The sequence below is a fragment of the Tachyglossus aculeatus genome, chromosome 3 (assembly GCF_015852505.1).
Source record: "Tachyglossus aculeatus isolate mTacAcu1 chromosome 3, mTacAcu1.pri, whole genome shotgun sequence".
NCBI classification, from domain to species: domain Eukaryota; kingdom Metazoa; phylum Chordata; class Mammalia; order Monotremata; family Tachyglossidae; genus Tachyglossus; species Tachyglossus aculeatus.
Window position 1 is genome coordinate 3,764,365 of NC_052068.1, and position 72,089 is coordinate 3,836,453.

Consider the following 72,089-nt stretch of genomic DNA (forward strand, 5'->3'; position numbering starts at 1 on the left):
TAAATATCTAGAATACCCTCCTTGGAAAATGTCCGTGAATGAAAGCTAGCTTGACTCAAGGGAAAAAGTGTGGCCTGGTGGATAGAGCATGGGCCTGGGAGTTGGAAGGACTTGGGTTCTACTCTGGGCTCAGTCACTTGTGTGCTGTGTGACCTTGGGCAAGTCATCTGACTTTTACTCTATTTATTTATTTATTTATTTTATTTAGACATATCTATTCTATTTATTTTATTTTGTTAGTATGTTTGGTTTTGTTCTCTGTCTCCGCCTTTTAGACTGTGAGCCCACTGTCGGGTAGGGACTGTCTCTATTTGTTGCCAATTTGTACTTCCCAAGCGCTTAGTACAGTGCTCTGCACATAGTAAGCGCTCAATAAATACGATTGATGATGATGATGATCTGACTTTTCCGGCCCTCAGTTCTCTTGTCTGCAAAATAGGGAATAAGACTGTGAGCCCCACAGGGACTGTGGCCAATCTTACTAGCTTATTACTCTATTTATTTATTTATTTATTTATTTATTTATTTATTTATTTATTTATTTATTTATTTATTCATTCATTCATTCATTCATTCATTTATTTATTTATTTATTTATTTATTTATGTATTTATGTATTTATTTTACTTGTACATATCTATTCTACTTATTATATTTTGTTAGTACGTTTGGTTTTGTTCTCTGTCTCCCCCCTTTTAGACTGTGAGCCCACTGTTGGGTAGGGACTGTCTCTATCTGTCTTGTACTTCCCAAGCGCTTAGTACAGTGCTCGGCACACAGTAAGCGCTCAATAAATACAATTGATTGATTGATTGATTGATTGATTAGCTTGTATCTCCCCCAGTGCTTAGTACAGTACCTGGCACATAGTGAGCACTTAACAAATACCACAAAAAAGAAAAGGAGAGAGTGCTTCCTTCTGGGAGTCTGCCCCATTGCCCGGAAATCCAACTGCTTTGGCACTTTGTGTCTCTTCCCCCACTGATTAATTTCTCCCAAATGCCAAGTTGGCATTTCTACATTTACTAAAAAATCGGACTATCAGAGCCACTTGGATACTTTCTTACCCGACTATTTAAGCCCTAACTCTCATACTCTTACATGATCACTCACTCCACAAATACCCCAATGTGTATTCATTGTAATAATAATAATAATAATAATAATAATAATAATAATAATAATAATAATAATAATAATAATTGTGGTATTTGTTAAGCATTTCTGGACTGTGAGCCCGTTATTGGGTAGGGACTGTCTCTATATGTTGCCAATTTGTACTTCCCAAGCGCTTAGTACAGTGCTCTGCATACAGTTAGCGCTCAATAAATATGATTGAATGAATGAAGGAATGAACATGCCAGGTATTGTTCTAAGCACTGGGGTGATTACAAAATAATCAGTTGGATACAGTTTCTGTCATTCATTGTATTTACTGAGCACTTACTGTGGGCAGAGCACTGAACTAAGTGCTTGATAATGGCATTTGTTAAGCTCTTACTATGTGCCAAGCACTCTTCTAAGCACTGGGTGGTGGTGGGGGGCATACAAAATAAGCAGGCTGTCCCACATGGGGCTCATAGTCTTAATCCCCATTTTACAGATGAGGTAACTGAGGCACACAGAAGTGAGGTGACATGCCCAAAGTCACACAGCTGACAAGTGGTGTAGCCAGGATTAGAACCGACGACCTCTGACTCCTAAACCCGGGTTCTTTCCACTGAGCCACGCTGTCCCACAGAGAGTTCACAGTCTTCATCCCAATTTAACAAATGAGGAAACCGAGACACAGAGAAGTGAAGTGACTTGGTCAAGGTCACACAGCTGACAAGTGACAGAGCCAGGAGTAGAACTCAAGTCTTTCTGAATCCCGGGCCTATGCTCTATCCAACGAAGCATAGAATATAGTGAGCATTCAATCAATACCAAAGATTGGTAAGTATCATGGAGCTGCGGTGAGTATCAAAGTGCTTAAGGGATCTACAGCCAGGTTCATGGTTGACATTATTATTATTATTATTATTATTATTATTATTATTATTGTTGTTGTTGTTGTTGTTGTTGTTGTTATTGGGGAGGGCAAATAGAGAAACAGCAAGACAGTGGAAAAAGCATGGGTTTGAGAGTCAGGAGTTGTGGGTTCTAATCCTGGCTCCGCCTCCTGTCAGCTGTGTGACTTTGGGCAAGTCGCTTCGCTTCTCTGTGCCTCAGTTGCCTCATCTGTAAAATGGGGATGAAGACTGTGAGCCCCACGTGGGACAACCTGATTACCTTGTAGCCCCCCCCCCAGCATTTAGAACAGCGCTTGGCACATAGAGAAGCAGCGTGGCTCAGTGGAAAGAGCCCAGGCTTTGGAGCCAGAGGTCATGGGTTCAAATCCCAGCTCTGCCAATTGTCAGCTGTGTGACTTTGGGCAAGTCACTTCACTTCTCTGGGCCTCAGTTATCTTATCTGTAAAATTGGGATTAAGACTGTGAGCCCTGCGTGGGACAACCTGATCACCTTGTAACCTCCCCAGGATTTAGAACAGTGCTCTGCACACAGTAAGTGCTTAGTAAATGCTATTATTATTATTATTATTATTAGTAGTAGTAGTAGTAGTAGTAGTAGTATTGTTATTGTTATTATTATGTGACCCAGGGGCTTTGAAAAGATCTAATGATACCCACACGGCTACCTGGCCTATACACCAGCCAATCAATGGTATTTACTGAGGAATTACTGTGTGCAGAGCACTGTACTAAGTGCTGGGAAGAGTACAGTACAACAATAAACAAAAACGTTCCCTGCCCACAATGAGTTTACAGTCTAGAGGGATGAGCTCATGCCTTTGGTCAGAGAGCATAGTAGATAGAAGCAGCATGGCCTAGTGGATAGAGCCCGGCCCTGGGAGTAAGAAAGTCATGGGTTCTAATTCCGCCTCCACCACTTGTCTGCTGTGTGACCTTGGACAAGTCAGTTCACTTCTCTGTGCCTAGTTCCCTCATCTGTAAAATGGGGATTGAGACTGTGAGCTCCACGTGCGACAGCGAAAGTGTCTAGCCCGATTGGCCTGTGTCCACCCCAGCGCTTAGTACAGTGCCTGGCACAGGGTAAATGCTTAACAAATACCATAATTATTATATTTATTATTTCAGACTGTGAGTCCCATGTGGGAAAGGAACTGGGTCAAACCTGTTCAGTCTGTTTCAACCCCAGTGCTTAGAACAGGGCCATCAGACTGTAAGTTTATTGTGGGCAAGGGATGTATTTGTAAATTATTGTATTGTCCTCTCACAAGCGCTTAGTACCATGCTCTGCACACAATAAACGTTCAGCAAATACGATTGAAAAAATCGAATGAATGAATAAGTGAATGGCACCTAACACTTCACTAGCATCATAATTACTATTATTACGTTTATTCATAGGTGAATTTCCCAGTGACTGACACCTTCTTCAAATCCCAAGGACAGCCATCTATCCCGAATATCCCTGATGACTTTTCCGTAGCGAGGAAACAAAGTTTTCACCACTGCAAGAGCTGCTCGTTATTTAATGTTTTTACATTTTTCATCTATTTTTCAGGAACCTGTCAAGATATCCAGAAATCATACAAAGTTAAGTTCATAAAGGCACAAAAGTAGCCCAGTTTAGAGGAAATTCAAATCTCATTTGATTCCCCAAAATTAACTATCCGAAAGTCTTCCAAAGGAAGACTCGAATCTCACTCAGAACTTCTGAACCGAGGTGGGGGGGGAATGGGGGTTTCAGAGGGACAAAAGATGGATGTAAAAGATCTCCTACTGAAAGAATCATGAAATGAAGAATTGAAATGTGTTTTAATTAACCTGAATTGTTCATTTTTATTAGAACTCTAAATGTGCTCTGAGGGAAAACCATTGGCTTGGATACACAAGTTTTGAAAACTCTAATTTTTTTCTCTATTGATTGGACTCTAAAGGAGAGAATTTACCTATTCATTCCTGTGTGTATTCTTTACGAAATCCAAAAATGAGCAAAAGAGAACTTCGTTATCAGTCGGTAGGAGTTGGGTGCTCTACTATGTCCGCAGCACTGAACTGAGAGCTTGGAAGAGCATAATTTGATGCTATTGATGCCGATGATGATGGCATTTATTAAATGCTTACTATGTGCAAGGCACTGTTCTAAACACTGGGGAGTTTACAAGGTGATCTGGTTGTCCCACGTGGGGCTCACAGTCTTAATCCCCATTTTACAGATGAGGTAACTGAGGCACAGAGAAGTGAAGTGACTTTCCCAAAGTCACACACCTGACAAGTGGCGGAGTCGGGATTTGAACTGATGACCTCTGACTCCAAAGCCCGGGCTCTTTCCACTGAGTCACGCTGCTTGCCATGCTGCTTTTGATTCATTCATTCATTCATTCAGTAGTATTTATTGAGCGCTTAATGTGTGCAGAGCACTGTCCTAAGCGCTGGGGAAGTACAAGTTGGCAACATATAAAGATGGTCCCTACCCAACAGCAGGCTCACAGTCTAGAAGGGGGAGACAGACAACAAAACAAAACAAACATATTTACAAAATAAAATAAATAGAATAAATATGTACAAGTAAAATAAATAAATAGAGTAATAAATGCGTACTACTGATGCTACTGATGTCTGTCTACTTGTTTTCTTTTGTTGCCTGTCTCCCTGTTCTAGACTGTGAGCCCACTGTTGAGTAGGGATTGTCCCTATCTGTTGCCAAGTGCTTAGTGCAGTGCTCTGTACACAGTAAGTGCTCAATAAATATAATTGAATTAATGAATTAATATAATAGAGGAGGTGGACATGATTACTGCCCTCAAGGAACTTACAGCGTCTTGTGTGCAGAGCACTGTATTCAGTGCTTGGGGGAGTCCAATACAGTTAGTAAACAAGAACCCTGTCCCTAAGGAGAATACAGTCTACTGTGTGACGAGCACAGTAGACTGTGAGCCCACTGTTGGGTAGGGACTGTCTCTATATGTTGCCAACTTGTACTTCCCAAGCGCTTAGTACAGTGCTTTGCACACAGTAAGCGCTCAATAAATACAATTGATTGATTGATTGAGCACCATACTTATCTCATGGGAGAGGGGGACGGCCCAATCCCCGTCCTCAAGTAGTTTGGAGGAGAGAGACACACACTATTCAAAGGTAGAAGGAGAAAGCGGATGGTTTTATCTTACGTCGTCGAGTCATCTCCGAACGATAGCGACGCCATGGACGCATCTCTCCCAGAAGGCCCCGCTCTCCATCTGCCATCGTTCTGGGAGTGGATCCACCAACTTTTCTTGGGAAAAATTCGGAATTGGTTCACCATCGCTGCCTTCCATGTAGTAAACCTGAGTCTCCGTTCTCGACTGTCTCCCGTGCCACTGCTGCCCAGCACAGGGGAGTTTTGGCTTGTAGCGGATGGCCTGCCACTTGCTAGCCACTGCCCAAGCTAGGAATGGAATGGACAGGCCTCTGCTTCGCTCTCCTTCCCGTAGTAGAGCCTGGTAGAGGACTGGAAACTCTCCAGCTGCGACCCTGAGAGGGAAAAGTGAATGGAGGGATGGATAAATGAAGAAATGCTTGAAAAATAGATTATTTCTCATAGTATTCATTCATTCATTCATTCAATCGTATTCATTGAGTGTTTACTGTGTGCAAAGCACTGTACTAAGCACTTGGGAAGTACAAGCGCTTGGCAACATATAGAGATGGTCCCTACCCAACAGTGGGCTCACAGTCTTGAAGGGGGAGACAGACAACAAAGCATATTAACAAAATAAAATAAATAGAATAGTAAATATGTACTAGTAAAATAGAGCAATAAATCTGTACAAACATATGTACAGGTGCTGTGGGGAGGGGAAGGAGGTAGGGCTGGGGGGGGGTGGGGAGGAGGGGGAGAGGAAGGAAGGGGCTCAGTGTGGGAAGGCCTCCTGGAGGAGGTGAGTTTTCAGTAGGGCTTTGAAGGGAGGAAAAGAGCTAGCTTGGCAGATGTGTGGAGGGAGGACATTCCGGGCCAGGAGGAGGATGTGGGCCGGGGGTCGTTGGCGGGACAGGCGAGAACGAGGCCTAACGGTGAGGAGATTAGCGGCAGAGGAGCGGAGGGTGCGGGCTGGGCTGGAGAAGGACAGAAGGGAGGTGAGGTAGAAGGGGGCGAGGGGATGGACAGCCTTGAAGCCCAGGGTGAGGAGTTTCTGCCTGATGCGCAGATTGATTGGTAGCCACTGGAGATTTTTGAGGAGGGGAGTAACATGCCCAGAGCGTTTCTGCACAAAGATGATCCGGGCAGCAGAGTAGTAGTAGTAGTAACAGTAGTAGAAAGAGCAGTAGTAGTAGTAGAAGCAGCGTGGCTCAGTGGAAAGAACCCGGGCTTTGGAGTCAGAGGTCACGGGTTCAAATACTGGCTCCACCAATTGTCAGCTGTGTGACTATGGGCGAGTCACTTCACTTCTCTGGTCCTCAGTTCCCTCATCTGTAAAATGGGGATGAAGCCCATGAGCCCCCCATGGGACAACCTGATTACCTTGTACTCCCCCAGTGCATAGAACAGTGCTTTGCACATAGTAAGTGCTTAATAAATGCCATCATTAGTAGTAGTAGTAGTAGTAGTAATATCGGTAGTACAAATGGTCAAGGAATGTGTCTACCAACTCAGTTGCATTGTAATCTCCCAAGGGCTTTGTGCATGCTCTGCACAGATTAAGCTCTCAATAAATATGAATTATTGATTGATTACTAATATCAGTAGTAGTAGTCAGAGTATTCATGGTAATAATAATAATAATAATAATAATAATAATAATAATAATAGTAATAATAATAATAATGGCATTTGTTAAGCATTTACTATGTGCAAAGCACTGTTCTAGGCGCTGGGGAGAATACAAGGTGATCAGGTTGTCCCACATGGGGTTCAGAGTCTTAATCCCCATTTTACAAATGAGGTAACTGAGGCACAGAGAAGCTAAGTGACTTGCCTAAGGTCATAGCAGCATAGTGGTAAGTACAAGTAGTATTATTAGTAGCATTAGTAATAGCAGTAATAGTAAGAGTAGCAGGAGAAGCAGCGTGGCTCAGTGGAAAGAGCCCGGCATTGGGAGTCAGAGGTCATGGGTTCTAATCCTGACCCCACTCCTTGTCAGCTGTATGGCTTTGGGCAAGTCACTTCACTGCTCTGTGCCTCAGTTCCCTCATCTGTAAAATGGGGATGAAGACTGTGAACCCCATGTGGGACAACCTGATTACTCTGTAGCTGCCCCAGCACTTAGAACAGTGTGTGGCTCATATTCATTCATTCATTCAATTGCATTTATTAAGCGCTTACTCTGTGCAGAGTGCTGTACTAAACATTTGGGAAGTACAGTTCAGCAACAAACAGAAACAATCCCTGCCCACAACATGCTCACAGTCTAGAAGGGTTATAGTGAGCCCTTAACAAATACCATCATTACTTATTATTAGGAGGAGGAGGGGTAACAGTAATAATAGGAGGAGGAGTATCATTGGAAGTAGCAGTAATAATAACAATAATAATGATGATGATTATGGTATTTGTTAAGCGTATACTACATGCCAGGCACAGTTTTAAGCACTGGGGTAGACAGAAGACAATGGGGTTGGACACATTCCCTTTCCCACATAGGGTTCACAATCTTAATTCCCATTTTACAGGCGAGAGAACTGAGGCAGAGAGGAATGAAGTGACTTGTCCCAGGTAATAATGATAATAATAATAATAATAATAATAATAATAATAATAATAATAATAATAATAATAATGTCATTTGCTAAGCGCTCACCATGTGCCAAGCACTATTCTAAACCCTGGAGTAGATGCAAGGCAATCAGTTTGTCTCACATGGGGCTCACAGTCTTAATCCCCACTTTACAGATGAGGTAACTGAGGCACAAAGAAGCGATGTGACTTACTCAAAGTCACACAGCTGATAAATGACGAAGCCGAAATTAGAACCCACGACCTCTGTCTCCCAAACCCAGGCTCTTTCCACTAAGCCACTCTGCTTCTCTCCAGGTCACACAGCAGAGAAGTGGCAGAGCTGAGAATAATAATAATGATGGCATTTGTTAAGTGCTTACTATGCGCAGAGCACTGTTCTAAGCTCTGGGGAGGATACGAGTGATCAGGTTGTCCCACGGGGGGCTCACAGTCTTAATCCCCATTTTACAGATGTGGTAACTGAGGCACAGAGAAGCGAAGTGACTTGCTCAAGGTCACACAGCGTGGCTCAGTGGAAAGAGCCCAGGCTCGGGAGTCAGAGGTCATGGGTTCTAATCCTGCCCCCCCCCAGTTGTCAGCTGTGTGGGGCTCCGAGACCCATGTGGGACCACCTGATTGCCTTGCATCCTCCCCAGCACTTAGAACAGTGCTTTGCACATAGTAAGTGCTTAACTATGTTATCATTATTATTAGTAGTAGTAGTAGTAGTAGTAGTAGTAGTAGTAGTAGTAGTAGTAGTAGCAGTATTCTAGCAGCCCTAGCAGAATAGTACCAATAGTAGTGATAGCAGCAGAAATAATAATAATAATAATGATAATAATAATAATAATAATAATAATAATAATAATAATAATAATAATGGCATTTATTAAGCACTTTCTATGTGCAAAGCACTGTTCAAAGCACTGGGGAGTTTACAAGGTGATCAGGTTGTCCCACGTGGGGCTCAAGTCTTCATCCCCATTTTACAGATGAGGTAACTGAGGCCCAGAGAAGTGAAGTGACTTGCCCAAAGTCACACAGCTGACAAGTGGCGGAGCGGGGATTCGAACCCATGAACTCTGAATCCAAAGCCCGGGCTCTTTCCGCTGAGCCACGCTGCTTCTCTGCAAGGCCCGCGTAGTAGTAACAGTAGTAGAAACAGTAACTACTTACTATTAGTAACTAGTTGCTAGTGACTAGAAGCGAAACTAGTTACCCCCGCACCCCTGAATTTCAAAGCCATTTATTGAACTCCCATCTCCTCCAAAAGGCCTTCCAAGACTAAGCCCCCCTTTCCTCATCTCCCACTCCCTTCTACGCTCCCCTGACTGGCTCCTTTTATTCTTTCCCCCGTCCCAGCCCCACAGCACTTGTAATAATAATAATAATAATAATAATAATAATAATAATAATAATAATAATAATGACATTTGTTAAGCACTTACTATGTGTGAAGCGCTTATGTCCTCATCTGTCATTTTACTTATTTGCACTGTCTGTCTCCCCCATTCTAGACTATAAACTCGTTGTGGGCGGGGAATGTGACTGTTTATTGCTGTATTGTCCTCTTCCAAGTGCTTAGTACAGTGCTCTGCACACAGTAAGCGCTCAATAAATGCAATTGAATGAAGCAGCAGCAGTAGCAGTAATAATAATAATAATGATGGTATTTGTTAAGCGCTTACTATGTGCAAAGCACTGTTCTAAGCGCTGCGGAGGCTACAAGGTGATCAGGTTGTCCCACAGAGGGCTCACAGTCTTAGTCCCCATTTTACAGATGAGGGAACTGAGGCACAGAGAAGTGAAACGACTTGCCCAAAGTCACACAGCTTACAGTTGGCGGAGCCGGGATTTGAACTCATGACCTCTGACTCCAAACCCCGGGCTCTTTCCACTGAGCCACGCCGCTTCTCTAGTAGTAGTGGCAGCAGTAGCAGAAAGAAGAATAATAATGATGATGATGATAATGGTACTTGTTAAAAGTGCTTACTATTAATTCATTCATTCAATCGTATTTATTGAGCGCTTACTCTGTGCAGAGCACTGTACTAAGCACTTGGGAAGTACAAGTTGGCAACATCTAGAGACGGTCCCTACACAACAGTGGGCTCACAGTCTAGAATATGTGCCAAACACTGTTCTATGTGCTAGGGTAGATGCAAAGTAATCAGGTTGTCCCCCGTGGGGCTCACACTCTCAATCCCTATTTTATCGATGAGGTAACTGAAGCACAGAGAAGTTATGTGGCTTACCCAAGGTCACCCAGCAAACTTAGCACATAGTAAGTGCCTAACTAATAATAATAATAATAATGATAATAATGGCATTTATTAAGTGCTTACTATGTGCAAAGCACTGTTCTAAGCGCTGGGGAGGTTACAAGGTGATCAGGTTGTCCCACAGGGGGCTCACAGTCTTCATCCCCATTTTACAGATGAGGTAACCGAGGCCCAGAGAAGTGAAGTGACTGGCCCAAAGTCTCACAACTGACAGTTGGCAAAGCCAGGACTTGAACCCATGACCTCTGACTCCAAAGCCCAGGCTCTTTCCACTGAGGAAATGCCATTATTATTATTATTATTAAATACAATTCAATGAATAAATGAATGGGTATTATTATTCCAATTCCGGCTTGGCCACTTGACTGCTATGTGAACTTGGACATGTAACTTCACTTCTCTGTGCCTCAGTTACCTCATCTGGAAAATGGGGATAAAGACTGTGAGCCCCATGTGGGACAGGGACTGTGTCCACCTTGATTAGCTTGTATCTAACCAAGAACTTAGAACAGTGTCTGGCACAGAGTAAGTTCATTCGCTCACAACCACATTTAATAATAATAATAATAATAATAATAATAATAATAATGGTATTTGTTAAGTGCTTATTATTTGCAAAGCACTGTTCCAAGCACTGGGGAGGTTATCAAGTGATCAGGTTGTCCCACGGGGGATCACAGGTTTAATCCCCATTTTACAGATGAGGCAACTGAGGCACAGAGAAGTGAAGTGACTTGCCCAAAGTCACACAGCTTACATTTGGCAGACTCAGGATTTGAACCCATGACCTCTGACTCCAAATCCCATGTTCTTTCCACTGAGCCATGCAGAGCACTGTACTAGGTGCTTATAAGTGCTAAACAAATACCATAATTAGTATTTTTGTTAAACATGCACTTATAGGTGCTAAACAAAAAAACTCCCCCTCCTCCCCTTCTCCATCCCCCCCGCCTTACCTCCTTCCCTTCCCCACAGCACCTGTATATATGTACATATGTTTGTACGGATTTATTACTCTATTTTACTTGTACATATCTATTCTATTTATTTTTTTTTGTTAATATGTTTGGTTTTGTTCTCTGTCTCCCCCTTCTAGACTGTGAGCCCACTGTTGGGTAGAGACCGTCTCTATATGTTGCCAACTTGTACTTCCCAAGCGCTACGTACAGTGCTCTGCACACAGTAAGCACTCAATAAATATGATTGATTGATTTTGTCCATTTATTTATTGTTATAAATGGATGTCTGCCCCCTCTGAACTATCAATCAATCAATCAATCGTATTTATTGAGCGCTTACTGTGTGCAGAGCACTGTATTAAGCACTTGGGAAGTACAAGTTGGCAACATATAGAGACAGTCCCTGCCCAACAGTGGGCTCACAGTCTAAAATGGGGAGACAGAGAACAAAACCAAACATACTAACAAAATAAAATAAATAGAATAGATATGTACAAGTCAAATAAATAAATAAATAAATAAATAAATAAATAAATAAATAGAGTAATAAATATGTACAAACATATATCCATCTATACAGGTGCTGTGGGCAAGGGAAGGAGGTAAGATGGAGGGGATGGAGAGGGGGACGAGGGAAGACTATCAGCCCCGAGTGGGCACAGTAAGCGCTCAATAATCAATCAATCAATCAATCATATTTATTGAGCGCTTACTGTGTGTGGAGCACTGTACTAAGCGCTTGGGAAGTACAAGTTGGCAACATATAGAGACGGTCCCTACCCAACAGTGGGCTCACAGTCTAGAAGAAATACAATTGAATGAATGAATGAGTGAATAATTATGATTAATGTTACGTGGACAGGGTTTTTCAGGCCGGTTAGAAAAAATCACCCAGGGTGTCTTTGCCCATCTCTGGAAATGCAGTCCATCCATCCCCGATCACCTACGGCCTGGAAATCCCGACCTGCTCCTCCAGCTGTGGATGGTCACGGATGACCCCCCGACAGCTTCCACCCCCATCCCGGGACCCCCGGGGGTGCCCCCTCTCCGAGCAAGCCGAGGAGGCCGCGATGAAAGAGAACCACATCAAAGCATCTCCAGCACCAGGAGAAAGGGCGATCGGAGAGTGTCACCAAAGGGCAGCTCCTTCCCATCGCCTGTGTGACTGGGATACTGATTTCCAACCGGGAAGGAGGAGAGGGACCAGACCTCTCCACAGAAGGCCGAGCCGGAGGGCAGCCGGGCCCCTCTCCGACCGTGCCGGGTAGGGGGAATTTAAACCAAGAGGGTTTGGTTTAATAGGATTTATCAGGTGCTAGCCACTGTGCTAGCCACTGGCTCGTCAGATTGAATCCGGGCCCTCTCGAGCCATGGCCTCCAAGTGGAGGGTAGAGAGGGGAACATCTACCCATTCATCAATCACAGGCATTTATTAATAATAATAATTATTATTTTATTATTTTAGACTATGAGCCCACTGTTGAGTAGGGACTGTCTCTATATGTTGCCAACTTGTACTTCCCAAGCATTTAGTACAGTGCTCTGCACATAGTAAGCGCTCAATAAATACGACTGATTGATTGACTGATTAATAATGATGGTATTTGTTAAGCGTTTACTATGTGCAAAGCACTATTCTAAGCGCTGGGTGGGATACAAGGTAATCAGGTTGTCCCATGTGGGGCTCCCAGTCTTAATCCCCATTCTACAAATGAGGGAACTGAGGCACATAGAAGTTAAGTGACTTGCCCAAAGTCACACAGCTGACAATTGGCAGAGCCAGGATTTGAACCCACGACCTCTGACTCTTTCCACTGAGCCACACTGCTTCCCTAGAGAAGTGAAGTGCCTTAGCCAAGGTCAAACAGCAGAGAAGTAGCGGAGCTGGGATTGGAACCCATGACCTCCTGGTTCCCAGGCCCGTGCTCTAGTCGCAGTGCCATGCTGCTCCTCGAAGTTTTGAGTTATGTTTTGAGGGGTTTGAAATCGACAGGATTTAGTGACAGAGTGAATATGTTGGTTAAATGAGAGAGGTTTTAGAGATGAGAAGGTTGAGTCCAAGAAAGGTTGAGGGACTTATCCAAGGTCTCACACCCACAGCAGGCAGGGATTTAGACTCTAGCCAATCGGTCAATCACTGGTATTTACTGGGCACTTATTTTGCACAGAGCACTCGAGTAAGGGCTTAGGCCTTCCCAGACTGAGCCCCATTTTTCCTCTCCTCCTCCCCATCCCCCCCCACCCTACAGCACCTGTATATATATTTGTACAGATTTATTACTCTGTTACTTCATTCATTCATTCATTCATTCAATTGTATTTATTGAGCACTTACTGTGTACAGAGCACTGGACTAAGCGCTTGGGAAGTACAAGTTGGCAACATACAGAGACGGTCCCTACCCAACAGCGGGTTCAGTCTAGAAGGGGGAGACAGACAACAAAACAAAACATATTAATAAAATAAATAAATATGTACACGTAAAATAAATAGAGTAATAAATATGTACAAGCATGTATCAGTCAGTCAATCAATCGTATTTATTGAGTGCTTACTGTGTGCAGAGCACTGTACTTAGCGCTTGGGAAGTACAAGTTGGCAACATATAGAGATGGTCCCTACCCAACAGTGGGCTCACAGTCTAGAAGGGGGAGACAGAGAACAAAACAAAACATATTAACAAAACAAAATGAATATAATAGATATGTACAAGTAAAATAAATAAATAAATGGAATAATAAATATGTACAAGCATATATACATATATGTATATAAATATGTACATGTATATATACATATATGTATATATAACTTGCACATCATCATCATCATCAATCGTATTTATTGAGCACTTACTGTGTGCAGAGCACTGTAGTAAGCACTTGGGAAGTACAAGTCGGCAACATATAGAGACAATCCCTACCCAACAGTGGGCTCACAGTACATATTTATATACACTCTATATATACTCTCTCTATATATATACAGGTGCTGTGGGGAGGGGAAGGAGGTAAGGTGGGGGGACGGGGAGGGGGTGGAGGGGCAGAGGAAGGAGGGGATTACTTGTATTACTTGTACATATTTACTATTTATTTTGTTAATGATGTGCATATAGCTTTAATTCTATTTGTTCTGTCGATTTTGACACCTGTCTACATGTTTTGTTTTGTTTGTCTGTCTCCCCCTTCTAGGCTGTGAGCCCATTGTTGGGTAGGGACCGTCTTTATATGTTATCGACTTGTACTTCCCAAGCACTTTGTACAGTGCTCTGCACACAGTAAGTGCTCAATAATAATGATAATAATAATGATAATAATAATGATGGCATTTATTAAGCACTTACTATGTGCAAAGCACAGTTCTAAGCGCTGGGGAGGTTACAAGGTGATGAGGTTGTCCCACGGGGGGCTCACAGTCTTCATCCCCATTTTACAGATGAGGGAACTGAGGCCCAGAGAAGTGAAGTGACTTGCCCAAAGTCACAAAGCTGACAAGTGGCGGAGCCGGAATTTGAATCCATGACCCCTGACTCCAAAGCCCGGGCTCATTCCACTGAGCCATGCGGCTTTTACAATCACGCTGCAATCATTCATTCAGTCAGTCATATTTATTGAGCACCTACTGTGTGCAGAGCAGTGTACTAGGTGCTTGCGAAGTACAGGTTGGCAACAGTTAGAGACGGTCCCTACCCAGTGACGGGTTCACAGTCTGGAAGGGGGAGACAGACGACGAAACAAGTAGACACTGTTCTAAGCACTGGGGTACGTATGTAATAATGGTGGTATTGCAGACTTGTATTTCCCAAGCGCTTAGTACAGTGTTCTGCACATAGTAAGCACTCAGTAAATTCGATTGAATGAATGAATGGTATTTAAGTGCTTACTACCTGACAATATGTTTTGTTTTGTTGTCTGTCCCCCCCTTCTAGACTGTGAGCCCACTGTCGGGTGGGGACCGTCTCTATATGTTGCCAACTTGGACTTCCCAAGCGCTTAGGACAGTGCTCTGCACACAGTAAGCGCTCAATAAATGCGACTGAATGAATGAATGAATGAATGAATGAATGAATGAATGAATGAATCAGCGTGCAAGCCACACTGCAATCAATACAATTGAATCCTATCCCGTCTGGACTACTGCACTAGCCTTCTCTCCGATCTCCCATCCTCGTGTCTCTCTCCACTCCAATCCATACTTCATGCTGCTGCCCGGATTATCTTTGTCCAGAAACGCTCTGGGCATGTTACTCCCCTCCTCAAAAACCTCCAGTGGCTACCAATCAATCTGCGCATCAGGCAGAAACTCCTCACCCTGGGCTTCCAGGCTGTCCATCCATCCCCTGGCCCCCTCCTACCTCACCTCCCTTCTGTCCTTCTCCAGCCCAGCCCGCACCCTCCGCTCCTCTGCCGCTGATCTCCTCCCCGTACCTCGCTCTCGCCTGTCCCGCCATCGACCCCCGGCCCACGTCCTCCCCCGGGCCTGGAATGGGCTCCCTCTGCCCATCCGCCAAACTAGCTCTCTTCCTCCCTTCAAGGCCCTGCTGAGAGCTCACCTCCTCCAGGAGGCCTTCCCACACTGAGCGCCTTCCTTCTTCTCCCCCTCGTCCCCCTCTCCATCCCCCCGTCTTACCTCCTTCCCTTCCCCACAGCACCTGTATATATGTATATATGGTTGTACATATTTATTACTCTATTCATTTATTTATTTATTTTACTTGTACATTTCTATCCTATTTATTTTATTTTGTTGGTATGTTTGGTTCTGTTCTCTGTCTCCCCCTTTTAGACTGTAAGCCCACTGTTGGGTAGGGACTGTCTCTATGTGATGCCAATTTGTACTTCCCAAGCGCTTAGTACAGTGCTCTGCACATAGTAAGCGCTCAATAAATACGATTGATTGATTGATTGATTGATTGATTGAATGAACGAGTATAAAATGTAACAGAGTTGAGCGATGAGATCCCTGCCCTCCAGATTATTTTGTCCTAAACCATTCAGGCCATGTTTCCTCCTCCTCAAGAAGATTCAGTGGTTGCCCATCGACCTCCGCATCCAAACGACCCTCTTTTCCATTGACTTTAAAGCAGTCCATCACCTTGCCGTCTCCGACCTCACCTGGCTTCTTTCCTTCAACCCACACTTTGCTCCTCTGGTCATCATCATCATCAATCGTATTTATTGAGCGCTTACTATGTGCAGAGCACTGTACTAAGCGCTTGGGAAGTACAAATTGGCAACATATACAGACAGTCCCTACCCAACAGTGGGCTCACAGTCTAAAACGGGGAGACAGAGAACAAAACCAAACATACTAACAAAATAAAATAAATAGAATAGATACGTACAAATAAAATAAATAAATAAATAGAGTAATAAATATGTACAAACATATATACATATATACAGGTGCTGTGGGGAAGGGAAGGAGGTAAGATGGGGGGATGGAGAGGGGGACGAGGGGGAGAGGAAGGAAGGGGCTCAGTCTGGGAAGGCCTCCTGGAGGAGGTGAGCTCTCAGCAGGGCCTCTGGTGCCACGAACCTTCTCACTGAGCCTCCATAAATAAATATATAAATAATGATGGCATTTGTTAAGCGCTTACTATGTGCAGAGCAATATCTCACCTGTCTCACCGCCAACCTCTCGCCCACGTCCTGCCTCTGGCCTGGAATGCCCTCCCTCCTCAAATCCCACAGACAATGATTCTCCCCCTCTTCAAAGCCTTATTAAAAGCTCACCTCCTCCATGCTCCCTTCCTCATGGCCCTTGCACTTGGGCTCAGTGAAAAGAGCACGGGCTTTGGAGTCAGAGGTCATGGGTTCGAATCCCGGCTCCGCCACATGTCTGCTGTGTGACCTTGGGCAAGTCACTTAACTTCTCCGTGCCTCAGTTCCCTCATCTGTAAACTGGGGATTAAGACTGTGAGCCCCATGTGGGACAACTTGATCACCTTGTATCCACCCCCAGCGCTTAGAACAGTGCTCTGCACATAGTAAGCGCTTAACAAATGTCATTATTATTATTATTATTATCATGGGTTCAATTCCCAGCTCTGCCAATTGTCGGCTGTGTGACTTTGGGCAAGTCACTTAACTTCTCTGTGCCTCAGTTCCCTCATCTGGAAAATGGGGATTAAGACTGTGATCCCCCCTGTGGGACAACCTGATCACCTTGTAACCTCCCCAGCGCTTAGAACAGTGCTTTGCATGTAGTAAGCACTTAATAAATGCCATCATAATTATGATTTGTGCCCTTTATTCACTCTTCCCTCAGCCCCACACCACATTTGTCCATTTATTTATTGTTATAAATGTAGGTCTGCCCCCTCTAAACTATCAGCCCCTGGTGGGCAGGCAATGTGTCCACCAACTCTGTTATATTGTGCTCCCCCAAGCACTTAATACAGCGCTCTGCACACAGTAAGCCCTCAATAAGTCGGATTGAGTGATTGACAGACATTGAAATTGATTAGGGATAGGGGAAATTAGTAGGGTATAAGAGAATTTACATAGGTATTGTGGGGTTGGGGTGGGTATCAAAGTGCTTGAGCCAAATGCATCATCAATGCAGAGGGGAGGGAAGAAAGGATAAATAATAATAGTAATGATGGCATTTATTAAGCACTTACTATGTGCAAAGCACTGTTCTAAGCGCTGGGGAGGTTACAAGGTGATCAGGTTGTCCCATAGGGGGCTCACAGTCTTCATCCCCATTTTACAGATGAGGTAACTGAGGCCCAGAGAAGTGAAGTGACTTGACCAAAGTCACACAGCTGACAAGTGGCAGAGCCGGGATTTGAACCTGTGACCTCTGACTCCAAATCCCGGGCTCTTTCCACAGAGCAACGCTGCTTCTAAAGCACTCCCCCAAGCACTTAATTCAGCGCTCTGCACACAGTAAGCACTCTATAAGTAGGATTGATTGATTGACAGACAATAAAATTGATTAGGGATGGGGGAAATTAGTAGGGTTTAAGGGAATTTGCATAAGTATTGTGGGGCTGGGGTGGGTATCAAAACGCTTGAGCCAAATGCATCGTCAATGCAGAGGGGAGGGAAGAGAGGACAAATAAATGAGGGATTATTCTGGGAAGGCTTCTTGGAGAAGAACAGTGCCTTGCACATAGTAAGCGCTTAACAAATACCATTATTATCATTATGATCTATTAGGAGGGGTTTGAGGGTGAGGAGAGGATGGGTCCTCCTCTTTGGATATGTGAGCCCACTGTTGGGTAGGGACCATCTCTATATGTTGCCAACTTGTACTTCCCAAGCGCTTAGTACAGTGCTCTGCACACAGTAAGTGCTCAATAAATATGATTGATTGATTGATATGAAGGGTGAGGGAATTCCAGGCCAGAGGGAGCATGAGATCAAAGGGCCAGTGGCAAGATAGAAGAGATCAAGATACTGGGAGTAAGGTGGATTTGGAGGAGTGAAGTGTCCGGTTGGACTGTAGTAGGAAATCAGGGAGGTGAGATAGGAGGAGGCAAGGTGTTCTTCTAGACTGTGAGCCTGTTGTTGGGTAGGGGCCATCTCTATAAGTTGCCAACTTGTACTTCCCAAGTGCTTAGTACAGTGTTCTGCACACAGCGCTCAATAAATACGATTGAATGAATGAAAGGTGATTGACTGGAGGCCTTTCCAGACTGAGCCCCTTCCTTCCTCTCCCCCTCGTCCCCCTCTCCATCCCCCCATCTTACCTCTTTCCCTTCCCCGCAGCACCTGTATATATGTATATATGTTTGTACATATTTATTACTCTATTTATTTATTCATTTATTTTACTTGTACATATCTATTCTATTTATTTTATTTTGTTAGTATGCTTGGTTTTGTTCTCTGTCTCCCCCTTTTAGACTGTGAGCCCACTGTTGGGTAGGGACTGTCTCTATATGTTGCCAGTTTGTACTTCCCAAGCGCTTAGTACAGTGCTCTGCACATAGTAAGGGCTCAATAAATACGATTGATGATGATGACTGCTTTAAAGCTGAGGGTGAGGGGTTTCTGTTTGATGTAGAGAGGGATGGGCAACCAGTGGAGGATTTCAGGAGTGGGGAGATGTGGACTGAATACTTTTTCAGAAAAACAATCCGGGCAGCAGTCAATCCATCAATGGGAATTATTCATTCCTTACTGGGTACAGAGCAATCAATCACTCACTCCCTCTATCAATCCAATCCTATTTATTGAGTGCTCACTGAGTGCAGAGCACAGTATTAAGGGCTTGAGAGAGAGGCCCACAGCTCTTAATGTTCAAGTGCTTAGTACAGTGCTCTGCACACAGTAAGCGTTCAATAAATACGATTGAATGAATGAATGAATGTACATAGCTGCAACATTTAAGTCTGTAGAGAAGCAGCATGGCTCAGTGGAAAGAGTCCCGGCTTTGGAGTCAGAGGTCATGGGTTCAAATCCTGGCTCTGCCAATTGTTAGCTGTGTGACTTCGGATGAGTCACTTCTCTGTGCTTCAATTACCTCATCTGTAAAATGGGGATGAAGACTGTGAGCCCACCGTGGGACAACCTGATCACCTGGTACCTCCCCAGTGCTTAGAACAGTGCTTTGCACATAGTAAGCGCTTAATAAATGCCATCATTATTCAGCGCTTAGAACAGTGCTTTGCACATGGTAAGTGCTTAACAAATGCCATTATTATTATTAATGTCTGTCTCCCCTTCTAGACTGTAAGTTCGTTGTGGGCAGGGAATTGTCCATTATTTTGTTCAACTTTACTCTCCCAAGAGTTTAGTACAGTGCTCTGCACACAATAGGGAAGCAGCATGGTGTAATGGAACCATCCTGGGAATCAGAAGGTCATGAGTTCTAATCCCCGCTGTGTCATCTATCTGCTGTGTGACTTTGGGCAAGTCACTTCACTTCTCTGGGCCCCAGTTACCTCCTCTCGAAAATGGTGTTGGAGATTGTGAGCCCCACGTGGGACAGGGAGTGTGTCTAACCCAATTTGGTTGTATCCTTAAGTAAAATAAGCATTTCACAAATAATAATAATGATGGTATTTGTTAAGTGCCTCAGTTACCTCCTCTCTAAAGTGGTGTTGGAGATTGTGAGCCCCACGTGGGACAGGGACTGTGTCTAACCCAATTTGGTTGTATCCTTAAGTAAAATAAGCATTCTACAAATAATAATAATGATGGTATTTGTTAAGTGCTTACTATGTACCAAACACTGTTCTAAGTGCTGAAATACCATTATTATTATTATTATTATTATTATTATTATTATTGAAAAAAACACCTAATAAAGATGATTGGCTGACTGACTACAATAAAGCAGAGGTGATAGACATGTTCCCTGCCCACAAGGAGACTCCAGTCTAGAGACTGTCCTGTCTTCCTGCCCCCTGGGAAGAAAAGTAGAGGGAGAGGGAAATTCCCCATGGAGAGGGGATATGCAGAGCCCCTCCATCTTCCCAATTCCTATCCCTCAACCCTGGATCTCACGGCCCTTCCTCCCCACAAATTTCCCGATGACACGAGTTCGGAGGAAGGGGGGGATGAGGAAAATCCCACCCGAATTTCCACGCTGAAATTTACTAGATTAATAAGACAGTATTCCAAATGAGAATTTCACATTAAATATTTAAATATCGTATTAATGAAATAGTAGATTAATAAAATGCACAGAAAAACATACAATTTTAATTGGGCACACCGCGTCGCTCTGAGAGGTGGTGGACGGAGGGGACCTCAGCCCCCGAGGGTCTTTCTGGTGTGGGTGGCTGAGGGAGTGGGCTGTTAACCCAATGGAAACTGGTCCAATTAATCAACCCTCACCACGGGGCAAGAGCGTGGCTACTGCTTGAGCGTTGGTGTTTTCTTGGAGAAAGTGTGGAACGAGTGTGGCCTGCTGGAAATAGCCCAGGAGTGGGAATCAGAAGGACCTGGGTTCTAATCTCAGCTCTGTTACGCATCTGCTGTAATAATCATAATAATAATAATAATGGCATTTATTCAGCACTTACTATGTGCAAAGCACTGTTCTAAGCACTGGGGAGGTTACAAGGAGATCAGGTTGTCCCACCGGGGGCTCACAGTCTTAATCCCCATTTTGCAGATGGGGGAACTGAGGCACAGAGAAGTTAAGTGTCTTGCCCAAAGTCACACAGCTGACAATTGGCAGAGTCAGGATTCGAACCCATGACCCCTGACTCCAAAACCCGTGCTCTTTCCACTGCTGTGTGACCTTGAACGAGTCACTTCACTACTCTGGTCTTAGTTAATAATAAGAATAATAATTTTGGTATTTGTCAAGTGCTTACTATGTGCAAAGCACCGTTCTAAGTGCTGGGGAGGATACAAGGCGATCAGGTTGTCCCATGTGGGGCTCACAATCTTCATCCCCATTTTACAGAGGAGGTAACTGAGGTACAGAAGTGAAGTGACTTGCCCAAAGTCACACAGCTGAAAAGTGGTGGAGCCGGGATTCGAACCCATGACCTCTGACTCCCAAGCCCAGGCTCTAACCACTGAGCCACGCTGCCCTTCTCTGCAAAATGAGGGACTCACTATACTACTACTACTACTACTACTACCTACTATGGTGAGTGCGATCAGACAGTCCCCATCGTCTAGAAAAGGTGTGACTCTAGCACTATCTAAATGCTAGAAATTAGAAATTTCTTAGAGCCTAATGGAATTGAGAATTGACAGTTGGCTTTACCCATTACCACAAAAGTCACAGAAAAACAAGGCTCTGACCCTCTAGAATGGAAGCCCGTTTTAGGCAGGGACTGTGTCTACTATACTCTTCCAAGTGCTTAGTACAGTGCTTTGCTCACAGTAAACACTCAATAAATACAACTGAATGACTGAATGAATAATAATGATGGCATGTGTTAAGCGCTTACTATGGGCAAAGCACTATTCTAAGCGCTGGGGAGGATACAAGGTGATCAAGTTTTCCCATGTGGGGCTCACAGTCTTAATCCCCATTTTACAGATGAGGGAACTGAGGCCCAGAGAAGTTAAATGACTTGCGCAAAGTCACTCGGGTGACAACTGGCGGAGCCAGGATTTGAACCCATGACCTCTGACTCCAAAGCCCGGGCTCTTTCCAATGAGCCACGCTGCTTCTCTAGATGAATGAATGAAACCAGTCTGAAGCATGCTGTTGGAGTTGATGTTGACGTTGCTGGCATGTTGAGAAATAAGCTTTCTCTGATCCTCCACTTCAATCCATACTTCATGCTGCTACCCGGATTATCTTTGTCCAGAAAAGGTCTGGGCATATCACTCCCCTCCTCAAAAATCTCCAGTGGCTACCAATCAATCTGCGCATCAGGCAGAAACTCCTCACCCTGGGCTTCCAGGCTGTCCATCCCCTCGCCCTCTCCTACCTCACCTCCCTTCTGTCCTTCTCCAGCCCAGCCCGCACCCTCCGCTCCTCTGCCACAGCTAATCTCCTCACCAGGCCTCGTTCTCTCCTGTCCCGCCATCGACCCGCGGCCCACGTCATCCCCCGGGCCTGGAATGCCCTGCTCCCTCTGCCCATCCGCCAAGCTAGCTCTCTTCCTCCCTTCAAGGCCCTGCTGAGAGCTCACCTCCTCCAGGAGGCCTTCCCACACTGAGCGCCTTCCTTCTTCTCCCCCTCGTCCCCCTCTTCATCCCCCCATCTTACCTCCTTCCCTTCCTCACAGCACCTGTAAATATGTATATATGTTTGTACATATTTATTACTCTTTATTTATTTATTTTATTTGTACATATCTATTCTATTGATTTTATTTTGTTAGTATGTTTGGTTTTGTTCTCTGTCTCCCCCTTTTAGACTGTGAGCCCACTGTTGGGTAGGGCCTGTCTCTATATGTTGCCAATTTGTACTTCCCAAGCGCTTAGTACAGTGCTCTGCACATAGTAAGCACTCAATAAGTATGATTGATGATGATGATGATGACCCTCTTCACAATCCTTAGAGAAGCATCATGTCTTAATGGAAAGATTGTGGGCCTGGGAGTCTGAGGATCTGGGTTCCAATCCCTGCCCCGCCACTTTCATTCATTCAATCATATTTATTAAGCGTTTACTGTGTGCAGAGCACTGTATTAAGAGCTTGGGAAGTCCAAGTTGGCAAAATACAGAGACAGTCCCTACCCAACAGTGGGCTCACAGTCTAGAAGGGGGAGACAGAGAACAAAACAAAACATATTAACAAAATAAAATGGAATAAACATGTTCAAATAAAATAGAGCAATAAATATGTACAAACATATATATATATACAGGTGCTGTGGGGAGGGGAAGGAGGTAAGGCACAGGGGATGGGGATGGGGAGGAGGGGGAGAGGAAGGAGGGGGCTCAGTCTGGGATGCTGTGTGACTTTGGGCAAGTCATTTAGCTTCACTGTGCCTCAGTTCCCTCATCTGTAAAATGGGGAGTAAGATTGTGAGCCTCACATGGGTCATGGACTTTATCCAACCTGATTACCTTGTATCTACCCCAGTGCTTGAAACATTGTAAGTGCTTAATCAATACCATTTTTAAAAAATTCCTTAAACAAGGTCACCATCAATGAGTGGTGTTGGTTGAATGCTAACTCTGTGCGGAGCGCTGTACTAAGCACTTTCTAGACTGTGAACCCACTGTTGGGTAGGCACCGTCTCTATATGTTGCTGGCTTGTACTTCCAAAGCGCTTAGTACAGTGCTCTGCACACAGTAAGCGCTCAATAAATACGACTGATTGATTGACTGACAGAGTACAATATGGTGAGTAGACATGACTCCCATCCTTGAGGAATTGGAAATCTACCTGGTTCTCCTCACTGGATGTGTAGGACTGAATTCTTGTTCGGCATTCCTTCTTGTTTCTCCAGATTTAGAAAGAAGGCAAAGCACGCCGGAATGTAAGCAATTTGAGGGTATGTATCATCTCCTCCGATTCTATTGTAATAAAAGAAAAATCAATAGTATTTATCAAGCGCCTACTCCGCACGGAACAACTGTACGTATCCCGTGAGAGAGTTAAATGAAATTAATAGAAGGGAAGAAGTACAAAAGAATCACTCTTCCAAGCACTTAGTATAATGTTCCGGGAAGAATCGTGGCCTAGTTGAAAGACTCCAGGCCCGGGAGCCAGAGTATTTGAATTCTAATCCCGGCTCTGTCACTTGTCAGCTGTGTGACCTTGGCCAAGTCACTGCATTTCTCTGGACCTCAGTTCCTTCACCTGCAAAATGGGGGTCCAATTCCCGTTCTCCCTCCCAGTTAGACTGTGATCCCCAAGTGATGATATTGTATCTTCCCCAAGTTTAGAACACACTGTTTGATGCACAGTAAGGGCTTAATAAATACCATGATGATTAATTATTGTTATCCTGCCCTGCTACGGTGCTCAAAAAATAGTTTTGATTCATCGATTTACTGAATAAGTACTACCAATTGATTGGATTGTTTGGCATATGCAGTCATAAAATGGGGGAGATGGGACCTTAGGGTTCTACCTGGGGAAATTTCCACCCCAAAATATGTGGGAGTAATTACCAGGGCAAAGTTATGGAAGATATCTTGATAAAAGACTTTAATATTCCAGGCTGGGGGAACTCTGGAAATTGATCAATGACAGTCGAGCATTTTGGAAGTTCACACATATATCTCTGACTCAGATGAGATGGAAATTGCAGGGTGATTTTCCAGGTATTTTGGCTGATGGCATTTTGGATAAGACCCTGGATCTTTTTGATTCCTTGTCATTTATGAAGCCCATGGCAACCAGGGTGGTGACTTAAACATCTTACAGATTATAATAGATTTCAGTAGGATCGCCCAAGTCCACAAAAACAAGTGCAGATTTGTTTTTTAAACTGGGTAGTGAAACGTTGATGACAGATGTGAAAAACTGTATTTAAATTAGAAAATGCTAAAATTAATATTTATTGACTTTAAGTTTCATTATCATTAGAAATTAGTTTGTTCTTGGGTAAATTGTTTATAGCAAGATATAAATATGTGCCATTGCCCTATTAGCTGATCCAATATATTATAAAGTTATTGGCAGCTGCAGTAAAATTTAGTAACGGCCGTTAAACCTTCTAATATTGTTGAACTGCCTACGTCTCAGTAACACCAAGAAGTGAGGTGGGTTTTCCGAGAGGATCTGCTCCTGATATTAAATTCCACCAACATTTGAATATATTGTCTAAGTTTATGGGTCATAAAATAAACCTAGGGCTTATGAAAAAATTTACATGCAGATATTATTAAAAAAAAGAGACATGATGATATAAACCCCTGGAATGTATAAAAAGTACCCCAAACTCTATTAAAATACCATCAGCACAGGATGGTCTGATTTATACACACAGACATACTCACACAGGTCCGCATGCAAGAGAGTGAAAGGAAAGTTTGGGGGATCTCTGTAAGCGAGAAATGAGGAGGGAAGTAAATGGGGGAAAATATATTAAACTCCTTGAAGGTAAGGATCATGCCTACGTTGGTGGGTAGGGACCATTTCAATATGTTACCTACTTGTACTTCCCGAGCGCTTAGTACAGTGCTCTGCTCACAGTAAGCGCTCAATAAATATGATTGAATGAATGAATGAATGAATGGTGGAGTGGATAGATTACAGAGCTGGGAGTCATGGGTTCTAATCCCGGCTCTGCCACTTAATTAATAATAATAATAATAATAATAATAATAATAATATAATATAATATAATAATAATATTATTATTATCGTTATTATTATTAAGCACTTACTATGTGCAAAGCACTGTTCTAAGCACTGGGGAGGTTACAGGGTGATCAAGGTGTCCCACGGGGGGCTCAGTCTTAATCCCCATTTTACAGATGAGGGAACTGAGGCCCAGAGAAGTCAAGTGACTTGCCCAAAATCACACAGCTGACAACTGGCAGAGCCGGGATTTGAACCCATGCCCTCTGACTCCAAAGCCCGTGCTCTTTTCCACTGTGCCACGCTGCTTCTCTTGTCTGCCGTGTGACTTTGGACAAGTCACTTCTCTTCCGTGGGCCTCAGTTCCCTCATCTGTAAAATGGGGATGGAGACGGTGAGCCCCACGTGGGACAGGGACCGCGTCCAACCGGATTCGCTTGTATCCACCCCAGTGCTTAGTACAGAGCCTGGCACATAGTAAGGGCTTAACAAATACCGTCAAAGCAGCATGGTGTAGTGGTTAGAGCATAGGACTTGGATTCAGAAAGTCATGGCTTCTAATCCTGGCTCCTCCACTTATCTGCTGTGCAGCCTTGGGCAAGTCCCTTCACTTCTCAGTAAGCGCTCCATAAATACCATTTATTGTTCATTGATTCATTCATTCAATCATATTTATGGAGCACTTACTGTGTGCAGAGCACTGTACTAAGCGCTTGGGAAGTACATGTTGGCAACATATAGAGACAGTCCCTACCCAACAATGGGCTCACAGTCTAGAAGGATTGTAAGTGTCTTGAAGGCGAGGTTGTGAGGTTTATCTCTAACGAGAAGCAGCGTGGCTCAGTGGAAAGAGCCCAGGCTTGAGAGTCAGAGGTCGTGAGTTCTAATCCCGGCTCTGCCACTTGTCAGCTGTGTGACTTTGGGCAAGCCGCTTCACTTCTCTGTGCCTCATTTACCTCATCTGTAAAATGGGGATGAAGACTGTGAGCACCATGTGGGACAACCTGATCTCTTTAATAATGGTATTTATTAAGCGCTTACTATATGCAAAGCACTGTTCTAAGCACTGGGGAGGTTACAAGGCGATCAGGTTGTCCCACGGGGGGTTCACAGTCTTAATCGCCATTTTTTACAGATGAGGTCACTGAGGCCCAGAGAAGTTAAGTGACTTGCCCAAAGTCACACAGCTGACAGTTGGCAGAGCCGGGATTTGAACCCATGACCTCTGACTCCAAAGCCCAGGCTCTTTCCACCGAGCCACGCTGCTTCTCTATCTCTTTGTATCCCCCCTAGCGCTTAGAACAGTGCTTTGTACATAGTAAGCGCTTAACAAATACCATTATTATTATTATTATTATTATTAATAATGTACTGTATCACTTGTTTAGTAAAATTATCTGCACATACAGTATATAGCATTGATAGATAGATTGATTGATTGATTTATCAGCTTTCTTCTCTCTGGCTCAGGATGCCTGGTTTCTGAGAGCAGCTTCTAACCGGTTCACACACTGAACTCCTACCTAAAACTAGGTTTTATTGGCCTGAATTTATGAGGCCCTTGGGGTTCTGCATATAAACTCTTGATTTTTAATTGGACAATTGCCCCAGATTTCAATCAATCATTTTTATTGTGAGCGCTTACAGTGTGCAGTGCACTGTACTAAATGCTTGGGACAGTAAAATATAACTATATAATAGAATTGGTAGCCACATACATTCTTTCTATCATTTTTATTGAATGCTTACTGTGTGCAAAGCACTGTAGTAAGTGCTTGGGAGAGTACCATACAACAATATATCAGAGTTGGTAGAAACATTCATTCATTCATTCAATCGTATTTATTGAACACTGGCTGAGTACAAAGCACTGTAGAAGCGCTTGGGAAAGTACAATGTAACAATATATCAGAGTTGTTAGACACATTCATACATTCATCGAGTCATATTTATTGAACACTTTCTGTGTACAAAGCACTATAACAAGCGTTTGGGAGCTCAGTGGAAAGAGTACTGGCTTGGGAGCCAGAGATCATGGGTTCTAATCCTGGCTCTGCCGCTTGTCAGATGTGTGACTTTGGGCAAGTCATTTAACTTCTCTGTGCCTCATTTCCCTCATCTGTAAAATGGGGATTAAGATTGTGAGCCCCACATGGGACAACCAGATCACCTTGTATCCCCCTAGCGCTTAGCACAGTGCTTTGCATGTAGTAAGCGCTTATTAAGAGAAGCAGTGTGGCTCGGTGGAAAAGAGCACAGGCTTTGGAGTTAGAGGTCATGGGTTCAAATCCTCACTCTGCCAATTGTCAGCTGTGTGACTTTGGGCAATTCACGTCAATCAATCAATCAATCGTATTTATTAAGCACTTACTGTGTGCAGAGCACTGTACTAAGTGCTTGGGAAGTACAAGTTGACAACATATAGAGACAGTCCCTACCCAACAGTGGGCTCACAGTCTTCACTTCTCTGGGCCTCAGTTACCCTGTGTGCAAAATGGGGATTAACAATGTGAGCCCCCCGTCGGACAACCTGATCACCTTGTAACCTCCCCAGCGCTTAGAACAGGGCTTTGCACATAGTAAGTGCTTAATAAATACCATCATCATTATTATTATTAAATACCATAAAAAAACAAAACCATAAACAGACACATCTCTCTACCTATGACAAGTTTATAGTCTAGATTTCTAGTGTAGGGGCAATGTGATTTCTTTGTCCACTTAATAATAATAATGATGGCATTTGTTAATCCAAGACTATGAGATGGGAAATACAGCAGTTAAGACAAGATTGTGTGTGTGGGTGTGTATTTGTTAAATTCTTATTATACGCCAGGTTCTGTACTAAGTCTTGAGGTAAAAACAAGCTAATCAGGTTGGACAGAGTCCCTGTCCCACATGGGGGTCACAGTCTTAACCCCACTTTACAGAGGAAGTAACTGTGATACAAAAAGTCTAAGTAGCTGGCTCAAGGGCACACAGCAAAGAAGAGGTCGATCCGGTATTACCCCCAGGCTGTGCGCTACCCACTAGACAACACTGCTCCCCCGTTGCCTGGAGTGATTGGGAGCCACTTAAACATTTCTGGGATGGATACGAGCAAACCAAGGCTGAGTAGCTAAATCAATACTCACCAAGTACTAAGAAGACCTGTGAAGCTAACTCCCTCTCACCATTCCCATTTCCAAAAGAAAAATGGACTTTCCAGATTAAACTTGGATCTCCAGAATGTGTGGCAGTAATACTAAAGTAGTAACAGTACCAGTTGAAATAGTAATAATAATAATCAATAATTGTGGTATTTGTTAAGCGCTTCCTAAGCGCTAGTTGCAGTATGCAGGATGCCGGTAGTTAAAAGCAGCATGGCGTTGGGGATAGAGCATGGGCCTGGGAGTGAGAAGGTCATGGGTTCTAATCCTGGCCCTGCCACTTCTCTGCAGTGTGACCTGAGGCAAGTCGCTTCATTTTTCTGTAACTCAGTTACCTCATCTGTAAAATGAGGATTAAGACTGTGAGCCCCATGTGGGACAGAGACTGTGTCCAATCCAATTATCTCGCCTCTACCCCAGTGTTTAGAACAGTGCCTGGCACATAGTAAGCGCTTAACAAATACTGTAATAGCAATTAATTAAATAATCCACTACGCCATTCTGCTTCTCTGTCACCTATCAACCCTAGTGCTTAGCACACAATAAAAATACCTTACTTAAAGCATAATTAGATAACACGGACCCCCCCCAAAAAAATCTTCATCGGAGGAATCCCTGCATGGTGGGGCAACAGGGCAGGCTAATTTAAAACAAAATTATTTGAAAACTGCATACTAATCTTCCAAATCTGACCTCAGTGCTGGAATGGATACAAGATCGTTAGGTCAGACACAGTCCCGGCAGTACCAATAATGATTTTGGTATTTGCTAAGCACTTTCTATGTGCCGGGCACAGTACCAAGAGTTGGGGTAGATAAAAGCGAATCGGGTTGGACACAGTCCCCGTCCCACATGATGCTCACAGTCTTCATGCCCATTGTACTGATGAGGTAACCGAGGCACAGAGAAGAGAAATTACTTTCCCAAGTTCACACAGCAGACAAGTGGCTCAGCCAATATTAGAATCCCTGTCCATCTGATGCCCAGGCCTAGGCCCTACCCATAGGCCAAGTCTAAGAGAGAGAGGGAGAATAGAGATGCTATCCCCACTTCAGAGATGAGCAAACTGAGGCAGAGGGAAGTGAAGTGACTTTCCCAATGTCACACGGCAGACAAACAGCAGAGTTGGGGTTAGAACTCAGCATGGCCTAGTGGACAGAGCCCGGGTTTGGGAGTCAGAAGGACCTAATCCCAGCTCTGCCACTTGTCTGCTGTGTGAACTCGGTCAAGTCACTTGACTTCTCTGTGCCTTAGCTCCCTCATCTGTAAAATGGGGATTAAGAATAATAATAACAATGACGGCATTTATTAAGCGCCTACAATGTGCAAAGCACTGTTCTAAGCATTGGGGAGGTTACAAGGTGATCAGGTTGTCCCACGGGGGGCTCACAGTCTTAATCCCCATTTTATAAATGAGGTAACTGAGGCACAGAGAAGTTAAGTGACTTGCCCAAAGTCACACAGCTGACAATTGGCGGAGCTGGGATTTGAACCCATGACCTCTGACTCCAAATCCCGGGCTCTTTCCACTGAGCCATGCTACTTCTCAAGACGATGAGGCCCAGGTGGGACAGGGACTGTGTCCAAACTGATTAACTGGAATTTTCCTCAGCACTTCATTCAGTCAGTCATATTTATTGAGCACTTACTGAGTGCAGAGCGTTGCACTAGCACTTGGGAAAGCACAATGCAACAATGAACAGGGCCGTTCCCTGCCCACAGTGAGCTTACAGTCTAGAGGCCGGGCTTACGGTCTGGATGACAAGGTTGAAACAATGCTTGACACATAGTAAGTACTTTACAAATACTGTCGCTATTGTGAACTTGGGTCCTCTGACGCCCAGGCCCGGGCTCTTTCCACTAGGCCATGCTGCTTTTGGGTGTCAGAATCTCTGAACACCCCCCTATTCACCTAATCCCCTACCCCCAAAATCGAGCCTAGAACAAAAAGGACCCTTCTGAAAAAACAGCAGGAATACATGGGGCCTGAAAGGACCCGAAACCTGTCTGCCTCACTGCCGTCTCCTTGGACAGAGCCTAGCAACCCAGACGGACCTCTGCTTCCTCTCGCTGCTTTGAAAGCGAGTCAACTCGCAAAAGCTACCGCGGAGTTCAGAACAAACACAGGGGGGGTGTTTAGTTATTTGTTTTTGTAGTAAAATAAAATATTTATCATACACAGGCGCCTACTGTGAACAGAGGGTAAGGCCACTGAGTTCTATCTCTAGAGTGTCATGTTTGACTTCCATTAGGGATGTAATACAGACCTGTGGGTTTTCATGAATTCAGAAAGTCTACTTTGAACACTGATTTCAAAGCCTACAGGGGGTGCGGGAGATACCGGGAGGCTGCTTTCTTGCAAAAAAACCTGTTGCATCTTACAAACACCTTATGTTTGCTAAGTCGGCAGTGAAGGTATCCTGTTGAAAGTGCAGTTTTCTCCCCATTAAGAATGACTCTAAAGAAAGCTCGCCAGTTGCTTTCTTCCAAACCTCATCACATCCGATGGAGTCCTGCATTCTTGAGAAGGACACGGCTGTAGCTCTCCGGTCGAATGCCTTGGGAATGAGAAGGTCTGGAAGGGGATCGGGAGACGGCGGAAGTTGCTGCACAAAATCCGGAAAAGCTTTGCAAACGAAAAGTCAGAATCGATGCTATAAAACGGGGCTTTTGTGAGGTGGACAGAGGGCAATGATCAGAGGTACGTGAATTCTCTCCTCAAGTGACCACGTAAGGAGACCGATCAAGTAAGACTTCACCAACTCCGCTGAGCTGTCACGTTACCAGACTGTTTTAATTTCACTACTCCTTCCTCCTTTCTTTGGTTACATGGGTGTAATCCATCACACGTGTTTTCCATTCTGTTCCCCCTGCGGCAGGTAACCTGCTTCTGCCTCCTTCCTGCTTTTCACCCATTAAATTGTAAGTGTCCCAAGGGCAAGAAGCAGTGTAGCCAAGTAAAAAGAAATGGGGCCTTGGTGTCAGAGGACTTGGGTTCTCCTGCTGCCCCAGCCACTTGTTTGCTGTATGACCTTGGGCAAGTCACTTCATTTCTCTGGGCTTCAGTTTTCTCATTACTAAAATGGGTTTGCTATCTCTTTTACCTCCTACTTGGACTTTGAATCCCCTGTTGGATAGGGACCGTCTCTATATGTTGCCAACTTGTACTTCCCAAGCGCTTAGTACAGTGCTCTGCACACAGTAAGCGCTCAAAAATACAATTGAATGAATGAATGAATGAAATTACCAGGCACCATAATAAGTGCTGGGGTAGATAACACTGTTTAGTGGAAGTAATGATAATAATAATGGCATATATTAAGCGCTCACTATGTGCCAAGCACTGTTTTAAGCGCTGGGGCGGTTACAAGGTGATCAGGTTGTCCCACAGGGGGCTCACAGTCTTAATCCCCATTTTCCAGATGAGGTAACTGAGGCACAGAGAAGTTAAGTGACTTACCAAAGTCACACAGCTGACAATTGGTGGAGGAGGGATTTGAACCCATGACCTCTGACTCCAAAGTCTGAGCTCTTTCCACTGAGCCACGCTGCTTCTTGAAACCAGGCCTGGGAATCTAAAGGACCTGGGTGGTAATCCTGACTCTGCCATTTGTCTTCTCTGTGACCTTGGGCAAGTCACTTCACTTCCCTGGGCCTCAGTTATCTCATCTGTGAAAAGAGGACTATGAGTGTGAGTCCCATGTTAGACAGGGACAGTATCCAACCTGATTAACTTGTATCTCCCCCAGCATTAGAACAGTGCTTGGCACATAGTAAAAACTTAACCAGTACCATAAGAACTAATAATAATAATAAATGCTCATCAGGTTGGACACAGTCCCTGTCCCAAATGGGGCTCGTCGTCTTAATCCCTGTTTTAATAATAATAATAATAGTAATAATAATAATGGCATTTATTAAGCGCTTACTATATGCAGAGCACTGTTCTAAGCGCTGGGGAGGTTACAAGGTAACCTTTACAGATAAAGTAACTGAGGTACAGAGAAGTGAAGGGACCCAAGGTCACACTTGTTTCAACCCAGGCCTTAATAAAGAGGCTTGGGACATAGTAAATGTTTAAATACCATAGTCGTCATCATTCTACTTTGGTTGTGTTCCCAGCTATCAGGTATGTTCAGTTTTGCCAAAAACATGTTTTCACTGCACGTAGTAGCCAGACCACTTGCGTGCATCAGGAAAAGAGCCAGAACTCCCCAAAAGTGCTTTCCTCACTGTGGGATTCTGCAAGAATACAAGTCCAGAGTTCTAGATGATAATAATGACGATGGTATTTGTTAAGCGCTTACTATGTGCTCTTGGATTCCACTGTGTGAAGGGAACATGTTTATTCATTCAATCGTATTTTTTGAGCTCTTACTAATGCAGAGCACTGTTCTAAGCACTTGGGAGAGTACAATACAACCATAAACAGACACATTCCCTGCCCACACTGAGCTTACAGTCTAGGCTGTCTCCCAACACTTTTATATTGCCCTCTCCCAAGAGTTTAGTACAGTGCTCTGCACATGGTAAGTGCTAAATAAATACCATCAATTGATGAAGTGAGTGTCCAGCACAGAGCTGAGTGCAACCAGTGCCCACAGATTAACAATCACCTTCGATATATTTAATGAGCGCTTACTGTGCACACAACATTGTACTAAATGTTTAGGCGAGTACAAAAAACTGAGTCAGCAGACAAGTTCCCTGCCTGCAATGAGCTTACAGTCTGGAGGAGGGGGCAAACATTAAGGTGAATAATTTACAGATGATAATCATCAATCGCATTTACTGAGTGCTTACTGAGGGCACAGCACTGTACTAAGTGCTTGGGAGAGCACAATACAACAGAGTTGGCTGATACATTCCCTGTCTACAATGAACTTCCAGTCGAGCCTGTCTCTCTGTTGAGGGATTCCAGGAGCCCACGCAGGCTGGTGTAGTGGATAGATAATGGGCCTAGGAGTCAGAAGGTCATGGGTTCTAATCCTGACTCTGCTACTTGTCTGCTGCATGACCTAGGGCAAGTCACTTCACTTCTCTGGGCCTCAGTTACCTCATCTGTAAAATGGGGATTGGGACTGTGAGCCCTACATGGGACAGGAACTGTGCCCAACTTGATTTGCTTTATCCACCCCAGTGCCTAGTACAGTGCCTGGCACATAGTAAGTGCTTAAAAATACTATAATGATAATAATAATAACCTAACTTGGCCATATGGAAATGGCAGGGCTAGTCGATGATAACAATGGCCACAAAAGTAATGCCATTTTGGGCACATTTTTTTTTCATATGGTACTTGTTGAGCACTTATTATGGGCCAGGTACAGTTCTAAGCACTGGGATAGATAGAAGGTAATCAGGTTGGGCACACTGCCTGTCCCACATGGGGACCAACGGTCTTTATCCCCATTTTACTATCATTTGACACTATCACGTGTAATCTCCCTAAAACCTCCCCTGCCCCTCCCTCCTCCTCTTCCTTCAACTTTCCCATCCTTCCCAGCAGCATCTCAAGAGGAGATCTTTGGCCTCCTCTCAAAATCCAGCCCCTCCAACTGGACATTCATTCATTCATTCATTCATTCATTCAATCGGATTTATTGAGTGCTTATGGTGGGAACTATAAGCACTAGGGAAGTACAAGCTGGCAACATATAGAGATGGTCCCTACCCAACAACGGACTCACAGTCTAGAAGGGGTAGACGGACAACAAAAGAAAACATGTGAACAGGTGTTAAGTCATCAGAATAAATAGAAGTAAAGCTAGATGCACATCTTTTAGACTGTGAGCCCACTGTTGGGTAGGGACTGTCTCTATATGTTGCCAACTTGTACTTCCCGAGCGCTTAGTACAATGCTTTGCACACAGTAAGTGCTCAATAAATACATACAATTGATTGATTGATCATTAACAAAATAAAATAAATAGAATAGTAAATATGTACAAGTAAAATAAATAGAGTAATAAATCTGTACAAACATATCTGCAGGTGCTGTGGGGAGAGGAAGGAGGTAGGGCAGTGGGGATGGGGAGTAGGAGAGAAAAAAGAGGGCTCAGTCTGGGAAGGCCTCCTGGAGGAGGTGAGCTCTCAGTAGGGCTTTGAATGGAGGAAGAGAGCTAGCTTGGTGGATGTGCGGAGGGAGGGCATTCCGGGCCAGGGGCAGGATGTGGGCCGGGGGTCGACAGCGGGACAGGCGACAACGAGGCACAGTGAGGAAGTTAGTGGCAGAGGAGTGGAGGGTGTGGGCTGGGCTGTAGAAGGAAAGAAGGGAGGTGAGGTAGGAGGGGGCGAGGGGATGCACAGCCTTGAAGACGAGAGTGAGGAGTTTTTGCCTAATGCGTAAGCTGACTGGTAGCCACTGGAGATTTTTGAGGAGGGGAGTAACATGCCCAGAGCATTTCTGCACAAAGACGATCCGGGCAGCGGCGTGAAGTATGGATTGAAGTGGGGAGACACAGGAGGATGGGAGATCAGAGAGGAGGTTGATGCACTACTCCAGTGGGGATAGGATGAGAGATTAAACCAGTAAGGTAGCGGTTCAGATGGAGAGGAAAAGGTGGATCTTGGCAATGTTGGGGAGGTGAGACCGGCAGGTTTTTGGTGACGGATTGGATGTGAGGGGTGAACGAGAGAGCAGAGTCGAGGATGACACCAAGGTTGTGGGCTTGTCAGATGGGAAGGATGGTAGTGCCATCTACAGTGATGGGAAGTTCAGGGAGAGGGCAGGGTTTGGGAGGGAAGATAAGGAGTTCAGTCTTGGACATATTGAGTTTTAGATAGCGGTCAGACATCCAGATGGAGATGTCCTGAAGGTAGGAGGAGACATGAGCCTGAAGGGAGGGAGAGAGAGCAGGGGCAGAGATGTAGATTTGGGTGTAATACTAATAATGATAATGGCATTTATTAAGCACTTACTATGTGCAAAGCACTGTTTTAAGCACTGGGGAGCTTACAAGGTGATCAGGTTGTCCCACAGGGGGCTCACAGTCTTAATCCCCATTTTACAGATGAGGGGACTGAGGCACAGAGAAGTGAAGTGACTTACCCAAAGTCACACAGCTGACAAGTGGCAGAGCTGGGATTTGAACCCACGATCTCTGACTCCAAAGCCCCAGCTCTTCCCACTGAGCCACACTTCTGTCATCAGCCAGAGATGATAGTTGAAGCCGTGGAAGCGAATGCGTTCACCAAGGGAGTGAGCGTAGATAGAGAACAGAAGGGGACCAAGAACTGACCCTTGAGGAACCCCTACAGTAAGGGGATGGGAGGGGGAGGAGGAGCCCGCAAAGGAGACTGGGAATGAATGGCTGGAGAGATAAGAGGAGAACCAGGAGAGGACAGAGTCTGTGAAGCCAAGGTTGGATAGCGTATTGAGGAGAAGGGGGTGGTCCACAGTGTCGAAGGCAGCTGAGAGGTCGAGGAGGATTAGGATAGAGTACTCCATCATACCCCATCCCTTCCCACCTTATGAGAACACTTGCCTCCTCCCATCTTCCCTCCCTAACTGCCTTCTTCTACCGTTCACTCTCCAGTGGCTTCTTCCCCACTGCTTTCAAACAGGCCCACATCTCCCCTTGCCTATAAAAACTCTCCCTCAGCCACCCTGGCTCCCTCCAGTTAGGTCCCCACCTCCCTCCCACCCTTCCTCTCCAAACTCTTTAAGCGCGTCATCTACACCCACTGCCTCAAATTCTTCTCCTCCAACTCTCTCCTCGATCTCCTCCAATCTGGCTTCTGTCCCCTTCACTCCACAGAAACCATCCTCTCAAAGGACATCGATGACCTCCTTTTTGCCAAATTCAATGGCTCCTAATCCATCCTAATCCTCCTCTACCTCTCAGCTCCTTTCTACACTGTTGACCACCCCTTCTCCTGGAAATATTATCCAACCTTGTCTTCACTGATGCTGTCCTCTCCAGGTTCTCCTCTTGTGTCTCTTGCTGTTCATTCTCAGTCTCCTTCATGGGCTCCTCCTCTGCCTCCCACCCTCTAACTATGAGGGTCCCTTAAGGTTCAGTTCTGGCTCCCCTTCTATCCTCCATCTCCACCCACTCCCTTGAAGAACTTATTCGCTCCCTCGGCTTCAACAACCACCTCTATGCAGATGATTCCCAAATTTACATTTCCAGCCCTGATCTCTCTCCCTCTCTACGGTCTTGCATCTCCTCCTGCCTTCAAGACATCTCATCTTTGATGTTCCGTGATTAGGTCTAATTCGGCATGTTCAAAACTGAACTCCTTATCTTCCCTCCCAAACCCTGCCCTTCCCCTGACTTTTTCATCATTGTAGACAGTACCACTATACTTCCTGTCTCACAAGCCTATAATCTTGGCATTATCCTTAATTCCTCTCTCCCATTCAACCCACCTATTCAATCAATTCAATAAATTCTGTCAGTTCCACCTTCGCAACATCGCTAACGTCCACACTTTCCTCTCCATCCAAAATGCTACCACATTAATAATAATAATAGTAATAATAATAATGGCATTTATTAAGCGCTTACTATGTGCAAAGCACTGTTCTAAGTGCTGGGAAGGTTACAAGGTGATCAGGTTGTCCCACAGGGGGCTCAAAGTCTTAATCCCCATTTTCCAGATGAGGGAACTGAGGCACAGAGAAGTGAAGTGGCTTGCCCAGAGTCACATATCTGGTAATTGGCAGAGCCGGGATTTGATCCCATAACCTCTGACTCCAAAGCCCGTCCTCTTTCCACTGAGCCATGCTGCTTCTCTAACATTAATCCAATCCCTCATCCTATCTTGCCTGGATTAGTGTATCAGCCTCCTTTTTGACCTCCCTGCCTCCTGTCTCTCCCCACACCAGTCCGTACTTTACTCTGCAGCCCGGATCATTTTTCTACATAAATGTTCAGGCCAAGATTCCCCACGTCCCAGGAACCCCCAGCCCATCCAGCTCTGCATCAAACAAAAACTCCTCACCATCGGCTTTTAAAGCCATCCATCCCCTTGCCCCCTCCTACCTCAGCTCACTACTCTCCTCCACCAACCCAGCCCGCGCACTTCGCTCCTCTAATAATAATAATGATAATAATAATAATGGCATTTGTTCATTCATTCATTCAATCGTATTTATTGAGCACTTACTGTGTGCAGAGCACTGTACTAAGCGCTTGGGAAGTACAAGTCGGTAACATACAGAGACGGTCCCTACCCAACAACGGGCTCACAGTCTAGAAGGGGGAGACAGACAGCAAAACAAAACATGTAGACAGGTGTCAAAATTGTCAGAACAAATAGAATTAAAGCTAGATGCACATCATTAGCAAAATAAAAAGAATAGTAAATATGTACTAAACGTTAAATGCTTACTATGTGCCCACCAAGGACAGACCCAATCCTTGTCCCACAAGGATGCACAGTCTAAGTAGGAGGGAAAACAGGTATGTAGCCCCATTTTACAGACGAGGAAACTGAAGTTGAGATAAGTTAAGTAACTTGTCCAGGTTTTCATAACAGGCAATTGGCAGAACCACACATTTTTTCCTGCATTTGTTAAGTGCTTACTATGTGCAACACACTGTTCTAAGCTCTAATGTCATCCTACTCACTGTACCTCCAACTCGTCTATCTCGCCGCTGACCTTTCACGCAAAGCCTGCCCCTGATCTGGAATGCCCTCCCTTTACATATCCAAAAGACAATTATTCTCCTCCTCTTCAAAGCCTTATTGAAGGCACATCACCTCCAAGAAGCCTTTCTTGACTAAGTCCTTGTTTTCATATCTACTACTTCTGCATTACCCTGACTTGCTTTTATTAATCTCCCTCCCAGCCCCACAAGCACTTTTGTCCATATCCATAATTTATTCATTTATAATCAATGTCTGTCTCCCCCTCTAGACTGTACTCTCGCTTTGGGTGGGGGATAATAATGATGATGATGATCATCATCAATCGTATTTATTGAGCACTTACTGTGTGCAGAGCACTCTAATAAGCACTTGGGAAGTACAAGTTGGCAACATAAACAGACAGTCCCTACCCAACAGTGGGCTCAGAGTCTAAAAGGGGGAGACAGAGAACAAAACCAAGCATACTAACAAAATAAAATAAATAGAACAGATATGTACAAGTAAAATAAATAGAGTAATAAATATGTACAAACACATATACATATATAATGATGGAATTTGTTAAGCACTACGTGTGTTAATGTGTGTTACTATGATAAACGCTTTCCAGACTGTGAGCCCGTTGTTGGGTAGGGACCGTCTCTATATGTTGCTGACTTGTACTTCCCAAGTGCTTAGTACAGTGCTCTGCACACAGTAAGTGCTTAATAAATAAGATTGAATGAATGAATTAGAACTCACAACCTCCAACTCCCAAGCCAGGGCTGTTTCCACTGAGCCACGCTGTGTCTCATATTGCTATATTGTACTTTCTGAAGTGCTTAGTACAGTGCTCTGTGTACAATAAGTGCTCAATAAATATGATTAGTCAATTTAGAGATGAGGTAACTGAAGCACAGAGGAAGTGAAGCGTTTTGCCCAAGGTCACACAGCAGACAAGAGGCAGATCTGGACTAAAATCCAAGTCCTTCTGACTCTCGGGCCCGGCTTCTACTCTCTAGGCCACGCTGCACTCTGAGATGCTCTGGGCATCAAAAGTAAGGAAGAATGAAGGGACCTTAATGGAGACCCCCCACCCCATCCTCCCCCCAAATCTGCAGGGCTATGTGGGAACCCCTTTAAATGTGGAGAGGGTAGATAGGAGGGAAAAATGACACAGCTGCTATGATATTTAAGAAATGCCTACTGTTTACCAAATAATGTAATTTGAGCACTCAATAAATACGATTGAATGAATGAATGAATGAAATACAGTGCTGGGGTAGTTACAAGATCAATCATGCAATCGATGGTATTTATTGAGCACTTACAGAGCACTGTACTAAGCACTTGGGAGAGTACAATATAACAGAGTTGGTAGACTCATTCCCCGCCCACAAAAAATTTACAGTCTGGCACAGTTTCCCTTCTAGACTGTGAACTCGTTGTGAGCAGGAATGTGTCTGTTTGTTGTTATACTTTACTCTCCCAAATGCTTTGCACACAGTAAGCACTCAATAAATAAGACTGAATGAATAAATAAACAGTTCCTAGACAACAGGCCTGGAAATCCGGAGGTCATGGGTTCTAATCGCAGCTCCACCACTTGTGTGCTGTGTGACCTTGGGCAAGTTACTTCATTTCTCTGTGCCTCAGTTCCCTCATATGTAAAATGGGGATTAAGACCGTGAGCCCTATGTACGGCTGGGACTGTGTCCAACCCAAATAGCTCGTATCTACCCCAGTGTTCAGAACAGTGCCTGGCACATAATAAGCACTTAACAAATACCATAATTATATATTATCATTATTATGATGCTCACAGTATAAAAGAGAGAGAGAGATCAGGCGGGTAGCAGTGGCTAAACAAATATCACAATTGTTATTGTTGTTTCCAGGCATTTTATCATCATTTTACAGATGAGGACACAAGAGTCAGAGAGAAGTGATTTGCCCAAAGCCACACAGAAGGCAAGCAGTGGAGTTGGGAATAGAATCCAGTTCTCCTAACTCCCACTTCTGGGCTTTTTTTTCATAAGACCCGCTGGCTTCCCAATTGGGAATTTCGAACCAATACATAAACCTCAGCAGTGAAAAAAGCTGCTCAGTATTGCTTGAGGGAAAGTCTTTGCCACCGCAGGAAGTTTGGAATGCTCCATTTTTTGTTCTCACTTCTTTGTAGCCAGAGAACAATGTCCTATATTGCCCACATTTTCTGGCCAATATTAGCTCTGCTGCTGCTGCTGCTGCTGCTGCTGCTGCTGCTGCTGCTAATAATAATAATAATAATAATAATAATAATAATAATAATATAATAGTATTAAGTTCTTATTACGCATCAAGCATTGCAGACAATTCCTGTCCCACATGGGGCTCACAGTCTAAGGAGGGGAGAAATCAGAAATTGAACCCCCGTTTTATACCTGAGGCATAGGGAAATTAAATGACTTGCCCAATATCCAGTGCCTCTTCTGGTAATAATAATAATAATAACGATGGTATTTGTTAAGCGCTTACTATGTGCAAAGCACTGTTCTTAGCGCTGGGGAGGTTACAAGGTGATCAGGTTGTCCCACGGGGGCTCACAGTTTTCATCCCCATTTTACAGATGAGGTAACTGAGGTAATTACTCAGTGGTATTGAGTGGTACTGAGTAAATTCAGGCTAGTAGGATTCTCTCTAATAATAATGTTGGTATTTGTTAAGCGCTTACTATGTGCACTGTTCTAAGTGTGGGGGATACAAGGTGATCAGGTTGTCCCACGTGGGGCTCACAGTCTTCATCCCCATTTTACAGATGAGGAAACCGAGGCACAGAGAATTGAAGTGACTTGCACAAGATCACACAGCAGACAAGTGGCGGAGCCGGGATTAGAACCCATGACCTCTGACTCCCAAGCCCGGGCTCTTTCCACTGAGCCATGCTGCTTCTGCCTCTCTACCCAGGCACTGATGGCCAAGGAGTTCCACATATAACCAAACACAAAGAGAAAAGATTTTCAAACTATCAGGGCCATATAAAATCTGATTTCACTCGACAGTCACTGCCAAAAGCCTACGTGACGGCAACATTAATTTTGGGACTTTGAGCCCACAAAAATCAGGAAATTAAGATTTAAGGTTCTTATGGCAACCTTTTTTGCTCTATTGCGCAGATTCATGAGGAATGGTCTTTGATGATACGGTCCCATAACAAGAGGTGATGTGATGTACTATTATTAGGCAAATATTTTACCAAAATGGTTAAATCTGGGGAGAGATAAAAATATAACATTTGCCCACTTTGCAGATTACTTCATCCCAGTGGATGGGCAATTTGAGGAAGCGAGAGAGAGTTGGTATGATTGAGCTAAGGGATTTGCTCCCCGTGATTCTTTCAACTCCCCAAAGGGAGCCAAAGTTTTCCCATTTTAAGGCAGAAAAACATGAACTCCAGGATTAACACTGTTTGCATTGGGTAGCCTGAAGTAGAGTCTAATCCAATTTCTCAAAATTTAAAAGTAAGGTTGAACTATAAGCCAATGTCAACCGAGCCAAAGGTAAACCGGGAAGCAGCGGACACTGAAATAAAAGGAAATGTAATTGCGTGCCGACCGCAAATCTGTAAAGCACTTGAAGAAGCAGAATGCACTGTTCTTTCTTTACCCAGTATGAAATAAAACATTTGTATCATTCAGCAACCTTGTATCACCGAAGTTAACTCAGTCAGTCGCCTAGCAACATGCGTTGCTGGCTCAAAGCATCAATTAGAAGAATCTACTGAGCAGTTACGCTGTGCCAAACACTGTAATTTATTAATGCTAGTTATTGAGCACTGACTATGTGCAGAGCACTGTACTGAGCTCATGGAAAAGTAAAATACAGCAGAGTTAGTATGTGATCCCTTCCTAAAAGGAGATTGCAGTCTATAGGGGTAGACAGACATTAAAATAGACCACAGGTAATAGTAATAGAGTTATAAGCTAATAACTCCAAGATGCTGAGAAGGAGCATGGCCTAATGAATACAGCCTAATGAACAGGCCTGGGGGTCAGAAGGACCTGGGTTCCAATCCTAGCTTAGCCACTTGTCTGCTGTGTGAGCTTTTGGGCAACTCACATAACTTCTCTGTGCCTCAGTTGCCTCATATGTCAAATGGAGATTAAGACAGTGAGCCCCAAGCCAAACATGGACTTTGTCCAATCTGCTTTGCTTGCATTAGTCAATCAATCAAACTTATTTATTGAGTGCTTACTAATAATGATGGCATTTGTTAAGCGCTTACTATGTGCAAAGCACTGTGCAGAGCATTGTACTAAGCACTTGGAAGCATACAATACCATAGAGTTGGTAATAATAATATCACTAATGGTATTGGTTAAGCGTTTACTCTGTGCCAAGCACTGTTGTCAGTGCTGGGGTAGATCCAAGGTAAGCAGTTTGTCCCACATGGGGCTCACAGTCTTAATCCCCACATCACAGATGTGGTCACTGAGGCACAGAGAAGCTAAGTGACTTGCCCAAAATCACACAGCTGACAAGTGGCCGAACGGGATTAGAACCCACAACCTCTGACTCCCAAGCCTGGGCTCTTTCAACTAAGCCAAGCTGCTTCTCGCGTGTGCTGGTAGACACATTCCCTGCCCACTACAAGCTGCTACCAGAGTACTTAATATAGTGCCTGGCATATAGAAAGTGCTTAACAAGCACCACTGATATATATATATATCTATATATATATATAGATATATATATATATATATATAGATATATATATAAGTACTTGTTAAGCACTTTCTATATATATATTATATCTCAATGGTACTTGTTAAGCACTTTCTATATGCCAGGCACTATATTAAGTACTCTGGTAGCATATATATCTATATCTATATCTATATATATATATATATATATATATATATCTTGTACATATCTATTCTATTTATTTTATTTTGTTAATATGTTTTGTTTTGTTCTATGTCTCCCCCTTCTAGACTCTGAGCCCACTGTTAGGTAGGGACCGTCTCTATATTTTGCCAACTTGTACTTCCCAAGCACTTAGTACAGTGCTCTGCACACAGTAAGCGCTCAATAAATACAACTGATTGATATGTCGTCAACATATAGAGACGGTCCCTACCCAACGACGGGCTCATAGTCTAGAAAGGGGAGACAGACAGCAAAACAAAACAGGTAGACAGGTGTCAAAATCGTCAGAACAAATATAATTAATGCTAAATGCACATCATCAACAAAATGAATAGAATAGTAAATATGTACAAGTAGAATAGAGTAATAAATCTGTACAAATATATACAAGTGATGTGGGGTGGAGAAGGAGGAATCAACGGCGTTTATTGAGCATTTACCATTTGTCGAGCACTGTACTAAGAGCTTTGGAGAGTACAATAGACCCTAAGCTTATTGTGGGTAGGGAAGGTGTCTGTGATCTTGTTGCATTGTACCCTCCCAAACACTTAGTACAGTGCTCTGGACACAGCTAGCCCTCTACCCATCCTATTGACTGATTAAAGTTGGTAGACACATTCCCTGTATACAATCAGTGGTATTTATTGAGCACTTACTATGTGAGGAGCACTGAGAGCTCATCTCCTCCAGGAGGCCTTCCCAGACTGAGCCCCCCTTTTCCTCTTCTCCTCCTCCCCTCCCCATCGCCGCCCGCCTCCCGCCCTCTCTCTGCCCTACTCCCTTCCCCTCCACACAGCACTTGTGTGCTCCACTCAACACTCTCTGCTACTCTCCCATCCTTCCCAGCAGTATCCTCAGAGGAGCTCTCCTCCCTCCTCTCAAGTGCTACTCCGGCCACCTGTGCTTCTAACCCCATTACCTCTCATCTCATGAAATCTCTCACTCCATCCCTTCTCCCCTCCTTAACTTCCATCTACAACCGCTCACTCTCCACTGGTTCCTTCCACTCTGCCTTCAAACATGCCCATGTCTCTCCCATCCTAAAAAAACCCTCTCTTGACCCCACCTCACCTTCTAGTTATCGCCCCATCTCCCTCCTACCATTCCTTTCCAAACTCCTTGAACGAGTCATCTACACGCGCTGCCTCGAATTCCTCAACACCTACTCTCTCCTCGACCTCCTCCAATCTGGCTTCCATCCCCTATATTCCACAGAAACTGCCCTCTCAAAGGTCACCAATGACCTCCTGCTTGCCAAATCCAACGGCTCATACTCTATCCTAATCCTCCTTGACCTCTCAGCTGCCTTCGGCACTGTGGACCACCCCCTTCTACTCAACACGCTATCCGACCTTGGCTTCCCAGACTCCGTCCTCTCCTGGTTCTCCTCTTATCTCTCCAGTCATTCATTCTCAGTCTCTTTTGCAGGCTCCTCCTCCCCCTCCCATCTACTGTGGGGGTTCCCCAAGTTTCAGTGCTTGGTCCCCTTCTGTTCTCGATCTACACGCACTCCATTGGTGACCTCATTCACTCCCACGGCTTCAACTATCATCTCTACGCTGATGACACCCAGATCTCCATCTCTGCCCCTGCTCTCTCCCCCTCTCTCCAGGCTCGCATCTCCTCCTGACTTCAGGACATCTCCATCTGGATGTCTGCCCGCCACCTAAAACTCAACATGTCCAAGACTGAACTTCTTGTCTTCCCTCCCAAACCCTGCCTTCTCCCTGACTTTCCCACCTCTGTTGACGACACTACCATCCTTCCCGTCTCACAAGTCTGCAACCTTGGTGTCATCCTCGACTCCACTCTCTCATTCACCCCTCACATCCAAGCCGTCACCAAAACCTGCCGGTCTCAGCTCCGCAACATCGCCAAGATCCGCCCTTTCCTCTCCATCCATACCGCTACCCTGCTCGTTCAAGCTCTCATCCTATCCCGTCTGAACTACTGCACCAGCCTTCTCTCTGATCTCCCATCCTCGTGTCTCTCCCCACTTCAATCCATACTTCATGCTGCTGCCTGGATTGGTTTATCCAGAAACGCTCTGGGCATGTTACTCCCCTCCTCAAAAATCTCCAGTGGCTACCAATCAATCTGTGCATCAGGCAGAAACTCCTCACCCTGGGCTTCAAGGCTGTCCATCCCCTCGCCCCCTCCTACCTCACCTCCCTTCTCTCCTTCTCCAGCCCAGCCTGCACCCTCCGCTCCTCTGCCGCTAATCTCCGCACCGTACCTCGTTCTCGCCTGTCCCGCCATCGACCCCCGGCCCACGTCATCCCCCGGGCCTGGAATGGCCTCCCTCTGCCCATCTGCCTCGCTAGCTCTCTTCCTCCCTTCAAGGCCCTACTGAGAGCTCACCTCCTCCAGGAGGCCTTCCCAGACTGAGCCCCTTCCTTCCTCTGTTCCTCGTCCCCCTCTCCATCTCCTCATCCTACCTCCTTCCCTTCCCCACAGCACCTGTATATATGTCTGTACATATTTATTACTCTATTTATTTACTCATTTTACTTGTACATATCTATTCTATTTATCTTATTTTGTTAGTATGTTTGGTTTTGTTCTCTGTCTCCCCCTTTTAGACTGTGAGCCCACTGTTGGGTAGGGACTGTCTCTATATGTTGCCAACTTGTACTTCCCAAGTGCTTAGTACAGTGCTCTGCACACAGTAAGCACTCAATAAATACAATTGATTGATATTTATTACTCTATTTATTTTATTAATGGTGTGTATAGCTATAATTCTATTTGTTCTGATGGTAGTGACACCTGTCTACTTGTTTTGTTTTGTTGTCTATCTCCGTGCTTCTAGACTGTGAGCCCGCTGTTGGGTAGGGACTGTCTCTACATGTTGCCGATTTGTACTTCCCAAGCGCTTAGTACAGTGCTCTGTACACAGTAAACCCTCAATAAATGCGATTGAGTGAATTAATAGTCCTAAGTGCTTGAGAGAGTACAATGAAATGGAGTTGGTAGATATAGTCCCTGGCAATGAGGACCTTCCAGTGAGTGTACAAGGGGAGACAGGAATTAAAATAGATGAGGACTAGGGGAAAGGGTAGACTGTAAGGATCTGGACAGCGTGGCTCAGTGGAAAGAGCCTGAGCTTTAAAGTCAGAGGTCATGGGTTCAAATCCCAGCTCTGCCAATTGTCAGCTGTGTGACTTTGAGCAAGTCGCTTAACTTCTCGTGCCTCCGTTACCTCATCTATAAAATGGGGATTAAGACTATGAGCCCCCTGTGGGACAACCTGATCACCTTGTAACCTCCCCAGTGCTTAGAACAGTGCTTGGCACATACTAAGCACTTAATGTCATTATTGTTATAATTATAAGTGCTGGGGCTGGAGTGATTATCAAGCGGTTTCAGGATTTCACAGCCAAGTGCTTTGTCTACACAGAGAAAGGGAAGATGAGGCCTTAGTTCGGGAATGCCTCTTGGAGGGGATAGATTGAGGAGGGATTTGAAGTTGGGGAGAGTGGTGGTCTGTCAGGCATTATTGTTATTATTATTATGGTATTTGTTAAGTGCTACTAATAATGATAATAATAATGATGGCATTTGTTACATGCTTACTATTCATTCATTCATTCAATCATATTTATTGAGCGCTTACTGTGTGCAGAGCACTGTACTAAGCGCTTGGGAAGTACAAGTTGGCAACATATAGAGACAGTCCCTACCCAACAGCGGGCTCACAGTCTAGAAGGGGGAGACAGACAAAAAAACAAAACATGTGGACAGGTGTCAAGGCATCAGAATTAATAAAAGTAAAGCTAGATGCAAATCATTAACAAAATTACTATGTTCCAAGCACTGTTCTGAGCACTGGGGTAGATACAAGGTCATCACGTTGTCCTAGGTGGGGCTCTCAGTTTTCATCCCCATTTTACAGATGAGGTAACTGAGGCACAGAGAAGTGAAGTGACTTGGACAAAGTCACATAGCTGACAAGTGGCAGAGCCTGGATTGGAACTCACCATCTCTGACTCCCAAGCACGTGCTCTTTCCATTAAGCCATGCTGCTTCTCATGCCAATTGTGGGCCAGGGACTGTACTAAGCGCCAGGGTGGATACAAGAGAAGCAGCGTGGCTCAGTGGAAAGAGCTCGGGCTTTTGAGTCAGAGATCATGGGTTCAAATCCCAGCTCCACCAATTGTCAGCTGTGTGACTTTGGCAAGTCACTTCACTTCTCTGGGCCTCAGTTACTTTATCTGTAACATGGGGTTTAAGCCTGTGAGCCCCCCATGGGACAACCTGATCACCTTGTAACCTCCCCAACACTTAGTACAGTGCTTTGCACATAGTAAGCGCTTAATAAATGCCATCATTGTTACTATTATTATTATACAAGCAAAGCGGGTTGGACACAATCCCTGTCCCGTGTGGGGCTCACAGCCTCAAACCCCATTTGAAAAATGGGGATGTTCAAATGAGGTCACTGAGGCACAGAGAAGTGAAGTGACTTACCAAGATGACACAGCAGACAAGTGGCAGAGCAGAGATTAGAACCCATGACCTCCTGACTCACAGGCCAGGGCTCTATCCAATGAGCCATGCTACACCATGAAGCGGGAAGATTTTCAGGCCAGAGAAAGGATAATAATGATGGCATTTATTAAGTGCTTATTATGTGCAAAACACTGTTCTAAGCGCTGGAGAGGTTACAAGGCAATAAAGTTGTCCTAAGTGGGGCTCACAATCTTAATCCCCATTTTACAGATGAGGAAACTGAGGCCCAGAGAAGTTAAGTGACTTGCCCAAAGTCACACAGCCGGCAATTGGCGGAGCCGGGAAAGGATGTGTGTAAGAGGTTGGCAGCCAAAGAGTCGAGATGAAGGCACAGTAAGCAGTTTGGTATTAGACGAGCAAAGTGACTAATGGGGTAGAATTTTGTATCAGCCCCCTCAATCTTTAATGATGGCATTTATTAAGCACTTATTATGTGCAACGCACTGTTCTAAGCACTGGGGATGTTACTGTGTGCAGAGCACTGTGCTAAGTGCTTAAAATAATAATTCTGGTGGTTGTTAAGTGCTTACAATGTGCCAAGCACTTGTCAAAGCACTGGGGTAGAGACAAGGTAATCAGATTGTCCTTCATGAGGCTCACAGTCTTAATCCCCATTTTCCAGATGAGGTAACTGAGGCCCAGAGAAGTGAAGTGACTTGCCCAAAGTCACACAGCTGGCAATTGGCGGAGCTGGGGTTTGAACCCATGACCTCTGACTCCAAAGCCCAGGCTCTTTCCACTGAGCCACACTCCTTCTATAAACCCCCTCACTCTTTGGACTGGATCCACCCTGATTAACTTGTCTCTACCTCAGCGCTTAGAACAGTGCTTGGCACATAATAAGTGCTTAACAAGAATAATAATAATAATAATAATAATAATAATAATAATAATAATAGTCTGTCTGTTTGCAGTCTTTTCTCTCCTGCTTGCTACTCAGACTTAGCCCTCTCTTTCCTCTCCCACTCCCTTCTGCGTCGCCGAACTTGCTCCCTTTGCTCTTCCCTCCTCACAGCCCCACACAACTTATGTCCGCATCGGTCATTTCTTTCTTTCTATTGATTGATTCATTCTTTCATTCCTTCAATCATACTTATTGAGCGCTTACTATGTGCAAAGAACTATACTAAGCACTTGGAAGAGTACGGTATAACAACAAAGAGACACATTCCCGGCCAACAACGAGCTCACAGTCTAGATGGGGAGACAGACATTAATAGAAATTCATTCATTCATTCATTCAATCGTATTTATTAAGCGCTTACTTTGTACAGAGCACTGTACTAAATGGTTGAGAAAGTACAATACAGTAGCAAATACTGACAATCCCTGCCCACAACGAGCTCACAATCAAATAAATAAATATTGATGTCTGTCTCTCCCCCACTCCCTTTTGTAGACTGTAAATTCATTGTGGGCAGGGAATGTGTCTGTTTATTGTTACATTGTACTTTCCCAAGCACTTAGTACAGTAAGCATGCGGTAAGTGCTCAATAAATACAATTGAAAGAATTAATAAATGGATACCCATTTCATCTTTCTGCATCTTCCATATCAGGTCTTTTTTCATGCTACTTCCCAGCTCAAACTCTTTGCCCATCCCTAGCTCACCTTCCCAACTGGATGATTCTGTTTCTGGGGTGCAATTTGCCTAAGAAGTGTGTGGTTGGATGGCAAATTAGTCTGGCTTCTTATCAGCATGGCCTGGTGGATAGAGCACGGGCCCGGGAGTCAGAAGGTCCTGGGTTCTAATCCTGACTCTGCCACTCATCTGCTATGTGACCTCGGGAAAGTCACTTCTCTTGGCGTCAGTTACCTCATCTCTAAAATGGGGATTGAGACTGTGAGCCCCACATGGGACAGGGATTGTGTCAAACCGGATTTGTTTGTATCCACCCCAGCACTTAATACAGTGCCTGACAGTACTGGCTCAACAATTATTATTATTATTATTATTATTATTGTTATTGTTATTGTTATTGTTATTATTATTGTTATTATTGTCAGTTGGACCAATCCCTAGTAAAATCAGTCAGTGGCATTAATTGAACATTGTACTAAGCACTTGGAACAGGAAAATACAATAGCATTGGTAGACGTGAACTTTGTCCAGAGAGAGGTCAGGGTCTAGAGGGGGAGACAGACATTTTGCTGCTATTGATGCCTGTCTACTTGTTTTGTTTTGTTGTCTGTCTCCCCCTTTTTTTTTAATAATTGCATTTATTAAGCGCTTACTATGTGCAAAGCACTGTTCTAAGTGCTGGGGAGGTTACAAGGTGATCAGGTTGTCCCAAGGGGGGCTCACAGTCTTCATCCCCATTTTACAGATGAGGTAACTGAGGCAAAGAGAAGTTAAGTGACTTGCCTAAAGTCACACAGCTGACAAGTGGCAGAGCCGGGATTTGAACCCATGACCTCTGACTCCAAAGCCCGGGCTCTTTCTGCTGAACCACGCTGCTTCCCCCTTTTAGACTGTAAGCCCATTGTTGGGTAGGGATTTTCTCTATCTGTTTCCAAATTGTTCTTTCTAAGCACTTAGTATAGTGCTCCACATATAATAAGCGCTCAATAAATACAACTGATTGAATGATTGATTGAATGAACATTAAAATTAATGGATTTTAATGGATATATATATGTGTATGAAATTAATAGGTACATAAGTACTACTGCTGTTACTAATAATAATTATAGTGTTTGTTAAGCACTCACTATGTGCCAGACACTGTCCTAATCACTAAGGTGGATACAAGCAAATCAATCAGTCAATCAGTCGTATTTATTGAGCGCTTACTGTGTGCAGAGCACTGTACTAAGCGCTTGGGAAGTGCAAGTTGGCAACATATAGAGACAGTCCCTACCCAACAGTGGGCTCACAGTCTAGAAGGGGGAGACAGAGAACAAAACCAAACATACTAACAAAATAAAATAAATACAATAGATAAGTACAAGTGAAATAAATAAATAGAGTAATAAATATGCACAAACATATATAAACATATATATAAGCAAATCGAGTTGGACCCAGTCCCTATCCTACATGGGGCTCACTGTCTCAATCCCCATTTTATAGATGAGTTAAGTGACTCTCAGAGAAGTGAAGTGACTTGCCCAAGATCACACAGCAGACAAGGAGTGGAGGTAGGATTAGAATCCATGACCTTCTGATTCCCAAGCCTATGTTCTATCCACTACACAACGATGCTATTGTTGCCTGTCTACTTTTTTCATTTGGTTGCCTCTCTCTCCCTTCTAGACTGCGAGCCCATTGTTGGGTAGGGATTGTCTCTGTTGCTGAGTTGTACTTTCCAAGCGCTTAGTATGGTGTTCTGCACACAGTAAATGCCCAATAAATTTGATCGAATGAATGCTGGGGAGTTGAGGGGGAGGTGAATATCAATGGCTCAGATGGTAGAGATTCAGTGCTTAGGTCACGCAGAAGTGAGTGGTGGAAAAGAGAGCTTAGAAGGGGAACGCCTATAAATAATCAGTAGAAATAATAAGGATTTTTTGTAAGTTCCTCATTTATCTACCTCCACAAATATTTACATTGGAGAAGCAGCGTGGCTCAGTGGAAAGAGCCTGGTCTTGGGAGCGGTCATGGGTTCTAATCCCGGCTCTGCCGCATGTCTGTTGTGTGACTTTGGGAAAGTCACTTCATTTCTCTGGGCCTCAGCTCCCTCATCTGTAAAATTGGGATGAAGACTGGGAGCCCCACGTGGGACAACCTGATCACCTTGTATCCCCCCCCCCCAGCGCTTAGAACAGTGCTTTGCACATAGTAAGCGCTTAACAAATGCCATCATTATTATTATTTGGAGTCATAGGTCATGGGATCAAATCCCGGCTCTGCCAATTGTCATCTGTGTGACTTTGGGCAAGTCACTTAACTTCTCTGGGCCTTAGTTCTCTCATCTGTAAAATGGGGATGAAGACTGTGAGCCCCCCGTGGGACAACCTGATCACCTTGTAACCTCCCCAGTGCTTAGAACAGTGCTTTGCACATAGTAAGCACTTAATAAATGTCATTATTATTATTACAAGTCGGCAACATATAGAGATGGTCCCTACCCAATAACGGGCTCACAGTCTAGAAACAATTACCATGTGCAGATACTGTACTAAGCACTGGGGTGAAAATAAGCAAATCGGGTTGGACACAGTCCCGGTCCCTCGTTTATTCAATCGCATTTATTGAGTGCTTACTGTGTGCAGAGCACTGTGCTAAGTGCTTAAAATAATAATTATGGTGTTTGTTAAGTGCTTACAATGTGCCAAGCACTGGTCAAAGCGCTGGGGTAGAGACAAGGTAATCAGATTGTCCCTCATGAGGCTCACAGTCTTGATCACCAATTTACAGATGAGGTAACTGAGGCACAGAGAAGTGAAGTGACTTGCCTAAGGTCATACAGCAGACGAGTGATAGAGATGGGACTAAAACCCAGGGACTCTCTGACTTCCAGGGAAATACTCTATCCACTATGACATTCTGCTTCTGTGTGTATGCAGAGCACTGTAGTAAGCGCTTCGTAGAGTTCAATATAACTGTAATAGACACATTCCTTGCCCGCAGCAACCTTACATCTGGAGGGGGCGAACAGTCTAGAGTGGAAGAATCCTTCAATCAATCAATCAGTCGTATTTATTGAGCACTTACTGTGTGCAGAGCCCTGTACTAAGTGCTTGGGAAGTACAAGAGAATCCTTCATTCTCATTCATTGTTATTTACTGAGCACCTACGGTGTGCAGAGCACTGTGCTAAATGCTCAGGAGAGGGTGATATATTAAAGTAGATAGACACGATCCCTGCTCAAAAAGCATGGGATAGGATATCGCATGTCTACCGCATCTCAAAAAGAACAGCGGTTACCTCTCAGTAACTGGTTTGCAGTTTTCTCTACCTTCGATTATTTGCAGACAGCCGAAACATATTTGCATTAAGTCATTAGAACAAATCTAGTCCAAGACATTATCCCAGGCATATTCATTTTTCTCATTTATTTCCTGTTCACCCTTCACTTTCTAGACTCATCAGTCATGTCCGACACTGACGATTTGATTCAATTTCTAAGCGGCTGAAGCAGACACCCAGGAATGCTACAGAAAAACAACAATGAAAATCAGATTAAATGCATAAAGAGCAGCCATGAGAAGAGGCACCACTCTGAAACTGGAGCATTCTGGCTCCTACCCTTATATAATAATAATAATAATAATAATAATAATAATAATAATAATAATAAATAATTCCATTTATTAAGCACTTACTATGTGCAAAGCACTGTTCTAAGCGCTGGGGAGGTTACAAGGTGATCAGGTTGTCCCTCGGGGGGCTCACAGTCTTAATCCCCATTTTACAGAGGAGGGAACTGAGGCCCAGAGAAGTGAAGTGACTTGCCCAAAGTCACACAGCTGACAAGTAGCAGAGCTGGGATTTGAATGCATGACCTCTGACTCCAAAGCCCGGGCTCTTTCCACTGAGCCACGCTGCTTATCTGTTGTGTGACCCTGGACAAGTCATTTCACTTCTCTGGCCTCAGTTACCTCATCTGTACAATGGGGATTGAGACTGTGAGCCCCACGAGGGACAGCAACTGTGTCCAACCCGATTTGCTTATATCCGCCCCAGCGCTTAGGACAGTTCCTGGCACGTAGTTAAGTGCTTAACAAATACCATCATTATTATTATTTTTATTATAACAAATACCATAAAGAAATAGTTAATTAATGCTATTTAAGAATAATGATGGCATTTGTTAAGCGCTTACTATATACCACACACTGTTCTAAGCACTGGGGTATGTTATGTTGCCAACTTGTACTTCCCAAGTACTTAGTACAGTGCTCTGCACACAGTAAGCGCTCAATAAATATGATTGATTGATTGACTGGGGTAGATACAAGGTAATCAGGTTGTCCCACATGGGGCTCACAGTCTTAAGGCCCAGTGACAGATGAGGGAACTGAGGCAAAGAGAAGTGAAGTGACTTGCCCAAAGTCACGCCGCTGATAAGTGGTGGAGCCGGGATTAGAACCCACGACCTCTGACTCCCAAGTTCATGCTCTTTCCACTAAGCCACAGGAGTGGGAGTCAATGAGCTCTTATGGTACTAAACACTGGGGTAGATGAAATATAATCAATCAATCAATCAATCGTATTTATTGAGTGCTTACTGTGTGCAGAGCACTGTACTAAGCGCTTGGGAAGTACAAGTTGGCAACATATAGAGACAGTCCCTACCCAACAATGGGCTCACAGTCTAAAAGGGGGAGACAGAGAACAAAACCAAACATACTAACAAAATAAAATAAATAGAAGAGATAGGTACAAGTAAAATGAATAAATAAATAAATATAATCAAGTGCTCAGAGCTTAAACCGGGCTTTGCACGTAGTAAGAGCTTAACAAATACCATAATTATTATAACAGTCCTAATCTCACACCCGGCTCTAATGGGGAGGGAGGAGAATCAGTACAGTACAGTAGAATCAGTAATAGAAGGAGTTCTGTGCCTGGAACATAGTAAGCACTTAATGAATAACATAATTATTAATAATAGCAGTAGTAAAACTATGGATTGAGCTCCCTACTGTACAGGTACAGCTCTGTACCTGTCTGCTGTGTGACCTTGGGCAAGCCACTTAGCTTCTCTGTTGCCAACTTGTTCTTCACAAGCGCTTAGTACAGTGCTCTGCACACAGTAAGTGCTCAATAAATAGGATTGATTGATTGATTCTCTGTGCCTCAGTTACCTCAACTGTAACTGGGGATTAAGGCTGTGAGCCTCACATGGGGCAACCTTGTATGTACCCAGACTGAGCCCCCTTTTTCCTCCCCTCCTCCCCATTCCCCCCACTCTACCTCCTTCGCCTCCCCACAGCACCTGCATATCTGTTTGTACAGATTTATTACTTTATTTATTTTACTTGTACATATTTACTATTCTATTTATTTTGTTAATGATGTGCATCTAGCTTTCCTTCTATTCATTCTGACGACTTGACACCTGTCCACGTGTTTTGTTTTGTTGTCTGTCTCCCCCTTCTAGACTGCGAGCCCGTTGTTGGGTAGGGACCGTCTCTATATGTTCCCGAATTATACTTCCTAAGTGCTTAATACAGTGCTCTGCACACAGTAAGCCCTCAATAAATACGATTTAATGAATGAATGAATGAATACCCCAGTGCTTATAACAATGCTTGGCATATAGTAAACACTTAACAAATATCATAATTACTATCATTATTACTAAGGGCTGATAAAATTTTAAAATATATCCTGACAGACCACCACTCTCCCTATCTTCAAAATGCTCCTAAAATCACATCTCCTCAAAAATGGGGCCTCCTCCAGAAGGCCTTCCCAGACCGATCCTGCTCCTTCCTCTCCCCCTCCTCATCACCCCCTCCTTACCTCCATCCCCTCCCCCCAGTACCTGTATATATGTATATATGTTTGTACGAATTTATTACTCTATTTATTTTACATGTACATATTTATTCTATTTATTTTATTTTGTTAATATGTTTTGTTTTGTTCTCTGTCTCCCCCTTCTAGACTGTGAGCCCACTGTTGGGTAGGGACCGTCTCTATATGTTGCCAACTTGTACTTCCCAAGCGCTTAGTACAGTGCTCTGCACACAGTAAGCGCTCAATAAATATGATCAAATGCATGAATGAATGAACGAAATGGCATTCCCTAAATAAAACCTCACTTCCCCTATTTGCCCTTTCCTGTGACAGCTGTAAACTTGGCTTTCGACCCCATAAGTGCTTTAATAACTTCCCCAGCCTCACAATCCTTTTAAATATTCTTAAATATTCTTAAATATTCTTTTAGACTGTGAGCCCACTGTTGGGTAGGGACTGTCTCTATATGTTGCCAACTTGTACTTCCCAAGTGCTTAGTACAGTGCTCTGCACACAGTAAGCGCTCAATAAATACGATTGATTGATTGATTGATTCTTATACTCTTGCATATCCCTCATCCCTAATCTGTTTTAATGTCTGTCTCCCCCGTAATAATAATAATAATAATAATAGTATTTGTTAAGAATGTACTATGTGCCAAGCACTGTTCTAGGCACTGGGGGTGATACAAGGTAACCAGGTCATCCCACATTGGGCTTACAGTCTTAATCCCCATTTCACAGATGAGGCAACTGAGGCACAGAGAAGTTAAGTGACTCGCCCAAAGTCACACAGCTGACAAGTGGCAGAGCCGGGATTAGAACTCACGACCACCGACTTCGAAGCCCAGGCTCCTTCTCTAAGTTGTAGAGGAGCTGTAAGCTTCTAAATTCTGTAAGCCGTATGCCCCTTGTGTACAATCTTTATTGTCGAGAATCATTTATTGAACGCTTACTGTGTGTAAACCACTGTACTAAGCGCTTGGGAGGGTACAATGGACTGAATAGACACAATCTCTGCCCTCAAGGGGATACAGTCTAATGCTAGAGACGGACGCTACCATGAATCAGAGATAGGAAGAAGAAGGAAGAAATGATAAGGACATGAGCGAACGCTATTTGAAGATCTTCAATCATGTCAAGCTATAATAGGCCACACTGTCTAGACTTGTGTCATGATTTGTTCCAAAATCAAGTTATTTTATATGCAAATAAATAGGAATTATTACTCCTGATTATGATATTGTCATTAACGTACTTATTTTCAATTAAGAAACTTTATTAGATCCCATCAACGAGGGTAATGGAAGAGCAGTAAAATAGAGGGTTTCGCCCAACATTAAAGGAGCTTTTTCTGCTAGAACCAAACTGAAATTACTGCTTCAAGGACCCCCTTCATCATCATCATCATCAATCACATTTATGGAGCATTTACTGTGTGCAGAGCACTGTACTAAGCGCTTGGGAAGTACAAGGTGGCAACATATAGAGACACCTCATCTACCTTCACGTCTGCTCTCATCCATCGCCGGACTCCACTAAGGGCTTGGGAGGGTCCTAATGGTAAATAATAATAAGGCTCAGCAGAAAGAGCCCGGGCTTGGGAGTCAGGGGTCATGGGTTCAAATCCCGGCCTCCGCCAACTGTCAGCTGTGTGACTTTGGGCAAATCACTGAACTTCTCTGTGCCTCAGTTACCTCATCTGTAAAACGGGGATTAAGACTGTGAGCCCCCCAAGGGACAACCTAATCACCTTGTATGCTCCCCAGTGCTTAGACAGTGCTTTGCACATAGTAGGCACTTAACAAATGCCATCATTATTACACAATTGTGGTCATTGTTAAGCGCTTACTATGGGCCATGCACTGTTTTAAGCCTTGGGGTAGATACGAGATAATCAGGTTGGACACAGTCCCTGTTCCATGTGGGACTCACCGTCTTCATCCCCATTTTACAGGTGCGGTAAATGAGGCCCCGAGAAGTGAAGGGACTTTCATTCAATCAATCATTCAATCGTATTTATTGAGCACTTATGGTGTGCAGAGCACCGTACTAAGCGTTTGGGAAGTACAAGTTGGCAACATATTCTTTCATTCATTCGTTCAATCGTATTTATTGAGCGCTTACGGTGTGCAGAGCACTGTAGTAAGCGCTTAGGAAGTACAAGTTGGCAACATATTCATTCATTCATTCGTTCAATCGTATTTATTGAGCGCTTACGGTGTGCAGAGCACTGTAGTAAGCGCTTAGGAAGTACAAGTTGGCAACATATGGAGACGGTCCCTACCCAACAGCGGGCTCACAGTCTAGAAGGGGGAGACATTCAACCAAACAAAACATATTAACAGAATAAAATGAATAGAATAAATAAGTACAAATAAAATAGAGTAATAAATACGTACAACCATATATACATATATACAAGGTCACACAGCAGACAGGTGGTGAGGCCGGGATTTGAAACCAGGTCATCTTATCCCTTGGCCCATGCTCTTTCCAATGCAATAGACTCGGTGGACATGAATCCTGCCCCCAAGGAACTTACCATCTAACTGGGGAGATGGACTCTAGAATAAGTTACAGATAGAGGAGGTGGCTATGTACTGAGTAGCATGGCCTAACGGATAGAGCCTGGGCTTGGGAGTCAGAAGGTCAGGGGTTCTAAGTACAAGTTGGCAACATATTCCTTCTTTCATTCGTTCAATCGTATTTATTGAGCGCTTACGGTGTGCAGAGCACTGTACAAAGCACTTAGTACAGTGTGTGTGATTGCTGTGTGACCTTGGACAAGCAACTTTAGTTCTCTGGTCTTAGTTACCTCATGAGGAAAACGGAGATTAAGACCGATACCCGAGATGTGGACATGGACTGTGTCCAACTCAATTACCTTGTATCTACGCCAATGCTTAGTACAGTGCCTGGCACATGGTAAGCACTTAAAAAATGCAACTGTTCTCAATAACTAGTATTAATAATAATAATAATGGCATTTATTGAGTGCTTACTATGTGCAAAGCACTGTTCTAAGTGCTGGGGAGGGTTACAAGGTGATCAGGTTGTCCCACGTGGGGCTCACACTCTTAATCCCCATTTTACAGATGAGGTCACTGAGGCACAGAGAAGTGAAGTGAGTTGTCCAAAGTCACACAGCTGACAGTTGGCGGAGGTGGGATTTGAACCCATGACCCCTAAGTCCAAAGCCCGTGCTCTTTCCACTGAGCCATGATGCTTCTCTAATTATTATTATTATTATTATTATTATTATTATTATTATTATTATTATTAGATGTTATTATATTATTATTTTTATATTATTATTGCTTATGTATTATTATATGTTGTATGTCGTCAAAGCCATCCATTTGTAGCCATCAGTTGTTGAGGGCCTATTCATTCATTCATTCAATTGCATTTAATAATAATAATAATAATAATAATAATAACAATAACAATAATAATAATAACAATAATAATAATAGCATTTGCTAAGTGTTTTAGTGTTTTCCATGTGCAAAGCACTGTTCTAAGCACTGGGGAGGATACAAGGTGATCAGGTTGTCTCATGTGGTGCTCACAGTCTTAATCCCCATTTTACAGATGAGGTAACTGAGGCACGGAGAGGTTAAGTGACTTGCCCAAATTCATACGGCTGACAACTGGCAGAGCTGGGATTTGAACCCCTGACCTCTGACTTCCAAGCCCGTGCTCTTTCCACTGAGCCACGCTGCTTCTCATTGACTGAGCGCTTACTGTGTGCAGAGCACTGTACTAAGCACTTGGTATGCAGACCACTTTATAAGTGTTCAGGAAACTTGTTGAGGACAGGGAGCATGGTTTTCAACTCTAGAATCCTGTACTCTTTCAAGCACTAAGTACAGTGCTCTGCACACAGTGAGTGATCAATAAATAAAATTGATTCATTCATTCAATCAATCAATCAATCAATCGTATTTATTGAGCGCTTACTATGTGCAGAGCACTGTACTAAGCGCTTGGGAAGTACAAATTGGCATCACATAGAGACAGTCCCTACCCAACAGTGGGCTCACAGTCTAAAAGGGGGAGACAGAGAACAGAACCCAACATACCAACAAAATAAAATAAGTAGGATAGAAATGTACAAGTAAAATAAATAAATAAATAGATAAATAGAGTAATAAATATGTACAACCATATATACATATATACAGGTGCTGTGGGGAAGGGAAGGAGGTAAGACGGGAGGATGGAGAGGGGGACGAGGGGGAGAGGAAAGAAGGGGCTCAGTCTGGGAAGGCCTCCTGGAGGAGGTGAGCTCTCAGCAGGGCCTTGAAGGGAGGAAGAGAGCTAGCTTGGCGGATGGGCAGAGGGAGGGCATTCCAGGCCCGGGGGATGACGTGGGCCGGGGGTCGATGGCGGGACAGGTGAGAACGAGGTACGGTGAGGAGATTAGTGGTGGAGGAGCGGAGGGTGCGGGCTGGGCAGTAGAAGGAGAGAAGGGAGGTGAGGTAGGAGGGGGCGAGGTGATGGAGAGCCTTGAAGCCCAGGGTGAGGAGTTTCTGCTTGATGCGCAGATTGATCGGTAGCCATTGGAGGTTTTTGAGGAGGGGAGTAATATGTCCAGAGCGTTTCTGGACAAAGATAATCCGGGCAGCAGCATGAAGTATGGATTGAAGTGGAGAGAGACACGAGGATGGGAGATCAGAGAGAAGGCTAGTGCAGTAGTCCAGACGGGATAGGATGAGAGCTTGAATTAGCAGGGTAGCGGTTTGGATGGAGAGGAAAGGGCGGATCTTGGCAATGTTGCGGAGCTGAGACCGGCAGGTTTTGGTGACGGCTTGGATGTGAGGGGTGAATGAGAGAGCGGAGTCGAGGATGACACCAAGGTTGCGGGCTTGTGAGACGGGAAGGATGGTAGTGCCGTCAACAGAGATGGGAAAGTCAGGGAGAGGACAAGGTTTGGGAGGGAAGACAAGGAGCTCAGTCTTCGACATGTTGAGCTTTAGGTGGCGGGCGGACATCCAGATGGAGATGTCCTGAAGGCAGGAGGAGATGCGAGCCTGGAGGGAGGGGGAGAGAGCAGGGGCAGAGATGTAGATCTGGGTGTCATCAGCGTAGAGATGATAGTTGAAGCCGTGGGAGCGAACGAGGTCACCAAGGGAGTGAGTGTATATTGAGAACAGAAGGGGACCAAGCACTGAACCTTGGGGAACCCCCACAGTAAGAGGATGGGAGGGGGAGGAGGAGCCTGCAAAAGAGACTGAGAAAGAACGACCGGAGAGATAAGAGGAGAACCAGGAGAGGACGGAGTCTGGGAAGCCAAGGTCAGATAACGTGTTGAGAAGAAGGGGGTGGTCCACAGTGTCAAAGGCAGCTGAGAGGTCGAGGAGGATTAGGACAGAGTATGAGCCGTTGGATTTGGCAAGCAGGAGGTCATTGGTGACCTTTGAGAGCGCAGTTTCCGTGGAATGAAGGGGACGGAAGCCAGACTGGAGGGGGTCGAGGAGAGAGTTGTTGTTGAGGAATTCTAGGCAGCGCGTGTAGACAACTCGTTCAAGGAGTTTGGAAAGGAATGGTAGGAGGGATATGGGACGATAACTAGAAGGTGAGGTGGGGTCAAGAGAGGGTTTTTTTAGGATGGGAGAGACATGGGCATGTTTGAAGGCAGAGGGGAAGGAACCAGTGGAGAGTGAGCGGTTGAAGATGGAAGTTAAGGAGGGGAGAAGGGATGGAGCGAGAGATTTCATAAGATGAGAGGGAATGGGGTCAGAAGCACAGGTGGCCGGAGTAGCACTTGAGAGGAGGGAGGAGAGTTCCTCTGAGGATACCGCTGGGAAGGATGGGAGAGTAGCAGAGAGTGTTGAGAGCCGGGGGGTTGGAGAAAGGGGGGAAGAGACTTTGGGGAGGTCGGACCTGATGGATTTAATTTTGTTAATGAAGTAGGAGGCCAGATCGTTCGGGGTGAGGGAAGGAGGAGGGGGAGGAACCGGGGGCCTGAGAAGGGAGTTGAATGTACGGAAGAGCTGGCGGGGGTGATGGGCATGGGTGTCAATAAGGGAGGAGAAATAGTTTTGTCTGGCAGAAGAGAGGGCTGAGTTAAGGCAGGAAAGGATAAACTTGAAGTGAACGAGGTTGGCGTGGTGTTTAGACTTTCGCCAGCAGCGTTCGGCAGCTCGAGCATAAGAGCGAAGGAGGCGGACAGTGGCGCCCGGGACTCCATTCCCGAAAGGCCCGCCCGCCATCACACCGCGCGGCCTTGCTGCTCCCGGAAGGTTCCTCTCCTCAGAGCGCGCCGCCATAGACGCCCGGGACTCCGTTCCCGAGAGGCCCGCCCGCCCGCCCGCCCCCATCACACCGCTTGGCCTTGCCGCTCCCGGAAGGCTCCTCTCCTCAGAGCGCCGCCATTGACGCCCGGGACTCCGTTCCCGAGAGGCCCGGCCGCCCACCCTCCCGCCATCTCAGCGCCCCCACGGACGCCCCCCCTGCTTCCACCCCCCCCACTTCGGAGGCCTTCCGTAAAGTGCCCCTCATCCCCCCCCCCTTCCCGGTCCGGTCCTGACTGACTCTCCCCCCGCCCCCAGGTAAAAAGCCCTGGTTAGCACCTTGTTAGCACCATGTTAGCACCATGTTACATGTTACATTAACGACAACCTCATTCACACCTCCTCAGCCCTCCCATGCTAGTTGACTGTTCGCTTCCCTCCCCAGGTATCTCTGCTCCCTGACCCCCCTTAACTGGCCCACCCTACTCCAGCTCTTAATAGTTTGTATCTGCTCTCTGTGGCATCATTGTCTGCCAATTCTATTATTGCCATAGCATATTGATTGCTCAACTACACCCTGTGATGCCATCGCCTACTTTTATCATTGCTACTGTTTTATTGCTTCTGCATCTCAATTGTTAACCCCCCGCGGTACTGTCACTCGCCCTGCTGACCTCACCATGAACTTTCAGTTCCCTTGCTCCCAACTGCCATTCCCATTCCTCACCTTCCCCTTCCCCTCTCCCACCCAGCTGTTTCCCTCCCTCTCACCCACCAAAACCGCTCCCCCCTCAACCCCTACCAAGGATTCCTCTGTACCAGCGCAGGTCCTCCGCTTCTCCCTCCCAGCCCCCCTCCTCCCCTTCTCCCCGTCCCCACCCCATCCCAGTTCTCCTTTCCCATCGCCACCCCCCCTTCCCACTCTCCCCGCCCAGGCCCCCGCCAACTCATCCCAATCCAAACCCTCCCCACCCCTCGCACCCTTCCCCCTCCCTCCCCACCCTCGACAGCTGATGCCAAGTGTGGCCTCTGGAACCCCCGCTCCATTTTAAGTAAGATCCCTTTCATCCTGGACCTTTTCCTTTCCAGTTCTCTACTCCTCCTCGCCCTACCTGAAACATGGCTGTCGCCGGACGACACGGTCTCTTCTGCTGCTCTCTGCAGTGCAGGCCTCTTCTTCTCCCACTCCCCCAGACTCACCGGAAAAGGAGGAGGTGTCGGTTTCCTTCTCGCCCCCCAATGTCGCTTTCGCACTATCCCTCCTCCCCCTTCCCTTTCCTTCCCTTCCTTTGAAGCCCACATTATTCGCCTCTACCACCCCCTCCAGATTCTTGTAGCCGTCATCTACCGCCCTCCGGGCCCCACTTCCAACTTCTTTAACGACTTTGACCCCTTCCTCACATTCCTTCTCTCCTTCTCCATGCCCACTCTGATCCTCGGAGACTTCAATATCCACATGGATATCCCTAACGACTCCTCTGCCGCCCGCCTTCTATCTCTCCTTGACGCTGCCAACCTCTTCCTCCACCCCACCTCACCCACTCACCAACTTGGTCATACCCTCGACCTCATCATCTCCTACCGCTGCACTGTGTCCACCCTCACCAACTCTGTGATCCCTCTCTCTGATCATAATCTTCTCACCTGCCTCCTCACTCACACTCCTTTCCCCTGTAAATCCGTATTACTCCCTCACAGAGATCTCCGCTCTCTGGACCCCACCCATCTTTCGGAGCGCCTCACACCCCACCTCGCCGCCCTCTCCTCTCTACCCAGTCTTGATGATCAGATTACTGCTCTCAACTCTACCCTTTCTACTCAGCTAGACTCGCTCGCTCCCCTTTCCCTTCGCCGCTCTCGCACCACTAACCCACAGCCCTGGATCACTGCCATTCAATCGTATTTATTGAGCGCTTACTGTGTGCCGAGCACTGTACTAATTGATTGAAGGCCCTGCTGAGAGCTCACCTCCTCCAGGAGGCCTTCCCAGACTGAGCCCCTTCCTTCCTCTCCCCCTCGTCCCCCTCTCCATCCCCCCATCTTACCTCCTTCCCTTCCCCACAGCACCTGTATATATGTATATATGTTTGTACATATTTTTTTTTACTCTATTTATTCATGTATTTAATTTATTTGTACATATCTATTCTATTTATTTTATTTTGTTAGTATGTTTGGTCTCTGTCTCCCCCTTTTAGACTGTGAGATGCAGCATGGCTCAGTGGAAAGAGCCCGGGCTTGGGAGTCAGAAGTCATGGGTTCTAATCCCGTCTCCGCTACTTGTCAGCTGTGTGACTTTGGACAAGTCACTTCAATTCTCTGGGCCTCAGTTACCTCATCTGTAAAATGGGGATTAAGACTGTGAGCCCCACGTGGGACAACCTGATCACCTTGTATCCTCCCCAGCGCTTAGAATAGTGCTTTGCACATAGTAAGCGCTTAACAAATGCCATCATTCTTCTAAGCGCTTAGTACAGTGCTCTGCACATAGTAAGCGCTCAATAAATGCGATTGATTGATTGATTGAGCCCACTGTTGGGTAGGGACTGCATATGTTGCCAATTTGTACTTTCCAAGTGCTTAGTACAGTGCTCTGCACATAGTAAGCGCTCAATAAATACGATTGATGATGATGATGATGATTGACCGACTGAATACCATTGAGCTAGGAAAGATGATCTGTGCCCTCAAAAACTTAGTCTACTATGTACAGAGCACTGTACTGATTGCTTGGGAGAGTCCAGTAGAGTTATCATACCTGATCCCTGCTCTCAAGGAGCTTACAGTCAGTCTACTGTGTGCAGAGCACTGTACTAAGCACTTGGGAGAATACAATACAGGTTGTTAGCACGATCCCTACCGTCAAGCACAGGCCCTGGAGTAGGAAGGTCATGGGTTTTAATCCCAGCTCCGCCACTTGTCTGCTGTGTGATCTTGGACAAGTCACTTCACTTCTCTGTGCCTCAGTTCCCTCATCTGTAAAATGGGGATTGGGAATGTGAGCACGACGAGGGACAGGGACTATGTCCAATCCGATTTGCTTGTGTCCACCCCAGCGCTTAGTACGGTGCCTGGCACACAGTAAGTGCTTAACAAATACCTCAATTATTATTTGACTGTGTATTGAGCACTGTACTGAGAGCTTGGGAGAATACAATAGAGTTAGAAGACATGATTTCATCCCTTTACAGTCTGAAGAGGGGGAGACACGGAAAATAATATAGAGAAAAAAGAGAAAGGAAAAATGGGAATGTAGATGAGCAAGTGCTTAATTAAGGTGGTAGATAAAAGATAATCAGACTGGACAACACCCATATAATAATAATAATAATAATAATAATGATAATAATAATAATAATAATAATAATAATAATAATAATAATAGCATTTATTAAGCGCTTACTATGTGCAAAGCACTGTTCTAAGCGCTGGGGAGGTTACAAGGTAATCAGGATGTCCCACGGGGGGCTCACAGTATTAATCCCCATTTTACAGATGAGGTAACTGAGGCCCAGAGAAGTGAAGTGACTTGCCCAAAGTCACACAGCTGACAAGTGGTGGAGCCGGGATTTGAACCCATGAACTCTGACTCCAAAGCCCGGGCTCTTTTCACTGAGCCACGCTGCTTCAATATGTGTTCCATATCCCATGTATGTGCTCCATATCTCACATGTAGCTCACAGTCTTCATCCCCATTTTGCAGATGAGGTAACTGAGGCACAAGAGAAGTGAAGTGACTTGCCCAAGTTTCCATTACAGACGAATGGCTGAGCCAGGATTAGAACCCAGATTCTCTGACATGCAGCTATTGAAGGACAGTATTAGACTCAGTCCTTTTCCAAAGCAATGTCATATAATAATAATAATAATGATGGCATTTGTTAAGTGTTCTCTGTCTCCCCCTTTTAGACTGTGAGCCCACTGTTGGGTAGGGACTGTCTCTATGTGATGCCAATTTGTACTTCCCAAGCGCTTAGTACAGTGCTCTGCACATAGTAAGCGCTCAATAAATGCGATTGATTGATTGATTAAGTGCTTACTATGTGCAAAGCACTATTCTAAGCGCTAGGGGGGATACAGTGTGAGCAAGTTGTCCCACGTGGGGCTCAAAGTCTTCATCCCCATTTTTACAGATGAGGTAACTGAGGCTCAGAGAAGTTAAGTGACTTGCCCAAGGTCACACAGCAGACTTGTGGTGGAGCTGGGATTCGAACTCATCACCTCTGACTCCAAAGCCCGTGCTCTTTCCACTGAGCCACGCTGCTTCTCTGTCATATGACACTTTATTTTGTTCCTTCTAACATCCCGGTGAGTTAGAGAAAGGCACATAATATCACCCCCAGTGCTTAGCGCTTAGAACTGTGCTAGCACTTAGAACAGTGCTTTGCACATAGTAAGCGCTTAATAAATGCCATCATTATTATTATCATCCCCATTTTACAATCAATCAGTGGTACTTATTCATTCATTCGATCGCATTTATTCTTTTAGACTGTGAGCCCACTGTTGGGTAGGGACTGTTTCTATATTTTGCCAATTTGTACTTCCCAAGCTCTTAGTACAGTGCTCTGCACATAGTAAGCGCTCAATAAATACGATTGATGATGATGATGATTTATTCAGCACTTACTGTTTGCAGAGCACTGTACTAAGCGCTTGGGACGTACAAGTCGGCAACATATAGAGACAGTCCCTATTCATTCATTCAATCACATTTATTGAGTGCTTACTGTGTGCAGAGCACTGTATTAAGCGCTTAAGAAGTATAAGTTGGCAACATATAGAGATGGTCCCTACCCAACAACGGGCTCACAGTCTAGAAGGGGGAGACAGGCAACAAAACAAAACATGTGGACAGGTGTCAGGTCATCAGAATAAATAAAAATAAAGCTAGATGGACATCATTAACAAAATAAATAGAATAGTAAATATGTACAAGTAAAATAGAGTAATAAATTCATTCATTCAATCGTATTTATTGAGCACTTACTGTGTGCAGAGCACTGTACTAAGCGCTTGGGAAGTACAAGTTGGCAGCATATAGAGACAGTCCCTACCAATCAACGGGCTCACAGTCTAGAAGGGGGAGACAGACAACAAAACAAAATATATTAACAAAATAAAATAAATAGAATAGTAAATATGTGCAATTAGAGTAATAAATCTGTACAAACCTATATACAGGTGCTGTGGGGAGGGGAAGAAGTTAGGGCAGGGGGGATGGGGAGGAGGAGAGAAAAAAAGGGGGCTCAGTCCCTATCCAACAACGTACTTATTGAGCACCTACTTTGTGCAGAGCACTATACTATCATCATCATCATCATCATCAATCGTATTTATTGAGCGCTTACTGTGTGCAGAGCACTGTACTAAGTGCTTGGGAAGAACAAGTTGGCAACATATAGAGACAGTCCCTACCCAACAGTGGGCTCACAGTCTAAAAGGGGGAGACAGAGAACCAAACCAAACATACTAACAAAATAAAATAAATACAATAGATATGTACAAGTAAAATAAATAAATAGAGTAACAAATATGTACAAACATATATACATATATACAGGTACTAGGCATGTGGGGAGTAGAATACAACAATAGGTGCAATCCCTGTCCACAAGGAGCTTATAGTTTACAGAGGAAAACAGATATTAACGTTGATTTCTGGTAGGAGAAAGAATAGAGTTTACAGATGCAAACACTAAGGCCTGGCAGAGTTGGGATCAGAAGTCGCATTTTTCCAATAAGTCAATCATTCACTGATATTGATTGCTTACTGTCGCAAAGCATGGGGCTCGATGATTGAGAGAGTACAACGCAACAGAGTTGGAAGATATATTCCCTGCCCACAACAAGCTCACAGTCTAGAGGAAGAAACCTCAACCTTGCTGTTTCCATCAATAGAAAGACCCTCATACACGTCTCAAAATCCCAGATCCAAAATCCCAAAATTAGCGCTTACTGTGTGTGGGGCACGTACTAAGGTCTCTGTAGTGTATACTATAAAAGAGTTCATTTCCTGCCCACAACGAGTTTACAATCTAATCACAGTCGGATGCTGATAATGGTTAGGATTATCTGCAATTAGCAGCATAAAACACGTTTCGGTAACGTGGAAAATCTGATTTTGTGTCTTCGCCTCTTGGAGGAGCTGATGCAAAACAAACAAAGAAACATCACAATTGTTTGGGTTCTTTAATATCAGATTAAATCCGTTTTGATTGTAAATCCATTTTCTGCTCCACATTACCAAAGAATATTACAAGAAAACTCTGGTTTATGAAGTTATTAGGATTTAAATTGTCCTCTTTCCTCTCTCTCTCCCTCTCCATTTCTCTCTCACACACACACTCTCTCTGGAGGATCTAAAAATAAGCCTCCAGCTATACAGATCAGTGCTCTGGGTTTATCCCAGAGACTAAGGCATTTTCCCACAAAACACCTTTTATTATTTTTTTCTTGAGTTCCAGTATGCACTGTGGGGAAAGAAGACAGAAAAAAAATGAGGTTATTCGAGATCAGAGCTGTAAAGTTAGTGAACCCAGCTCTGATCAGAAAGAAAAGAGAACTACAGTCTGGCCTGGAATTCATCTAAATTTTGTACCTCCTCCATTACTGAGTGACCCCTTTAGCATTTTTCTGTTTTCATACCTGTGGAAGTTTGAAGTTTTTTCAACTGGATAGGTTTGTCAGTAAGAATTGGTTATCATCCATCCATCCAACCAACTTTCCATCTATCCATCCATCCATCCACTAGCAGTCACCTAGCATTTCCCAAGGCACTCGGGAGAGGACAATTAAAGGAAAGTCTATGGTCCCTGCCTTCCAGAAGCTTGCAGTCTAATGGGAGAAGCAGGCAGACACAAATTGTATGTATTCAGTGAGAAGGGAAGGGGACACACAATTGCAATCGCTATCACCTGTTGCGGTGCGGATGCTCCATGGATGTCCCGTGGAAGGGGGCTGTCCTTGCACCAGGACCTCGACCGGCCGCTGCGAGATTAAAGGTGATATGAACCCCATTGCAAAGGCTCCTCTCTCTTTCTTCGGTCTCGCCGAATCCAGAATGAATCTGCTTGGAGCTAAGCTCCCGCGTTCCAGTTGGGCAGTGGCCCTGTGTTTCCTGGGAAGACTCGGGAGTTCAGACTCTTCCTGGGAGCTCCTGGAATGTTGGGAAAACCACAGCTGGGCTCCACCAATGTCTAATACATTGAGCCAGAAGGAGGCCAATGGCTTCTCTCAATCAATCAATCAATCAATCGTATTTATTGAGTGCTTACTGTGTGCAGAGCACTGTACTAAGCGCTTGGGAAGTACAAGTTGGCAACATATAGAGACGGTCCCTACCCAACAGTGGGCTCTCATCACTGCTCAATCACTGGGGAGCAGCGCACATAGCCTAGTGGAAAGAACATGATTCTGGGATTCAGAGGACTTGGGTTCCAATCCCACCTCTGCCAGTTGTTTGCTGTGTGACCTTGGGAAAGTCACTTAACTTCTCCGAGCCTCAGCTCTTCCTTTCTCCCTCTTACTTAGACTGTGAGCCCCATGCGTGATGGGGATTTTGTCCAACCTAAATGACGTGTATATATGCAGGGCTTAAAACAGTGTTTGATGCATAGTGAGCACTTAACAAACACCATAAAGCAAACAAGCAGACAAGCATGTGGCAGACAAGCAGAGAAGTAGCGTGGCTCAGTGGAAAGAGCCTAGGCTTAGGAGCCAGAGGTCATGGGTTCTAATCCCGCCTCCACCACTTGTCAGCTGGGTGACTTTGGGCAAACCACTTCACTCCTCTGGATCTCAGTTACCTCATCTGTAAAATGGGGATTGACTGTGAGCCCCTAGTGGGACAAACTATCTGATCACCTTGTATCCCCCCCAGCGCTTAGAACACTGCTTTGCATATAGCAATAGCTTAACAAATGCCATTATTATTATTATTAAGCATGGTGTAACGGAGAGAGCCCAGCCCTGTGTGTCTGAGGAACTGGGTCTGGATCCCCGCTTTGCCACTTATATTAATAATTATGAAATTTGTTAAGCTCTTACTATGTGTCAAGCACTGTGCTGAGCACTGGGGTATATTCAAGAGAATCAGATTAGACAGTCCCTGCCCACTGGGGGCTCACAGTCTCAGTAGGTGCGAATAAAAGTTAATCCTTATTTAGGAGGTGAGAAAACTGAGGGATGAAGAATCAATCAATCAATTGTATTTATTGAGAGCTTACTGTCTTTTAGACTGTCACAGTCTAAAAGGGGGAGACAGAGAACAAAACCAAACATACTAACAAAATAAAATAAATGGAATAGATATGAGCAAGTAAAATAAATAAATAAATAGAGTAATAAATATGTACAAACATATATACATATATACAGGTGCTGTGGGGAAGGGAAGGAGGTAAAATGAGGGGGATGGAGAGGGGGGCGAGGGGGAGAGGAAGGAAGGGGCTCAGTCTGGGAAGGAGAAGTTAAGTGAGTTGCCCCAAGCCATATGGCTGACAAGTGGCGGAGCAGGGATTGGAACCCAGGTCCTCTGACTCCCAGGCTCTAGCGGAAAGCTAGTTGTTGTTATTGTCATATGCTGTCAAGTCATTCATTCTTTCAATTGTATTTATTGAGCGCTTACTGTGTGCAGAACACTGTACTAAGCGCTTGGGAAGTACAAGTTGGCAACATATAGAGACGGTCCCTACACAACAGCGGGCTCACAGTCTAGAAGGAGTCATGTCCAACCCATAGCGACGCCATGGACACACCTCTCCCGGAACCCCCCACTCCCATCTGCCATCATTCCGGTAGTGGATCCACAGTTTCCTTGGGAAAAATCTGGAAGTGGTTTACCTTTACTTCTTTCTGCGCAGTAAACTCGAGTCTCCTCTCTCGACTCTCTCCCAGGCCGTTGTGGCCCAGCACGGGGGAGTTTGGCCTTGTAGCCGATGGCCTGACACTTGCTAGCCACTGGCCAAGCTAGGAATGGAATGGGCAGACCTCTGCTTGACTCTCCCTCCCGTAGTTGAGACTGGTAGTATACTGGAAACACACCATTTGTGACCCTGAGAAGGGTTTTCTGCAGGCCACACTCTTATTCACTTGCCTGCCGTGAGACTCGACTCTTTTGACACCAAGGACTGTCCACTTCTACCGGGCCTCACGCGGTAACTCATTGGTGATTTTTCAACCATCATCTCCAGCTGGGCTGCTAGCAGAGACAAAAACTGTCTCTTAATCCAGTTTCCCTGACTCGTAAATGCAGTCCACACTAATTAGCTAAGGGAGCTGTGAATCGGTTCAGATAAATGAGCACTAACTCAATCCATCATTTAAAAAACAATCCCCATTGCTTTTGAGACCTCAAACCCCTTTGCCACATTTTAAGATCCTCTAGGAGGCTCTCGAAGTGAAAAAAAAACCCACAAAAACTGCCCATGAAAGGCTTGGAATTCAGGGCGGTTGGGCTGGTTGATGTAAAGTACCCTCTGGAGAAGATGAAATTTTTAGATTTCTATTAGGATAAGGAGCCGTGGCATCAGGAGAAAACATATGTTTATTTTGGGGTGGCACCTACCATCTATGTGATGGTCTCCTAATCCTCTCGTTGATCTTTTAATGTTCAACCATTTAGGTTTTTCAGCCCCCAGATGATCTTTCTTAACCCAGATCAGTCTTTTCGTTGGTCTCACTGCCTTCAGCTGCCTCCCTTCCCACCCCCATCTTACAATTTATACTCAAGTGCTGGGCTCCCTGGGTCTCTGAATCAAATGAAACCCTCTCACCATCGACTTCTACACCTCCACCCCTTCACCTATCAGCTTTTTTCGCCTGCTTTCCCCCAAACTGCCATTTTCGTTTGACATTGTCTCTCTCTTTCTCTCTCTCCCCATCCTCTCTCCCTCCCCCCTTATTCAATCTTTCACTAAATCTTACCAGTTTGGCCTCCACATCATCACTAAAATCCTCCCTTTCCTACCTGTCCAAAGTGCTGCCACATTAATACAGTTCCTTGTAATAATAATAGTAATAATGATGATGATGGTATTCAATAGGCACGTACTATGTGCCAAGCACTGGGGAGGATACAAGGCAAACAGGTTGTCCCATGTGGGGCTCACAGTCTTAATCCCCATTTTACGGATGAAGTCACTGAGGCGCAGGGAAGTGACTTGTCCAAAGTCACACAGCTGACAAGTGGCAGAGCTAGGATTAGAACCCATGACCTATGACTCCCAAGCCCATTTTCTTTCCACTGAGCCACACAGATTTATCCCATCCCACCTTGATTACTGTATCAGGCTCCTGGCTGACCTCCCTGCCTCCTGTCTCTCCCCACTACAGTCCACACTTCACTCTGCTGCCCAGGTCATTTGGCTACAAAAATGTTCAGTCCATGTTTCTCCACTCCTCAAGAATCTCCAGGGGTTCAAGTCAAATCAAGTCATCAATCACCTTGCCGCCTCATTCATTCAATTGTATTTATTGAGCGCTTACTGTGTGCAGAGCACTGTACTAAGCGCTTGGGAAGTCCAAGTTGGCCACATATAGAGACGGTCCCTACCTAACAGTGGGCTCACAGTCTAGAAGAGGGAGACAGACAACAAGACAAAACAAAACTCCTACCTTACCTCTCTGATTTCCTCCTATAACCCACCCTGCGTATTTCTCTCCTTTAATGCCCATCTACTCTCTGTCCCTAGACTGTGAGCCCACTGTT